We start from the raw sequence: 72,089 nt of genomic DNA, 5'->3' as shown, positions 1-72,089 counted from the left end.
ATGCTGGGTGGAAGTATGTTAGTGGCTCTCTGCAGATTCCAGAACTTTCCAGAACAGAAATGTGAGGAAAATTTTGCAAGGGATTCTAGGAAATAACATGTGATGAGAGCCATGCAAGTCAGCCCACCCTAAATAGCCCTCGGTGGGCTAGGTTTCCCTAGATGCTGGCTGAGCTAGGGTCCAGAGAGCCTTCACCTGTGTGGCAGGGTCCAGGAGCAACAAGGCCCCTGGGTGGTCCCTCCCACTAGGGTAGCTCCATCCTCCTGCCTGCCACACTGCTAAGGGCCGGGGACTGGTTTCCATATGGCCCGGAGATGCTTCTCTTGCTTGGCTGGGTTTAGAAACTGTAACTGGGTGAGGGGCCCCAATCTTGGGCTCCATCTTCCGGCCCACCGCGTGGCAAAACACCTGGGACGGGGTCCTGCGAGCCCTGGGAGTCCTTCTCTTTGCGTCCTGGCCCAGGAGCTCTGACAGACCTACGCCGGGCCTCAGAGCGGGTGTTCGCGCCCTGGACTACATCCTCTGGCCTGCCATCCTGACAAGTGCCCAGGAGTTAGACCGCCAGGCCCAGGCAGGTCACAGGGCAGGCGCTCCTTCCCTGGGCTCAGTCCCGCAGCCTGCCGCTCCTCAAAGGGCCCGGGATGGCATTCCATCAGGCCCAGGAGTCTTGCACTGCTTGGCTTAGTTCAGGAGCCCTGAATGGGGCCCCTGAGGGACATGGGGCACGCCCCCCCCCCATCCTGGCCTGCCGCATGGCAAAGTGCCCGGGATGGGGTCCTGCTGGCCCATGGAGTCCTCTCCTGCACATCTGGGATCCCCATCTGGGACCAGGGGCCCTGGCAGGCCCGGGGCAGTCTTCTCCTGCTTGGCTGGATTCAGGAGCCCTGAATGGGGCCCCTGAGGGCCCTGGGGTAGGTCCCCACCCCATCCTGGGTTCCGTTCTTGGGCCTGCCGCATGGTAAGGTGCCCGGGACAGGTATTTGGCTGAAGTAGTGGGATTCATTTTAAAATTAAGCAGAACTCATTGGTTGAGGGGCCTGCCTAAACAGTATAAACCGGTGTGGTCACAAGTTGACTATGTGTTATTTCATGGGCTTTTTAATTGGCCTAGATTGATTGCTAAGCGATGGAATAATAAGCACCACATCAGCTATGACAAATAATGTAAGGAAAACAGACATATCATTGCATTTGAAATAGGTTGCCATAAAAGGAATTGCATCCTAACCAAAACAGAGATAATCTAGAGGAAAAGTCTATATGGTGTCGTCAAAGCGAAGTTGGGCAATATATCAAGAATATAGGCCTTGTAAAGGCCTATACTTTCCTCCTCTTGTTTCATATTTTTGTTTTGTTTTGTTTTCTTCTCATCCACCTGACCCTTGAAGGATCAGCATCGAAGACAGGAGAGAGTTGATTGAAATAAGTAACTATAGATCAGAATGCAGATACAGTCAGACTATTTTTGTTTTATATCCAGTGCTCATAAAACAAACAAATGGCAATAATATGGCATGGAGGTTAATGGGGATCTCTATATCTTAATCAATTGCTGATGTGGGTGTGGCCAGAGCAGATACCCTCCAAGATCTGTCTCTGGTAAGTTCCAGGTGGGAGCTCCCAGCTCAGGGTATTAATGCCCTCTTTCGACCAACACTACTACACATATGAATGAAATGTAGTACAAGCAGTGCTAAAGATTCAAATACATTGAGAGGAATCTTAAAACACCATAAAATGGCAGAGGTTTCTGCTGGAGAATGTGATCCTCATCCTTGCATACTTTGTGGAATTGATGCTTCAAGATTGCCAACAAACAAACAGCAACTAAGTCATGGACCTGTGGTGAGCGGTCCTGACTGCAGCAGCTTCAGAGGTTAGAAGCTGGAGACATGACCTCATAGCGAAGAATATTAGGGGAGAAAGATCAGGATCCCTCTGCACTGCAAAATTGCTACCACTTTAGTGTTAGTAAGTGCATTACTATGAGATTGTGTAGGGTGCTACTATCAATGTAAGACTATAGAATCTCATTTTAGATTAGCTTATTGGAGCATAGCTATTTTGCCTACCCTAATGTGTAACAATTTGAGTAGGGTATATCCCTTCACTGAAGAATTAAGGCTCTGAGCAATTAGAGCAGTTTTGTTGAGTGTTGTCATATTATTGACAATAAAAAATCCTCATCAACTCTTGTGAACAGTCCAGTGCTGGCTCCCCCTGCCAGTTCAGCCCCCTGAATGATGACAAGACTACATTTAAAGTTTCAATCAGTCATATCTGTACTCCTGTTGGCCTAATGAATGTAGTCAACATATCTGATCATGTCCAGCACTTCTTTCTCAGTACCTCTTTCCTGTGCCAATAAAAAGACATCTATAGCACGACCAAAACTATAGAATTGCAGGTTGCATTGCAGCTTAGTACATGTCATTAATTTGAACAAAGATTGGAGAAGTGTGGGCTCAAATCACAAATAAATAAGGTGTACATAATGCCTGACTCCATCATCATTGTGAAGATGACAATCAGTCTGTTTCTTTACCCTTCATTAGAGGAGTTCTCAAATAAGTCCCCTTTTTGGCATTACCATAGTCTCTGAGCTGCCTGCTGCTCTCTGCTAGTGCTTTGATTGTTCCAGGCAGGTTCATTTAAACAGGAGCAGTGGCGGCTCCTTGCAGGAGTGCTGCGGGGCAGGGGAGGGGCAGGGTGGGGGGTAGTAAACTCTGGCATACGGTCAAATGTAGTTAAGTAAATAAATAAAACAAATTACATTGCGAATGCTGCTTCCCCATTTGGCAATGCAGCGCGCTCAATGTAATTCTTTTTTTACATTTATTTATTTACTTAACTCCGTTTGGCCGTATGCTGGAGTTTACTAACCCTCATCCTGCCCCTCCCCCACCCCGCCGCCCCACAGCACTCCCTCGAGGAGCCGCCACAGAACATGAGTGCATAGCCCTAAAGTGGCCTTCCTGAGAATCTAGCACAATAAGTTCCAAGACAATCTTATGCTCTGTCTGTCTTTAATAAAATCAAATAATCTGTTCACCCAGAGAATAAAATCAACACTTTATGACCAGACCAGGAGGCTAAGCTTCTGCAAGTTCAAAACCTTTTTACCACACTATCAATCACACTATCATTCCACGCAAGAGGGAACACAGCAGAAAAGTGGTGAACAACAACCAGCACCCGCAATAGTAGATGTTCAACAACCACCGCCCGCAATAGTAGATGCTCAACGAAAAGAACAACTACAACCACCACCTGTAATAGTAGTTCCACAACCACCGCCCGCAATAGTAGATGTTCAACAAAAACAACTACCACAACCACCGCCTGCAATAGTTGTTCAAGAACCACCACTGGCAATAGTAGTTGTTGTTCCTCCCGAAGTCGGGGCAGTTCAGGAAATTGAGCCTGATGCAGAGCAAGAAGAGGCAGCACATCATGCAGGAGATCTATTGGGTTCCAAATCCCCACCAAGGAAAAGGAGGGTTAGTCCATTGAGTTCTTCGCCAAGCATCCCTACTGATGATCTTGACTTAACTTGGGAGCCAGAACGATCTGAGAATGAGAGGGAGAGACATCCCAAGAAGACCAGGCTAGGGAAAAGGAAGGTTCCAGGAAGCCTACCACTTATGGAGTGCGATGTTCAGCAGCCGGATAATGATAATGATGGTGATGATGAGTCAGACCCAGTCATCACAAGCATTACTCCTGGCCCTGAGGGCATGGAGACCAACATTTTAACCCTATCAAGAATGGCTGCGACTAGGGATGTAGTAGCACGCATACCACCAACACAGGCCACACCAAAACTACCTCCAGCTTCCATTTTTACATTTGCACAAAGCCGGCAGCGTCCTACATCCAGCACAAGTTCCACCTCAGCAGAAGGAGGTAGTAGTACTACTGCGCAGCCACATAGTGCAGTTCACCACACAACCTCCAGTTCATCCGGCATTGGAAGTGGCACTTCTAGCAGGAGACAAAAGTTAAGCTCCCCAGTGTGGGACTTCTTTACAGTTAGCGCAAATGAGGACAACATTGCTATATGCTCCATTTGTCATTACTCTGTTAGTCATGGTAAGCTTGGCACAAACTATGGTACGGGAGGCCAAATGACCCATATGAAAAAACACCACCCAATCCAGTGGGAGGACCACCTACGTATCATAAAAGCTGGAACCATTAATGTTGGTGGGGAAGCAGTAGAAGGTCCACGGGTAACCGGACAGGATGAAGAGGGAGACATTCTATCTGGTAGTGGTACACTAGTAAGTACCCCTGTCCCACTCCCCAGCACTGCAGTGGTAGAACCCAGATCCTCTGGATCAGCAACATCTCTGTGGCACCAGAGTAAGACTAACCGGGAGACACCAAGGAGTACGGGTGCGAAGTCTGCGACACGAAGTACTGCATCGGGCATATCTGAAAGAAATACCAAGCAGCGTACCATTCTTAGCATGTTTAGGCAGGAAGGAAAGTACGAGCGCAACCACCCAATAGCACGTTTGTACAATGCTAAGCTTGCTAAAATGTTAGCTCTGGACCTTCTCCCTTTTTCTTTTGTTGAAGGGATGGGTTTCCTGGAACTTGTGTCAACCCTCTACCCAAAATGGAATGTTCCCAGCCGCTACTATTTTGCCAGAGTTGCTGTTCCAGCACTACACCACGACGTGCTGGAATTGCTTGGAAAAGCCTTGCAGCAGAGTGCTGTGCATAGTATCCACCTGACAAAAGACATGTGGAGCAGTAGCCAAGCCACAGATTACATGTGCATCACTGCACACTGGATCTCTTTTTCAGGTGTTAGAGACAAGATATCTACAGGCATTGACACTACTGAGATTTTTAATGATACTCGCAAACATGCAACTGTAGCCATGTTTGCTATGGAGGAATCGCATACTGCTGCAAACATTTCAGATGAGTTCAACAGCAAGGTCTTTGAATGGCTGCAACCAAGAGGCCTCAATATTGGTTTTGTTGCCTCTGACAATGGCAGTAATGTAGTTAAGGCCATGGAAGATGGTGGCTATTTCAGGGTCCCGTCTTTGGCACACTGCATTACCATTGTGGTTCAAAACGTTCTGAAAAGTGAAAGCAAAGTCAGCAACTTACTGACCATTTGCAGAAGAATCTGCACGCATTTCAATCATTCTTTTAAAGCCCGTAAGCAGCTACGGGTCATTCAACGTGAGTGTAACATGCCAGTCAAAGCACTCATTCAGGAGGTACCAACACGTTGGAACTCTCCATATTACATGCTCGAACGGCTGTTTGAGCAGTACATACCACTTAATGCTTATGTGATGACAAGAAGATCAGGGGATAATGCTGTTAACCCCATGACCGTTGAGATGTGGCAATGGGACCTCATTAAATGCCTGACTGGGGGAACTGCTCTGAAAGCGAACCGCTGCTGGTAAACCCTTTGCTGCCTGAGGAGAACTAAAACCTCAGTATCCTGAGCCCTTGCCCACCCGCCTCCCGCTGCCTGACCCCTGCTCCATCTTCGGGTCTGGCCGCCGAGCGGAGCGCGGTGCTGGGTCCTGAGAAAAAACTACACTACCCAGCATTCCCGGCGACGCATTCCGCGTCAATCACGCGCCAGGAGGCGCTTAAATCTGCTGTCACCCCGGTCGAGGGGGGGAACTGCTCTAAAAACGAACCGCTGCTGGTAAACCCTTTGCTGCCTGAGGAGAACTAAAACCTCAGTATCCTGAGCCCTTGCCCACCCGCCTCCTGCCGCCTGACCCCTGCTCCATCTTCGGGTCTGGCCGCCGAGCGGAGCGCGGTGCTGGGTCCTGAGAAAAAACTACACTACCCAGCATTCCCGGCGACGCATTCCGCATCAATCACGCGCCAGGAGGCGCTTAAATCTGCTGTCACCCCGGTCGAGGGGGGGAACTGCTCTGAAAGCGAACCGCTGCTGGTAAACCCTTTGCTGCCTGAGAAGAACTAAAACCTCAGTATCCTGAGCCCTTGCCCACCCGCCTCCCGCCGCCTGACCCCTGCTCCATCTTCGGGTCTAGCCGCCGTGCGGAGCGCGGTGCTGGGTCCTGAGAAAAAACGACACTACTCAGCATTCCCGGCGACGCATTCCGCGTCAATCACGCGCCAGGAGGCGCTTAAATCTGCTGTCACCCCGGTCGAGGGGGGGAACTGCTCTGAAAGCGAACCGCTGCTGGTAAACCCTTTGCTGCCTGAGGAGAACTAAAACCTTAGTATCCTGAGCCCTTGCCCACCCGCCTCCCGCCGCCTGACCCCTGCTCCATCTTCGGGTCTGGCCGCCGAGCGGAGCGCGGTGCTGGGTCCTGAGAAAAACTACACTACCCAGCATTCCCGGCGACGCATTCCGCGTCAATCACGCGCCAGGAGGCGCTTAAATCTGCTGTCACCCCGGTCGAGGGGGGGAACTGCTCTGAAAGCGAACCGCTGCTGGTAAACCCTTTGCTGCCTGAGGAGAACTAAAACCTCAGTATCCTGAGCCCTTGCCCACCCGCCTCCCGCCGCCTGACCCCTGCTCCATCTTTGGGTCTGGCCGCCGAGCGGAGCGCGGTGCTGGGTCCTGAGAAAAAATGACACTACTCAGCATTCCCGGCGACGCATTCCGCGTCAATCACGCGCCAGGAGGCGCTTAAATCTGCTGTCACCCCGGTCGAGGGGGGGAACTGCTCTGAAAGCGAACAGCTGCTGGTAAACCCTTTGCTGCCTGAAGAGAACTAAAACCTAAGTATCCTGAGCCCTTGCCCACCCGCCTCCCGCCGCCTGACCCCTGCTCCATCTTCGGGTCTGGCCGCCGAGCGGAGCGCGGTGCTGGGACCTGAGAAAAAACTACACTACCCAGCATTCCCGGCGACGCATTCCGCATCAATCACGCGCCAGGAGGCGCTTAAATCTGCTGTCACCCCCGTCTCGCGGGACGCCGGGCGAAGTCCGTGCCAAGGGCAGGCCCGTTTCAGCCCGTTCCAGACCGACCCAGGCTGGGCTGGGCCACCCCCCTTGCTTCGTTCTTTCCTGATACAATATCCGCTGTGTTTCTTCCGCACTGTATGGGGCGGGTGTGTGGGGCCATAGCGAAGGTCCTTCGCTCCAAATTGATGAAAACAAGTTTTTAAAGAGACTGTTATGTGTCCCTCCTTCTGCCTCTGTACAATTAATTCACAATGAGGTAGGGATTGAGTTTATATCTGACTTAGCAGCCGTTCGGCCACTCTTATTGTGGCGTTCTATTTGGGCTAAGCCAGAGACTCGATTCACTCAAGAGATTATTCTTGAGTGTATAGGTTTGGACCACTCGTCACGTATACAGTGGCTGAGATACATGAGCCCCTGCCCACCCGCCTCCCGCCGCCTGACCCCTGCTCCATCTTCGGGTCTGGCCGCCGAGCGGAGCGCGGTGCTGGGTCCTGAGAAAAAACTACACTACCCAGCATTCCCGGCAACGCATTCCGCGTCAATCACGCGCCAGGAGGCGCTTAAATCTGCTGTCACCCCCGTCTCGCGGGACGTCGGGCGAAGTCCGGGCCAAGGGCGGGCCCGTTTCAGCCCGTTCCAGACCGACCCAGGCTGGGCTGGGCCACCCCCCTTGCTTCGTTCTTTCCTGATACTACCTCAAAGGTACTAACTTTTCCCATAAACTTTGGATATTTGAACATTTCACTGAGAGACTCTTAACTGCTATAATTATGACTAGGGGTTTAAGAAGCAAAACAGCCCTTAAAGCTGCCTCGTTTACAGGACCTATTGATTTATTCATTTCTAAAACTACTGAGGCCATTAATCAAAATATTGCTGTTTTAGAACGTAGGGTATCCCAGGATCCTGCGATTGCTCGGAGATCTTCAATGGGCCCCATAGCAGCAGCCTTAACCCCACTGCCATCAGCTACCCCTATCCCAATTCTAATACAGTCTGGCACCACAGCACAAGTTCATTCCATCCCTAGTGCTGTAGATTTATCAGCCACCAATCTGTCACTGGAATTGGAATCGACTGAGAACCTTGAGACAACCCCAGATCTTGAGCATATCTTATCCGAAGATCCGGTACAGGATCCAGTACAAGTTAATAAGCTTAGGGGGGACAGAGAAGGTGCTGTCCCAAAACAGGCAGAAGCACACAATAAGGGGAACTCCAACACAGACCACCCTATCACCAAGAAAAAGAAAGGGCCTACTGTTCCATTATCCAACAATGCCCCTCCCAGTAGAAACTCTGCTACTTCAGATCCATCCAATCTGCAATGCCCTACTTTGGACAATGCCCAAGAGGGTGGCTCCAGTCTGCCTGACAATGTTACTTCACAACTTCTTGCCAGTTTCAGGGACTTACTTAAATTCCATCTCCAACCCTTGGAGAGGAGTGTCATGGCAATAGAAAAGCAACTCGCCATACTCCTCACCAAAATACCCAATCAGAATAGGGTGGGTACCACCAAAACCGGAGGGGTACCGGTAGCAAATAATTCTGGGACCACACCGGTTAATCCACCCAGACCGCCTGGTACACCCAAAGTACAGGCAAAAACCAAAGAGCCTTTAACCACCTCACTACCTGCTCCAAACAATTGTGCAATTTCCAAACCCAATGTCAAATCCACATCTCAACCTACACCCCAGTTACATTCATCTAGTCAACTAAACATCACCCAACCCTCTTCTGCAGTTTTACCCACAGCTGCCAATGTCACCGCGGCTAAGGGGCCTCTGCAGCCACCCCGAGATAAACCCTCGGTGACCCATAAATCAAATCATACAGATGCTAAGAGGGGGCCAAAATCTAAACGCTCAGTTCATCTGCCACCTGAGGTCTCCCCTTTTACGGTTATCCTAACAGGAGTACCGGAACTTCCAGCAGGTACTGATGAACCATCTTGGTCCCTTTTGAACAAAATTCTCCAATGGCTTAGTATCAACAGGCCACTACAGCCTACTAATACCTGTAGAATATCTTCTGTCCGTAGGGTATCATGGGTGGGGGCAAGTCCAAAGAGCATTCAGGGGGATTGCGTCATTGTTACTTGCGAAGACGCATCCTCGGTGAATCATATCTGCTCGTGGCCAGAGTTGGAGAAGAAGGGGGGAATCGATACCCAGCGGCTCTCCTTTTTCTATCCACCTGTATTTAATTTTCATCCCCCAATACTACCCCCCAATTGGGTTATTCCTCAAGAACAAGCATGGAATTATGGAGGTCCCTGGATGACACAAAAGAGCAGGAACAGGGATTGGGTACCCCGTCCCTGGTACCCCAATAAAGGCCATCCTATGGGGAATGGATGGCAAGGCATTCACACCAGCAACAGATTTGACTGTCTGGAGATGGTCGACTGACTTAGTGTTCCATCACCCTCTAGCCAGCCAGCCATCAAGCAGTTAGGGTCCCCCCATGTACGTAAGCCACCCACCTACGATAGAGTTGCAGCAACCCTTATCTCGGACTGCGTACCCTTCGTTGGACGGGCGAACCTACGTTATGATTTGGTAAATGAAGGAAGCCCCACAGAACCTTTTCCATCTAATACTATTTTAAGTAATAACCAAACCACCCAGGAGCTTGCTGATGGGCACTCATGTAAAGGTGCCTTACGTATTTGTTCTGAAGTGAGTGCGTCTCCTGACGTCTCTAGTTCTGGCTTAGTTGTGAGTACCCTGGAAGTTAGTCCGATTATTCCTTGTGTTCCCCAGCCGGTGATGGCTGCTTATGATACCATCAAGTCTACAGGTCTAACCCTTATCTCCTGGAACATTGCCGGTATTGCAGGGAAATTAGACTCCCCTTTCTGGTCCAGGTTTATTGGGGAAGGTTTTGATATAATCTTCCTCCAGTAAACCTGGTGCCAGGAACAAATTAATATCGAAGGTTATTCATCCCATTGTCTCAATGCCACCAAATCCAGTTCAGGTAGGGCCAAGGGGGGTCTTTTGTTGCTTCTGTCCAATAAGATGTGTAACTGTGTTGTCAGAAGCAGCTCGACTGTGGGAACCCACAGCCAGGTAGTGAGGGTTGACTGCAGTAAAGGAATTGACCTGGTCATTGTAAATTTTTACAATAACATTTTTGACGCCTCCAGAGGGAATATTTTATTCCCTCTTGAAAAGGAAATTGTAAGGGTTATGGGCATTTCGAACAGAAAGGTAGATGTTATATGGGCAGGGGACTTTAACCTGCAGCCATGCCATCTGTCTAAAGGGAATCCCTGTGGCCATGGAACAGTAATGTCTTACCATTGGGGGGGAGTGGGTGAGAGGGAGGACTTCCTCCACTTCCCACATTGTCATTATGGCTCAATACTTAATAAAATGTTAACCAAACTAGACCTACACCTGTTAAGCTGTAACAAAAACATTCAGACAGTTACATGTCCCACCTTTACAGGTAGGGATGCTGGGACATTTATAGATCACATCTTGTTGTCTAGTACAGGAGACTTTTCAAAACTGTATATTAATGAGGAAAGTCTCAGTGACCATAATAGCATTCGTATCACTCTCCTGGGTCACGGTACATCACCAGTGACAGGAGAAATGTGTTCCACTGACCTAGTACCGATCAGACCAAATGGTCTGAGGATCAGATGGTCTGGAACTAACTCCATGGCCAAACAGAGGGAGGTTATAACCAGCTGTAAAACACAAATCAGCTACTGTTTAAAAAATGTAATTAACCCTGATTCCCTATTGTCACATTTCATCACTATTAATACTATTATCGAAGGTATTTTTACCAAGGTTCCCTCACCCAACAGAGTTATGAAGCAGGGATGGTTTGACAAACCCTGTATACTTGCCCTTCGGGAACTGAAGAAGGCATTAGGTATCAAACCACGAGACAGTAACGGAATAAAACAACTTAGGGCCATCTATAAAATGGCAATCTATAATAGAAAAAAGACCTTACAAAGTGAAGCATGGGACAAGTTAAAGGAAGCAGCAGAGACCAAAAACTGCAAACTTTATTGGGAAACAATTAACAGCCCTTTTCTCAATAAAGATGGTATCCCGGAATTAACTTCCTATGTTGCGTGTAATGATTGGATTATCCATTTTACTAACATCTTTAACCCAGAAGGGGTACCCCTAGTTGTATCAACTACTGAGGCTTCATCTTGGACTCCCCTTCCCTTGGGAGAAACTCTGGAGGAAGGTCACAAAGGGCTTTCTAACAGTAAAGGGGGGAAAGCCCCAGGCCCGGACGGGGTTCCCATCGACCTACTCAAAGCTGAACCGAATCTGTGGGCTCCCATCCTGGTGAGGATTTTTAACTCTGCGGCAGAAGGCAATTTCCCTCCTTCTTGGGGCCAATCAGTTATTATTCCCCTATTCAAGAAAGGTAGCAAATCTGAGGCCTCCAACTACCGGCCGATCTCTTTGCTGGACACCTCAGTAAAGGTCATGAGCAGGGTTTTGCTCAAAAGGTTAGAAACCTGGGCAACTGATTCGAATATTTTAACTAAAGTGCAATACGGTTTCCGGAAGGGTATGGGCACACTGGAACAATGTGTAAATCTGGACCTTATCATCAATAAATATACTGTAGCCAAAAAGGGCAATCTTTTTTTATGTTTTGCTGATTTGAGCAGCGCGTTTGATTTAGTTAATCATGCTATCCTTTGGGAGGTTTTGCTAGAGTTAGGGGCACCGAAGGAAATTGTCCACTTTTTAGCCAGGCTTTATGAAAAACTCTCTTGCAAGGTCCGTTACGGCACCCTAGGCGAATGCACCCCTTTCCTTAAAGTCTCAAGGGGAATTCGCCAGGGATGCGTTTTGGCCCCTCTTTTATTTTCTCTTTTTATTAATTGTGTTGATCGTACCCTGGTCGATATCCCAGCGGACGCCCCTTCGATTGGAGGTAAACCCGTCCCACTTTTACTATATGCGGACGACGCTGTTCTTTTATCCCGCACCCAGATTGGCTTACAGCGCCTAATCGATAGTTTTATGTTGTTTATCAAAAATAGGAGGCTCTGTGTGAACAAATCCAAGACCTATGTTATGTTATGCGGGCAGGCTGTAAACAAATCGAAGCATAGCTTTTTCTTGGATAGTGATAAAATGACACACGTTAAATCTTTCTGTTATTTGGGAATTAATTATACCAACAATGGGTCAAGGACTTCTGAGTTCGATAATATCAGTTTGAAAATGTTGCGGACCACTAGCAGTATATTTCGATTTGCTTCTAAACTTGGATCGAGAAGCATCCCAGATATGATCAATATATACAATATCTGCTGTGTTTCTTCCGCACTGTATGGGGCGGGTGTGTGGGGCCATAGCAAAGGTCCTTCGCTCCAAATTGATGAAAACAAGTTTTTAAAGAGACTGTTATGTGTCCCTCCTTCTGCCTCTGTACAATTAATTCACGATGAGGTAGGGATTGAGTTTATATCTGACTTAGCAGCCGTTCGGCCACTCTTATTGTGGCGTTCTATTTGGGCTAAGCCAGAGACTCGATTCACTCAAGAGATTATTCTTGAGTGTATAGGTTTGGACCACTCGTCACGTATACAGTGGCTGAGATACATTCAATTCTGGTATAAACTTTTATTTGATATTGATGTCTTTCTTGACCCAGAACTGGTAGTCGCTATTCCTAAAAAAGAAATCAAGTTAACGTTTTTAAATTTTAAAAAGGCTGAGCGAGACAAAGTGCACGGTAAGTTAGCCACCGTGAAGTTCTATAAGGAACTGAATTTAATTCCGGGGCTCCAATCCTACCTTGTGAACGTGACTCGTCCCTCCCACCAATTTGTACTAACCTGAGTCAGATTGGGCATCATACATCACCTTGTGGCTTTCCCAAACCAGAAAGTCAGATCCGAGACCCCCTGCCCGTGCGACAATACCTCACAACAGAGCTGTTGCCATTTTTTACTTTTTTGCAAATTTTACCATTTTCTAAGGGTAAAATACCTTAAGCCTATTTTTATAAAATATAACACCCGATCTTCAAAGACTGCTTTGATATTACTATCTTCCTTGGAGAATGTGGGTATTTGCTTTTTTGTGGCTACTTTTATTTTGAAATGTACAGCTGCCAGGAAAAGTATAGTGTTGTAATAATCTTATACATACCTGTCTGTACATAAACGATCTGTATATGTTGTACATAAAACATTTTAACTTTGTACTACGTCCGTTTTATGCCCTTCGAGATGTACAGCTGCCAGGAAATGTATAGTGCTGCTATTATTATTTTTATACATTCCTGTCTGTACTTAAATGTTTTTGTAAAAGTCGAATTATCATTCATGTATTACGTTTACAGTATGTATTGTATGGTCCTTTTCATACATCAAATGTATCTTCCCGTGCCCATTTGAGCCGTTCGGATCCCTGTTTTAACGTACAGCTGCCAGGAAATATCACTTGGTGTGACAAATATACTGTCTTCCTGTCTGTACACATACAATCCTTTTGTATAAATTTTATACTGCTTATATTTTTAATTATTAACTGTTGCCCACTAATTGTTTGTACATGTTTCCTATCCCCTTCTGCACTTTCCATGAGTACATTTTGAGTCATTTTTTGTATATATAAGGAATTGTATTTTTAATGTTTTGCTTGTATGATTTGTACTTTCAAATCGAATAAAAGCTTATGAATTGAATTGAAAATGCCTGACTGAGATGCTACTTCCTTTTGAGGTCTTCACACGTGCAGTCAGCAGGGAGGACTGTACTATGACCAAGAAAAAACATTTTTAAAATAAATCCCTTGTAGTACCCTATGTTTTGAACCATATACTGCCCAAGCCTACAAGGGTTTATTAGGTCTCCCCTGAGAAAAATCTTGTACTATGAGCCAAGCAATCCCATTGTTGTACATGCTTGAGCAAGAGCTGAAGGAGGTGTCTGAAACGTACGAAGGTGTGGGAAAACGTGAAGCATGTAATTTTGCGAAGTCCTTAGCAAGCCGCTTATCTCAGAATACAAGGATTCAAAATAAGATTTTGTCACATGAACATTACATTACTGCCACAATTTTGGATCCACGGTACAAATTATTTGTGAATAGTAATGCAGTAATTCCTTTTTCAGAAGAGGATGTTTCCAAGTACAAAACTGTAATAGCCAAGGAAGCCACTGATTTAGAAAGCGAATGGCTCTCAATTAGAGGCCTGCCAGTGCCAGCCCAGGACAGTGCAAGTACTACTGAGCATCCTACAGAGTCAAGTTCTTCTCCACAGCATGCGAGCAGTGCGTTTGCTTCCCAGCAGTCACCAACACAAACAATAACACCAACCACACCAACAGGATCTGATTCATCAGACACAAGCAAAAAAATAGCTGCTTGATTTCTACAAAAAGGGATGGGGAAGTCCGTTGCTGTCGCAAAGCAAAAAGAGGACGAGCAAACCAGAGCACCAATGAACATTGAGCGGATGGTCCAGGCCTATCTGGATGACACAACAGAGGTGTTCATGGAGCAAAGCCCATTGGTGTATTGGTATAGGACAAGAAGCCAATGGCCACTGCTCAGCAGGCTGGCGATAAAGTATCTAGCTTGCCCTGTTGCAAGTGTCTTTTCTGAGCGTGTGTTCAGTGCTCCTGGTGCCATTGTGACTGTGAGAAGGACCAGTCTCTCGCCCAAAAGCGTGGAGAGGTTAACCATGATAAAAATGAACCGGCACTTGATACCACTAGACTACGAAGTCCGTGAATCAGAGCTGGAAGAGGAGAGCGAGTCAGAAGAAATAAGTATTGGGTTACAGGACCTACTTCTGTCAGAAGAACCACCAGGGTTTGAGGACGAGCTCCTCTTCCCTGACAACTAGGCTTGGAAATTGTTACATTCTCCCATCCTTTATTTCTCCCTTCCTTAGTTATTTCTGTGTATCTGTCTTTCTGACTCAAACTTGAAAACCAACCCCATCTTCCTTTCTCTTTTAATTACCTATTGGAGTTGCACATCTGTGCATTTACTGTGCACTCCACTCATGAGAGTCCTGCTCCATCTTCCTGACTCACCCTAAATACATTTCCATCTTGCCATACTTTGGATGGAGATGGACAATAGTGCAATAATGTAGCCTCTAACAGTCCCTCCATAACAATTGAAATGTACGTGACTACAGCCATCTTCTGTTTTGTTTCCAATCTGAAATGCATCACTGTCTTAAGGCTACACCTCTGTCTGCAGGCATACACAACTCTTCAATGTCAGAACTTGACCAGGGCTCCAAAATTAAAGTAAACTCGTCATCACTTTCAGAAGGCTCTGCTGCATCTGTGATCTGACAGTCACAAAGAAGAGAAAGACAGGTATATGAAATAAATGATGCCATACATTGCATTGGCTGCTTGCTGACTCATAGCAAATGTGCATGAATTCGAAGTATACTAGTAGTTTGAAAGTGCTTGTGTCTCGAGTGATGGTCAATGTTTCCAAGTTGTTTAATAATATGTATCCAATTGTACTCCTACTACTGCAGGTGCAGTCTGGACTTAATCGTAGTCACTCACTACATACTTAGTTGCTGTTTTTGGTCAGTTGGAGAACACGTACACGTGCCACCCCGGATGATGATGATAATGACCACCATACCATCTTTGCACGCTGTTAGTCAGTTTGATGAGAGATGATTGATGGAATATGTTCAGGAAGTGGAATACAAGGTAAACACACAACCAATCGACAAGAAGCACAGCAGACCTAGGCTACATGTGTGTGCAGCATTGATTTACCTTAATCACTTGTTTTAAAATACTAGGTTGATGTATTGTATATGCCTTTTGTCTGGAACTCTGAAAAATGTAGGTAAATGGAGTTTGGGCCACAGACTCACGTCCCGGTGTTGTGGTGTGGCTCTGTAACTGTTCTGTGCTGGCTCCTATCTTGTTGTTCTTTTCGATGACTGCTGTGCAACTAGAAGAGTAGAGCTAATAAATGTATCCAAGCAGCCTCAGTCTGAAAATCTTCTCGCTCACGAGTCTTGTCTTTTTCGCACTACACCGTAATTGATTTTTATGTTTTCATTCTGTTAACTTATTTTGTAATACCCCATTTCTTCTTTCATCAACACTTACAGGCCGGCCTTTCACCCAGCGCTACTATTATACGTGGAGCAGCAACTCACACTTACCATACCAATCCTCCTCCTCATCATCATTCTGCCAGAGGCGCCCAAGAATAATATAATCAATCAATCAGTCACAACAGTGTCCATGGAAGGGATGAAAAAAAGAATGACGAGATACAACTACACCTTTGGCCCTGGATAATACATTAACTTTAGTATCATTTTCATATTTTTCTTTGATTCCTTTTTCCTCTTCATTTATTTCACGCTTGTGTTTGGTAATTGATTGTTCACTTAAAGTATCTCAATTTTGTTGGCTAGTTTTCAGCCCGCTACAACAGATATTACGGTTTCTCAGAGGGCATACAGCCTAGGCAAAAGTCATATCATATCATAAGAAGTACTTCCTTTGAATTGTGTAGTAGTACTTAAGTAATTACCACTTTTTTATTAACCATCCAGTTAATAATAAACCTTCATCGTGCATCCATTTCGTTGTTCTTAATTGACTTTACATTTATTGGGGAATTGTGGATCACCAATCATCGTCTTCATTGTTTTGCTTTTGTTGTCTCCATGCGTACTGTTTTTCCTTGTCAAACCTTTCCCCAAACCCCCGTTCCCATCCATTCATCAAACCCTAACCCTCTTCCCCGGGCTGTGTGGTTTTATATTGAGGTGTGATGTTACTACATTAAATATACACCAACAATTGATCACACGCTTGCTGGGGCAGTTGTGGTGAAACCAACTCTAATGGAATCAAATGTCAACGAGGCAGGGCGAGGATCTTCTTCTGCTTGCCCACCCAAGCTCACTTTATGTAATAGTGTACAAGGCAATTCATTTCCCAAAGTGACCCAACGAATAAATGTAAATCATTGCAGGCATTGTTTGAATTTAATTTTAGAGCATTTACGTTTACGATTTGTATTGTGTTTTAATGACTCCAACGCAATTACAGTTATCTTCTTCTACTTTTTCAGTCCCCAACACCATTGATTTCTTTGAGTTTGTTTAGCAGTTGCAATATTGTTTGTATTTTTAGTCCGTATTATGTACTGTAATTTTCTACTTCTCTCACATTCTTTCTCAGGCAAATGACTGTCTCTTTGTTTTTGTTTTCCAATGCTAGTGCCGTAGGAGTCTACTCTACTACTATCACACAACCACAGCATATTCTCCGTTGTCTTGGGAAACCATGCAGCCCTTGCGGTGCCAAACGTAATCATCATCAATCACAGGTAAGAAGAGAAGTTTGCTGGGAGGTATACTGGAGGAGAGGCTGGTAGTACTAATAGGACAAATATAACTTTGAGTGAGGGGCACAGCATCTATCTGTTTGCATGTTACACATGTGGTCAGTTAATAAAGTATTTCAATCAAACACTAGCCGCTGTCCTGCATCTAGAGTAAACCTTTTGACGTACAACAGTAACCCCACCACAAAACAACATCATATCATATCATATCTGTGTAAGTTGAAAATAAATTACATTTATTCATGTATAAAAATAATATCTTCCTATCCCACCCCTATCCCCACCCTAACCCCAACCAAAGAATGTCCCACAAAAATAACCCCAAAACCCAATTCCCACCCACCAACAAAAGTATTAAAAAAGGGGCAAATCAACAGGGTCCGGGTCCATTACAGTTGGCGGGCTTTAAGGTGTTTGTCCACAATGATTTTTACGCGCTCCTCTAATTGGTCCTCCAGCTTGGCCATCCGGAGGAGAAGTTTTTGCCGAAATGCACGGCACCTACATTTGCATCCAATGTGTGTAGGGGTGGCAGATGTTAAATGCCCGCGGTGAGCGGCTGTCTGGCCGCGGCGCCGTACTCCTGCAGTTGGAGCCTTGCTGGGGCCAGACGCATTGGAAGAGGCAGCAGCTGCTGCCACCGCCTCCTCCTCTTCAGCCTCAGCCACCAGCTTGCGGTACTCCTCCACAATGGCCTGCAGTTTCCTTTGCCGGGCCCTGGCTGCCAACTCCTTCCGCGATGGTTTTGAGGAAGGAGTATGAGTATCTATAAAAAAAGAAACAGAATTGTAACTGAAACTCTTCATAATTAATTCAACAGTACATTGTGGCATAGTAGCACTACCAAGCGCAGTACATACAATTGGTGTCAACTTTTAGTATCTATCTAATCTGTCCTCCTGCTTCCCCTGCCTGTAGCATTTGTTGAAGTTTATTCCGGCATTATACTTGCCCTAGTTCTGGGTGGCCTTGAGTACACATAAGAAGAACAAAAGTCTTTTTTGTATCCTTTTAGTTTTTCAAAGTAAGACTCTGCTTCCAGTGACAGTCTTCACCTATGATGAATATACAAATACATTTAGGGGGCATCCACCCATTAAAAGTAAATGTCTATCATTCTTTATTATCGGCTTAGCTGGTTTCACTTTCACCAGCAACCACCCATGCGTCCACTCCTTCCTTGCCTTGGGTTTCATTGACACAAACTCCGCTCATGATTCTTGCTATCCACTGTATCCATGCACCCATATTCTTTTGCCCAACCAGGCCTGCATTTTCTTTGACCTTACAGTTCTACCCATCCTTTAACAACCCATGCATCCGATTCATATCAGCCATGTGAATGAACCTTCCAAAGTATCCTTCTATGGTAGTTTGTCTTATTATTACATCTCTTTAGTCCTTCCTCCTTCCACCCTGGTTCACTTCTTTCCCTTTTTGTTCAACACATCCCTCAAGGTCATCTGATCTGACTTTTAGTCTTCTCCAAAAGTTTCACAGCTGAGTTGGAGTCTGGTGGAAGAGGCCTTGTTTACTCAACTCAAACTGGTAATGCTACAAAGGGTGTCTTCTTCAACTATTGTATATTGTCCAGTACAACTTAAAATTCATGCTTTCTTAATAAGTCTCATAGCACAGTGAGGAAAAAAATGTCCCCCATCCACCTAGTAATGCAAATAAGTAATGAATATAACTTACCACCGCCCACCGCTGAACTTTCCTCCCCCACTGATGCTCCTGCAGGTGCCGCGTCCTCTGTCCCCTCCTGGATGGCAATCTCTTCGCCGCTGGCCCCGTCGGCACTGGTGGTTAGTATTGATTGTGCACCTATAAAAGCAAGTACACCTTTTTAGATGCCTGCACACCTCCCCCTATTTTACTAGTTGTACTTTTTTCACCAGGAAGGAAGATTGAAAAAACAGTTACGTACAACATGAATCGTTGTGACAGTGTAACTAGTCCAAATTGCGTCCAATGTACAGCAGTCACATTAGACAGAGTTTAGTTTTAATTTATTAGATGGTCCCTAGGGTCATCTAATCTACTCCTACTCTAGTCTTTGGAAAGTTAGCCTGAGCCATATAAACATTTTTTGATCCGTGTCTACTGCTTTGCCCATGTTACCTCACAGCTTGTTGCACAGTAAGAAAGACACCATTGAGGCCACATGAGTCTCGCATACAATTGACAAACCAGTATTGTTAGTCCCTTTTGCTTATCCATAATGCTGCCCTTGTTGCCATGTGATGACTGCTAAAAACTGGCATAGTTGTATTCACTGTCTAACGTGCAACATTTATCTCATAGGCAGATGAGAAGAGAAGATTACCTTCTACGAAACAAGGGATTTGCAGAGCTTTCGAAAGATGCATGTGTAACCACTAACAGTATACATTCAATGGTGAGAGGTCTCCCACAATTCACACATTTCTCTATTGTGCACTAGATGTACAAAATGTACAGTATTTAATCTTCATTTTGCATGGTGGAGCAGGATGTTTTTCATCGAAATACTTACAAGTTACAACAATACAAAGCTTGTTATTAAAAAAATAAAGTTTTTGAACTTGCACGTAGACTCTGTGGTATATTTTCAGTGTCTGGGGTGCTGTGGACTGAAACGAGTGAGTGAGCGAAAGGGTCTTCTTCTTCTGTTCTGGCATGGGTTGTGTATTAAAATCATTGGGTATATCTAACTATCTTCGTGTGGGGGTCGGGAGTGGGACAATTGACTATGATGACCGAGACACTTAGGTAGGTAGACTAGACGGTCATTGGATTATGGGTTCTTCTGACTGAGTTCTGTGACCAGGGTGTAAGGTCCAACCTCCCTATCACCAACATCAACAACATCCTATTTTCTTCTTGTACATAGTTCTGTATGTGTATGTGTAGAGAGAGAATAATAACCACAACAGTAGTAGAAGTATACTAACTGAACAAAAATTAGTAGGCAAACATCTGGTTGTGCATTTTTGTTGGTGGGAATTGAGAAAGACTGGAGATTACAGAGGACAACGCAAAAGACAGGAGTGGACCCAATGGCTACAGCTATTCTATCACAGCTTTATTCAAAAGAATACCTTAACTAAAGAGTGGCCAACAGGGCAAGCTTAGCTACACACAGTCTAATAGTAGTAGCACAGAGAGTCTAGGGGCAGAGGCAGCTGGAAGGAACTGAAAGTCAGGGATGGCATTGGATAGTTACTCAAAATTTGGAAAGCAAATTTAAGACCAAAGAAGGTTTTGCTAACATTGAATTACGAAGGAGGATTAATAGGTTGGAAAAAATAAGGTGCATTAAAAAGTTAGGGAAATATAATTGTTAATAATATAAGCACTGCAGGACTTACTGGGGCCAGCAGCAGGATCCGCAGTAGAGGAGCGCTCCTTCTGTGGTTGTCCCGCCAACTCGGACCCCGTCTTCTTGCCCTTGGGTGGTGCTGATCATGTAAGAAATAATAAAGAAAGAGAAACATTAAGTGCTGTGAAACAAAGACCTCATTCAAAAATTCTCTCAAACATTTTAGGGAACAACAATTCCAATAAAATTGACTTCGAAGTATAAATGACTACTGGCTTGCAAGATCCACAGACCGTCTACTTATAGAACACTAATCAAATGTGCCATAAACATTCTGATTGCAGAATACTAACGAAGCCAGTACCACCTGACCTACACCACCTATTCAAGAATCCAGATGGGCCAATTGTTCAGTAAGTCGGCATTTCAATTTTATTTTTGCCCGCAAACATGCATAGATGATGTGATGGAGGACACATGCATAAATTTGTACATACACATAATTGTTGGTTGCTTGCGTCAGAACTGCTACTGACTCACCTGACCATGCTATTGCTGTGCTAAGCCTACCACTCAGTAAACAAACTCAAACCGGTTCTATGGAGGGGTGGGGTAAATAAGAACTAACTAAGCATTCAGTGACAGAGGAGGCGTCATGCAGACCGTTAAAAAATATGAAGTAATACTATCCATCCACCACTATTTCACTAAAGGACAATGAGACTAGACTCTAGCAATAGCATCAACTAACTTCAGTTCTCTAAAAACTCTAACATAAATAATCAGCAGCCCAAGCTAGCGCTAAGTTACAAACCAGTAAGAGAAGTGGCGAGCAGCACCTGTGTCATACAATAACAGAAGAATTTGAGACGGAATTCATCTGCAATGTAACTAAGCGCACCAGTAACCGTGTTACTTATTCATCCAAGAATTATACACAATACTTATACTACTATAATATATATTAAATTATTAATATTACTAGCTACTCACCAATCCCCATGACTTCAACACCTATCAGGTCCAACAGGTCCTGCTCCCTGTCCAGAATGTCTGCCCACCGGTGGGCCGATTCAGAAAAGGGGGTGGGGATGAACAGAGTGTCTGAATTAAGCAGACCACTCTTACCCAGTCCAAAGATCAGGGCTTGATCCATCACCGTTTTTTAGCTCACTGCACCATCCCAGCTCAGAACCTGGCTACATGCAAATTAGTCTGTTCCTGTCCCAGTGCATGATGGAAACAGGGCAAACCAAACTACCAAGCCAATTCTTATACTGGAAAGGAAACAAGCTTCCGGGGACCGGTTTCTGGCATTTCAGCCGTCGTCGGCCCGGCTTGCTTGAATCCTGATGGTGCAGTGAGCAAGGGACTCATGTCTGAGTATACCCTGCCACACCTATAGTGGCCAAAAACGATTCAGAAAAGGGGGTGGTGATGAACAGAGTGTCTGAATTAAGCAGACCACTCTTACCCAGTCCATAGATCAGGGCTTGATCCATCACCGATTTTTAGCTCACTGCACCATCCCAGCTCAGAACCTGGCTACATGCAAATTAGTCTGTTCCTGTCCCAGTGCATGATGGGAACAGGGCAAACCAAACTACTAAGCCAATTCTTATACTGGGAAGGAAACAAGCTTCCGGGGACCGGTTTCTGGCATTTCAGCCGTCGTCGGCCCGGCTTGCTTGAATCCTGATGGTGGGCCAGCTGCTGGTGGGTGCGCCGGATTTCTGAGCGACGGTAGACTGCCCGGCACACCTTCCCCCACCGGCGGTGACGCTCCTCTGGCAGGTAACCGGACCCTGGCCTGCCGCCGGCTGCCAAGGTCAAGGGGAGGTGGCGCTGGATGAAAAAAACCAGGGCGGCCACCTCCGCTTCCCCGAAAAGATTCCGGGCCTGCACCCCTGCAGGTCGCATTCTGCCGCTATGCAGCCGGCTCTTGGGCGCAGGCGCCTTGCCCTTCGAGCCGGTTCTGCTGCTCCCCTTTGCCATGGTTCTGGGGTGGAGGTGGAGGTGGAAAAGAAAGTTAGGTTGAAGAAGTAGGAGCTTAAACAAAGAAATAAAATAAAACAGTAAAAAAGCTAAAAAAAGGTGGAAAAGTAGAAATAAAATGCAAAATATAAACTCAGGGACAGAGAGAGATAGATGAGAAGTAAAAAAAGCAAGAAAAACTGTGAAATGAGGTAAGGATTGAAGAGATATAAGGTGGATAGAAAACTAGGCCCAGAACCATAGCATAGAGTGTGAAAAACAAGATGGCCGCGCCCATCGCGACCACGTGGGTAAGTTTGCGCGAGATTTCACGCGAACACGCTCTTTGTCAGTGTGAACATGTAGTTGTGTTCCCAAACAAGACGTGCACCGCGCGAACGCGTTATTCGCGACCCGGAAGAGGAAGTAGGGGACGCGGCCGGGCGGGCGGGACAATTGAAAAAACAAGATTGCCGCGCCCATAGCCCACCACATGGGTAAGGTCGCATGCTACAATCTCCCGAACACGCAGACAGTGCCCCGAACATGCACTACGTGCTCCCGAGCAATAAAAACGGCTCGCGAACGGGACCAGCAAGCTACTACGCAAGCTCGCGAAGCTCGCGTAGTACGAGAATGGCTTCGCGTAGCTTCGCGGAGTGTGGCTACGCGAACTACGCCCACCCTTAATCCAGAGCCTGTACATCCATTGTCCTGTGGGAGACCAAGCATAGCAGTATAGTCATCATCAAAGATGGACCTTTTAGATCTAACAAGCACTTTTCATTCTGGTTCATAAGCACTGCAACAATTCATTTATATATTAGTTAGCCACAGGTGGTTTTAACAAAAACATCATCTCATCAACTGCCTCACTAAACCATTCTAACCCACTATCACTCTGTTTACCAAATTAACATTTCAGTATGATAATCCTTTTCAAAAAGTTCTGTAAGAAACAAACCTGCTAAAAACTTCAAACAATGAAATGCAAATACTCCGTCCAATGCCTCCCCTGCAGACAATTAACACATCTCACACTTCAACATTTTAAACTCTTGTCTGATTCCATCACCTACTTTGCCGCCTCCCCCAAATAATGCCATTCCATGCCTTCATATTCTGAAGCCTCCAGATGAACTCATCCCATGCATCTTAGGACCAGGAAATTTCCTCTGAATATTGTACACATTTACATAGATGTTCTATTTTTAACCTCTGCAAAGCTTGATAAGGAAGGGGCCGTGGGAAAATAGCCTGCCTTGTTGAAGATAGCAGCCCAATCATCCTTGCTAATGTTCTCAAAGACACTTTCTCTTTCTCCTACATCCTTACAATCTCTCTCTTCAATTTCTTTAATTTCTTTACTGGAAACTTCAACTCCCCCAACTTTGTTTGAACAATGAATCCTAAAAACATAGTTTCCGGAGTTGAAAATAGGCAAAGATTACGCAAGAATTAAGTAAGCAAGATTTGCTTATGTTTACAAGAAAACCCCAATCTCTTCACAAGATCTACTAGCAGAGATCTTTTAGGACATCTTGTCCTGAACCATAATCCAAATATTGTCCAGATAAAATTATCAGTCTCACCCACCTGGCCAGCAGCCAAGCAACTACAGGGTACAAAATCCTGGTGAAATACAAAGGTGTGGAGGACAGGCCAAAAGATTGCCAAATGAATTTCCATAATGTTTGCTTATAACAAAGCTGCAGACTTGTTGATGATGTTTCCACATTAGAACTGTTAAATATGCATGCTCTAGGTCTTATCTTGTCAACCAACCCTTCCTCTGCAAGAAACACCTCAAAAGAAGAAGTCCTTCAATCCTGAAATGTTGATAAACCAACCAATCATTAAGGTGCCTGAAATTTATCAGCAGGAGCATACCCTGGTAATTTTCTCGACTGAAAATATATTGCTTGAAAAACTCATTGAGCCGTCTCCTTTCCACAACTGCACCCATCAAGACTAACTCCCTTACTACTTTGTCAACAAAAATTATTCTTGACTGAAAAAAAGATCTCTTTCAGCGATTTTTACTGCAATAGAATCCTAACAAACTCAATCCGGACCCCTTGACTGTAATCTCTGACCACTTACCATAGAACTGGACTAGACTGCCACCCAGCCATAAAGAAATAAAGGAAATGTCTTGTGCAACACTCACCTGCTGAACAGCACAGACACCTTTCACTTTTGCCTCCTTTTTCACATGTTCTCTTTCTCAGAGTGAAAAATGGGAATATTACATCCCAGCATAGATTACTTGGGCTTCCATCAATTAATCTACTTGCTACCACTTGTCATTTGTGATCTGTTAAAATGATTTAATAATAATTATACCTCTTAATATAAAAGATGTATAAACAATTAATTTAGTCTAATCCCAAATTGAGGTAAATGTATCTGCACCATAATCCTTGTCCCTTTATCTTGAATTGTGGCCTCTTTGAAATTTGATGCTAATCAAAAACAAAAATTGCAGAGGAGAACATCTGGGCTAGAAACAAAAGAGCCACCACTTCTTAAGTTTTATGTTTCCTACCTCACCCCTGTAGTGTCTACTGCACAGATTATGAGAAAGGGGCATGGAGAGTGTGGGAGCTGAAACCCAATATTCTCCTGAACCCCCAATATCAAACAAACCGCAAGTTTTACATTGGGCAGTTCAGCCCCACGATTCTTCTTGCTGATCTAGCAGTAAGAGACTACCCTCCCCTTCGATACTCCCCACTTAGCAGAGTAACTTCATGATTATAAACTGGGACCACTCAAGAGGTGTGTTCCAGGCTGAAATTAAGTTTAAAAGATATAATATAGGATTGTTAATAATCATCAATAAATATACTGTAGCCAAAAAGGGCAATCTTTTTTTATGTTTTGCTGATTTGAGCAGCGCGTTTGATTTAGTTAATCATGCTATCCTTTGGGAGGTTTTGCTAGAGTTAGGGGCACCGAAGGAAATTGTCCACTTTTTAGCCAGGCTTTATGAAAAACTCTCTTGCAAGGTCCGTTACGGCACCGTAGGCGAATGCACCCTTTCCTTAAAGTCTCAAGGGGAATTCGCCAGGGATGCGTTTTGGCCCCTTTTTTATTTTCTCTTTTTATTAATTGTGTTGATCGTACCCTGGTCGATATCCCAGCGGACGCCCCTTCGATTGGAGGTAAACCCGTCCCACTTTTACTATATGCGGACGACGCTGTTCTTTTATCCCGCACCCAGATTGGCTTACAGCGCCTAATCGATAGTTTTATGTTGTTTATCAAAAATAGGAGGCTCTGTGTGAACAAATCCAAGACCTATGTTATGTTATGCGGGCAGGCTGTAAACAAATCGAAGCATAGCTTTTTCTTGGATAGTGATAAAATGACACACGTTAAATCTTTCTGTTATTTGGGAATTAATTATACCAACAATGGGTCATGGACTTCTGAGTTCGATAATATCAGTTTGAAAATGTTGCGGACCACTAGCAGTATATTTCGATTTGCTTCTAAACTTGGATCGAGAAGCATCCCAGATATGATCAATATATACAATATCCGCTGTGTTTCTTCCGCACTTTATGGGGCGGGTGTGTGGGGCCATAGCGAAGGTCCTTCGCTCCAAATTGATGAAAACAAGTTTTTAAAGAGACTGTTATGTGTCCCTCCTTGTGGCGTTCTATTTGGGCTAAGCCAGAGACTCGATTCACTCAAGAGATTATTCTTGAGTGTATAGGTTTGGTCCACTCGTCACGTATACAGTGGCTGAGATACATTCAATTCTGGTATAAACTTTTATTTGATATTGATGTCTTTCTTGACCCAGAACTGGCAGTCGCTATTCCTAAAAAAGAAATCAAGTTAACGTTTTTAAATTTTAAAAAGGCTGAGCGAAACAAAGTGCACGGTAAGTTAGCCACCGTGAAGTTCTATAAGGAACTGAATTTAATTCCGGGGCTCCAATCCTACCTTGTGAACGTGACTCGTCCCTCCCACCAATTTGTACTAACCCGAGTCAGATTGGGCATCATACATCACCTTGTGGCTTTCCCAAACCAGAAAGTCAGATCCGAGACCCCCTGCCCGTGCGACAACACCTCACGACAGAGCTGTTGCCATTTTTTACTTTTTTGCAAATTTTACCATTTTCTAAGGGTAAAATACCTTAAGCCTATTTTTATAAAATATAACACCCGATCTTCAAAGACTGCTTTGATATTACTATCTTCCTTGGAGAATGTGGATATTTGCTTTTTTGTGGCTACTTTTATTTTGAAATGTACAGCTGCCAGGAAAAGTATAGTGTTGTAATAATCTTATACATACCTGTCTGTACATAAACGATCTGTATATGTTGTACATAAAACATTTTAACTTTGTACTACGTCCGTTTTATGCCCTTCGAGATGTACAGCTGCCAGGAAATGTATAGTGCTGCTATTATTATTTTTATACATTCCTGTCTGTACTTAAATGTTTTTGTAAAAGTCGAATTATCATTCATGTATTACGTTTACAGTATGTATTGTATGGTCCTTTTCATACATCAAATGTATCTTCCCGTGCCCATTTGAGCCATTCGGATCCCTGTTTTAACGTACAGCTGCCAGGAAATATCACTTGGTGTGACAAATATACTGTCTTCCTGTCTGTACACATACGATCCTTTTGTATAAATTTTATACTGCTTATATTTTTAATTATTAACTGTTGCCCACTAATTGTTTGTACATGTTTCCTATCCCCTTCTGCACTTTCCATGAGTACATTTTGAGTCATTTTTTGTATATATAAGGAATTGTATTTTTAATGTTTTGCTTGTATGATTTGTACTTTCAAATCGAATAAAAGCTTATGAATTGAATTGAAAATGCCTGACTGAGATGCTACTTCCTTTTGAGGTCTTCACACGTGCAGTCAGCAGGGAGGACTGTACTATGAGCCAAGCAATCCCATTGTTGTACATGCTTGAGCAAGAGCTGAAGGAGGTGTCTGAAACGTACGAAGGTGTGGGAAAACGTGAAGCATGTAATTTTGCGAAGTCCTTAGCAAGCCGCTTATCTCAGAATACAAGGATTCAAAATAAGATTTTGTCACATGAACATTACATTACTGCCACAATTTTGGATCCACTGTACAAATTATTTGTGAACAGTAATGCAGTAATTCCTTTTTCAGAAGAGGATGTTTCCAAGTACAAAACTGTAATAGCCAAGGAAGCCACTGATTTAGAAAACGAATGGCTCTCAATTAGAGGCCTGCCAGTGCCAGCCCAGGACAGTGCAAGTACTACTGAGCATCCTACAGAGTCAAGTTCTTCTCCACAGCATGCGAGCAGTGCGTTTGCTTCCCAGCAGTCACCAACACAAACAATAACACCAACCACACCAACAGGATCTGATTCATCAGACACAAGCAAAAAAATAGCTGCTTGATTTCTACAGAAAGAGATGGGGAAGTCCGTTGCTGTCGCAAAGCAAAAAGAGGACGAGCAAACCAGAGCACCAATGAACATTGAGCGGATGGTCCAGGCCTATCTGGATGACACAACAGAGGTGTTCATGGAGCAAAGCCCATTGGTGTATTGGTATAGGACAAGAAGCCAATGGCCACTGCTCAGCAGGCTGGCGATAAAGTATCTAGCTTGCCCTGTTGCAAGTGTCTTTTCTGAGCGTGTGTTCAGTGCTGCTGGTGCCATTGTGACTGTGAGAAGGACCAGTCTCTCGCCCAAAAGCGTGGAGAGGTTAACCATGATAAAAATGAACCGGCACTTGATACCACTAGACTACAAAGTCCGTGAATCAGAGCTGGAAGAGGAGAGCGAGTCAGAAGAAATAAGTATTGGGTTACAGGACCTACTTCTGTCAGAAGAACCACCAGGGTTTGAGGACGAGCTCCTCTTCCCTGACAACTAGGCTTGGAAATTGTTACATTCTCCCATCCTTTATTTCTCCCTTCCTTAGTTATTTCTGTGTATCTGTCTTTCTGACTCAAACTTGAAAACCAACCCCATCTTCCTTTCTCTTTTAATTACCTATTGGAGTTGCACATCTGAGCATTTACTGTGCACTCCACTCATCAGAGTCCTGCTCCATCTTCCTGACTCACCCTAAATACATTTCCATCTTGCCATACTTTGGATGGAGATGGACAATAGTGCAATAATGTAGCCTCTAACAGTCCCTCCATAACAATTGAAACGTACGTGACTACAGCCATCTTCTGTTTTGTTTCCAATCTGAAATGCATCACTGTCTTAAGGCTACACCTCTGTCTGCAGGCATACACAACTCTTCAATGTCAGAACTTGACCAGGGCTCCAAAATTAAAGTAAACTCGTCATCACTTTCAGAAGGCTCTGCTGCATCTGTGATCTGACAGTCACAAAGAAGAGAAAGACAGGTATATGAAATAAATGATGCCATACATTGCATTGGCTGCTTGCTGACTCATAGCAAATATGCATGAATTCGAAGTATACTAGTAGTTTGAAAGTGCTTGTGTCTCGAGTGATGGTCAATGTTTCCAAGTTGTTTAATATTATGTATCCAATTGTACTCCTACTACTGCAGGTGCAGTCTGGACTTAATCGTAGTCACTCACTACATACTTAGTTGCTGTTTTTGGTCAGTTGGAGAACACATACACGTGCCACCCCGGATGATGATGATGATGACCACCATACCATCTTTGCGCGCTGTTAGTCAGTTTGATCAGAGATGATTGATGGAATATGTTCAGGAAGTGGAATACAAGGTAAACACACAACCAATCAACAAGAAGCACAGCAGACCTAGGCTACATGTTTGTGCAGCATTGATTTACCTTAATCACTTGTTTTAAAATACTAGGTTGATGTATTGTATATGCCTTTTGTCTGGAACTCTGAAAAATGTAGGTAAATGGAGTTTGGGCCACAGACTCACGTCCCGGTGTTGTGGTGTGGCTCTGTAACTGTTCTGTGCTGGCTCCTATCTTGTTGTTCTTTTCGATGACTGCTGTGCAACTAGAAGAGTAGAGCTAATCAATGTATCCAAGCAGCCTCAGTCTGAAAATCTTCTCGCTCACGAGTCTTGTCTTTTTCGCACTACACCGTAATTGATTTTTATGTTTTCATTCTGTTAACTTATTTTGTAATACCCCATTTCTTCTTTCATCAACACTTACAGGCCGGCCTTTCACCCAGCGCTACTATTATACGTGGAGCAGCAACTCACACTTACCTTACCAATCCTCCTCCTCATCATCATTCTGCCAGAGGCGCCCAAGAATGATATAATCAATCAATCAGTCACAACAGTGTCCATGGAAGGGATGAAAAAAAGAATGATGAGATACAACTACACATTTGGCCCTGGATAATACATTAACTTTAGTATCATTTTCATATTTTTCTTTGATTCCTTTTTCCTCTTCATTTATTTCACGCTTGTGTTTGGTAATTGATTGTTCACTTAAAGTATCTCAATTTTGTTGGCTAGCTTTCAGCCCGCTACAACAGGTATTACGGTTTCTCAGAGGGCATACAGCCTAGGCAAAAGTCATATCATATCATAAGAAGTACTTCCTTTGAATTGTGTAGTAGTACTTAAGTAATTACCACTTTTTTATTAACCATCCAGTTAATAATAAACCTTCATCGTGCATCCATTTCGTTGTTCTTAATTGACTTTACATTTATTGGGGAATTGTGGATCACCAATCATCGTCTTCATTGTTTTGCTTTTGTTGTCTCCATGCGTACTGTTTTTCCTTGTCAAACCTTTCCCCAAACCCCCGTTCCCATCCATTCATCAAACCCTAACCCTCTTCCCCCGGGCTGTGTGGTTTTATATTGAGGTGTGATGTTACTACATTAAATATACACCAACAATTGATCACACGCTTGCTGGGGCAGTTGTGGTGAAACCAACTCTAATGGAATCAAATGTCAACGAGGCAGGGCGAGGATCTTCTTCTGCTTGCCCACCCAAGCTCACTTTATGTAATAGTGTACAAGGCAATTCATTTCCCAAAGTGACCCAACGAATAAATGTAAATCATTGCAGGCATTGTTTGAATTTAATTTTAGAGCATTTACGTTTACGATTTGTATTGTGTTTTAATGACTCCAACGCAATTACAGTTATCTTCTTCTACTTTTTCAGTCCCCAACACCATTGATTTCTTTGAGTTTGTTTAGCAGTTGCAATATTGTTTGTATTTTTAGTCCGTATTATGTACTGTAATTTTCTACTTCTCTCACATTCTTTCTCAGGCAAATGACTGTCTCTTTGTTTTTGTTTTCCAATGCTAGTGCCGTAGGAGTCTACTCTACTACTATCACACAACCACAGCATATTCTCCGTTGTCTTGGGAAACCATGCAGCCCTTGCGGTGCCAAACGTAATCATCATCAATCACAGGTAAGAAGAGAAGTTTGCTGGGAGGTATACTGGAGGAGAGGCTGGTAGTACTAATGGGACAAATATAACTTTGAGTGAGGGGCACAGCATCTATATGTTTGCATGTTACACATGTGGTCAGTTAATAAAGTTGTCCTGCATCTAGAGTATACCTTTTGACGTACAACAGTAATCCCACCACAAAACAACATCATATCATATCATATCTGTGTAAGTTGAAAATAAATTACATTTATTCATGTATAAAAATAATATCCTCCTATCCCACCCCTATCCCCACCCTAACCCCAACCAATGTCCAAGTCCAAAGAATGTCCCACAAAAATAACCCCAAAACCCAATTCCCACCCACCAACAAAAGTATTAAAAAAGGGGCAAATCAACAGGGTCCGGGTCCATTACAGTTGGCGGGCTTTAAGGTGTTTGTCCACAATGATTTTTACGCGCTCCTCTAATTGGTCCTCCAGCTTGGCCATCCGGAGGAGAAGTTTTTGCCGAAATGCATGGCACCTACATTTGCATCCAATGTGTGTAGGGGTGGCAGATGTTAAATGCCGGCGGTGAGCGGCTGCCTGGCCGCGGCGCCGTACTCCTGCAGGTGGAGCCTTGCTGGGGCCAGATGCATTGGAAGAGGCAGCAGCTGCTGCCACCGCCTCCTCCTCTTCAGCCTCAGCCACCAGCTTGCGGTACTCCTCCACAATGGCCTGCAGTTTCCTTTGCCGGGCCCTGGCTGCCAACTCCTTCCGCGATGGTTTTGAGGAAGGAGTATGAGTATCTATAAAAAAAGAAACAGAATTGTAACTGAAACTCTTCATAATTAATTCAACAGTACATTGTGGCATAGTAGCACTACCAAGCGCAGGACATACAATTGGTGTCAACTTTTAGTATCTATCTAATCTGTCCTCCTGCTTCCCCTGCCTGTAGCATTTGTTGAAGTTTATTCCGGCATTATACTTGCCCTAGTACTGGGTGGCCTTGAGTACACATAAGAAGAACAAAAGTCTTTTTTGTATCCTTTTAGTTTTTCAAAGTAAGACTCTGCTTCTAGTGACAGTCTTCACCTATGATGCATATACAAATACATTTAGGGGGCATCCACCCATTAAAAGTAAATGTCTATCATTCTTTATTATCGGCTTAGCTGGTTTCACTTTCACCAGCAACCACCCATGCGTCCACTCCTTCCTTGCCTTGGGTTTCATTGACACAAACTCCGCTCATGATTCTTGCTATCCACTGTATCCATGCACCCATATTCTTTTGCCCAACCAGGCCTGCATTTTCTTTGACCTTACAGTTCTACCCATCCTTTAACAACCCATGCATCCGATTCATATCAGCCATGTGAATGAACCTTCCAAAGTATCCTTCTATGGTAGTTTGTCTTATTATTACATCTCTTTAGTCCTTCCTCCTTCCACCCTAGTTCACTTCTTTCCCTTTTTGTTCAACACATCCCTCAAGGTCATCTGATCTGACTTTTAGTCTTCTCTAAAAGTTTCACAGCTGAGTTGGAGTCTGATGGAAGAGGCCTTGTTTACTCAACTCAAACTGGTAATGCTACAAAGGGTGTCTTCTTCAACTATTGTATATTGTCCAGTACAACTTAAAATTCATGCTTTCTTAATAAGTCTCATAGCACAGTGAGGAAAAAAATGTCCCCCATCCACCTAGTAATGCAAATAAGTAATGAATATAACTTACCACCGCCCACCGCTGAACTTTCCTCCCCCACTGATGCTCCTGCAGGTGCCGCGTCCTCTGTCCCCTCCTGGATGGCAATCTCTTCGCCGCTGGCCCCGTCGGCACTGGTGGTTAGTATTGATTGTGCACCTATAAAAGCAAGTACACCTTTTTAGATGCCTGCACACCTGCCCCTATTTTACTAGTTGTACTTTTTTCACCAGGAAGGAAGATTGAAAAAACAGTTACGTACAACATGAATCGTTGTGACAGTGTAACTAGTCCAAATTGCATCCAATGTACAGCAGTCACATTAGACAGAGTTTAGTTTTAATTTATTAGATGGTCCCTAGGGTCATCTAATCTACTCCTACTCTAGTCTTTGGAAAGTTAGCCTGAGCCATATAACCATTTTTTGATCCGTGTCTACTACTTTGCCCATGTTACCTCACAGCTTGTTGCACAGTAAGAAAGACACCATTGAGGCCACACGAGTCTCGCATACAATTGACAAACCAGTATTGTTAGTCCCTTTTGCTTATCCATAATGCTGCACTTGTTGCCATGTGATGACTGCTAAAAACTGGCATAGTTGTATTCACTGTCTAACGTGCAACATTTTTCTCATAGGCAGATGAGAAGAGAAGATTACCTTCTGCGAAACAAGGGATTTGCAGAGCTTTCGAAAGATGCATGTGTAACCACTAACAGTATACATTCAATGGTGAGAGGTCTCCCACAATTCACACATTTCTCTATTGTGCACTAGATGTACAAAATGTACAGTATTTAATCTTCTTCATTTTGCATGGTGGAGCAGGATGTTTTTCATCGAAATACTTACAAGTTACAACAATACAAAGCTTGTTATTAAAAAAATTAAGTTTTTGAACTTGCACGTAGACTCTGTGGTATATTTTCAGTGTCTGGGGTGCTGTGGACTGAAACGAGTGAGTGAGCGAAAGGGTCTTCTTCTTCTGTTCTGGCATGGGTTGTGTATTAAAATCATTGGGTATATCTAACTATCTTCGTGTGGGGGTCGGGAGTGGGACAATTGACTATGATGACCGAGACACTTAGGTAGGTAGACTAGACGGTCATTGGATTATGGGTTCTTCTGACTGAGTTCTGTGACCAGGGTGTAAGGTCCAACCTCCCTATCACCAACATCAACAACATCCTATTTTCTTCTTGTACATAGTTCTGTATGTGTATGTGCAGAGAGAGAATAATAACCACAACAGTAGTAGAAGTATACTAACTGAACAAAAATTAGTAGGCAAACATCTGGTTGTGCATTTTTGTTGGTGGGAATTGAGAAAGACTGGAGATTACAGAGGACAACGCAAAAGACAGGAGTGGACCCAATGGCTACAGCTATTCTATCACAGCTTTATTCAAAAGAATACCTTAACTAAAGAGTGGCCAACAGGGCAAGCTTAGCTACACACAGTCTAATAGTAGTAGCACAGAGAGTCTAGGGGCAGAGGCAGCTGGAAGGAACTGAAAGTCAGGGATGGCATTGGATAGTTACTCAAAATTTGGAAAACAAATTTAAGACCAAAGAAGGTTTTGCTAACATTGAATTACGAAGGAGGATTAATAGGTTGGAAAAGATAAGGTGCATTAAAAAGTTAGGGAAATATAATTGTTAATAATATAAGCACTGTAGGACTTACTGGGGCCAGCAGCAGGATCTGCGGTAGAGGAGCGCTCCTTCTGTGGTTGTCCCGCCAACTCGGACCCCGTCTTCTTGCCCTTGGGTGGTGCTGATCATGTAAGAAATAATAAAGAAAGAGAAACATTAAGTGCTGTGAAACAAAGACCTCATTCAAAAATCCTCTCAAACATTTTAGGGAACAACAATTCCAATAAAATTGACTTCGAAGTATAAATGACTACTGGCTTGCAAGATCCACAGACCGTCTACTTATAGAACACTAATCAAATGTGCCATAAACATTCTGATTGCAGAATACTAACGAAGCCAGTACCACCTGACCTACACCACCTATTCAAGGATCCAGATGGGCCAATTGTTCAGTAAGTCGGCATTTCAATTTTATTTTTGCCCGCAAACATGCATAGATGATGTGATGGAGGACACATGCATAAATTTGTACATGCACATAATTGTTGGTTGCTTGCGTCAGAACTGCTACTGACTCACCTGACCATGCTATTGCTGTGCTAAGCCTACCACTCAGTAAACAAACTCAAACCGGTTCTATGGAGGGGTGGGGTAAATAAGAACTAACTAAGCATTCAGTGACAGAGGAGGCGTCATGCAGACCGTTAAAAAATATGAAGTAATACTATCCATCCACCACTATTTCACTAAAGGACAATGAGACTAGACTCTAGCAATAGCATCAACTAACTTCAGTTCTCTAAAAACTCTAACATAAATAATCAGCAGCCCAAGCTAGCGCTAAGTTACAAACCAGTAAGAGAAGTGGCGAGCAGCACCTGTGTCATACAATAACAGAAGAATTTGAGACGGAATTCATCTGCAATGTAACTAAGCGCACCAGTAACCGTGTTACTTATTCATCCAAGAATTATACACAATACTTATACTACTATAATATATATTAAATTATTAATATTACTAGCTACTCACCAATCCCCATGACTTCAACACCTATCAGGTCCAACAGGTCCTGCTCCCTGTCCAGAATGTCTGCCCACCGGTGGGCCGATTCAGAAAAGGGGGTGGGGATGAACAGAGTGTCTGAATTAAGCAGACCACTCTTACCCAGTCCAAAGATCAGGGCTTGATCCATCACCGTTTTTTAGCTCACTGCACCATCCCAGCTCAGAACCTGGCTACATGCAAATTAGTCTGTTCCTGTCCCAGTGCATGATGGAAACAGGGCAAACCAAACTACCAAGCCAATTCTTATACTGGAAAGGAAACAAGCTTCCGGGGACCGGTTTCTGGCATTTCAGCCGTCGTCGGCCCGGCTTGCTTGAATCCTGATGGTGCAGTGAGCAAGGGACTCATGTCTGAGTATACCCTGCCACACCTATAGTGGCCAAAAACGATTCAGAAAAGGGGGTGGTGATGAACAGAGTGTCTGAATTAAGCAGACCACTCTTACCCAGTCCATAGATCAGGGCTTGATCCATCACCGATTTTTAGCTCACTGCACCATCCCAGCTCAGAACCTGGCTACATGCAAATTAGTCTGTTCCTGTCCCAGTGCATGATGGGAACAGGGCAAACCAAACTACTAAGCCAATTCTTATACTGGGAAGGAAACAAGCTTCCGGGGACCGGTTTCTGGCATTTCAGCCGTCGTCGGCCCGGCTTGCTTGAATCCTGATGGTGGGCCAGCTGCTGGTGGGTGCGCCGGATTTCTGAGCGACGGTAGACTGCCCGGCACACCTTCCCCCACCGGCGGTGACGCTCCTCTGGCAGGTAACCGGACCCTGGCCTGCCGCCGGCTGCCAAGGTCAAGGGGAGGTGGCGCTGGATGAAAAAAACCAGGGCGGCCACCTCCGCTTCCCCGAAAAGATTCCGGGCCTGCACCCCTGCAGGTCGCATTCTGCCGCTATGCAGCCGGCTCTTGGGCGCAGGCGCGTTGCCCTTCGAGCCGGTTCTGCTGCTTCCCTTTGCCATGGTTCTGGGGTGGAGGTGGAGGTGGAAAAGAAAGTTAGGTTGAAGAAGTAGGAGCTTAAACAAAGAAATAAAATAAAACAGTAAAAAAGCTAAAAAAAGGTGGAAAAGTAGAAATAAAATGCAAAATATAAACTCAGGGACAGAGAGAGATAGATGAGAAGTAAAAAAAGCAAGAAAAACTGTGAAATGAGGTAAGGATTGAAGAGATATAAGGTGGATAGAAAACTAGGCCCAGAACCATAGCATAGAGTGTGAAAAACAAGATGGCCGCGCCCATCGCGACCACGTGGGTAAGTTTGCGCGAGATTTCACGCGAACACGCTCTTTGTCAGTGTGAACATGTAGTTGTGTTCCCAAACAAGACGTGCACCGCACGAACGCGTTATTCGCGACCCGGAAGAGGAAGTAGGGGACGCGGCCGGGCGGGCGGGACAATTGAAAAAACAAGATTGCCGCGCCCATAGCCCACCACATGGGTAAGGTCGCATGCTACAATCTCCCGAACACGCAGACAGTGCCCCGAACACGCACTACGTGCTCCCGAGCAATAAAAACGGCTCGCGAACGGGACCAGCAAGCTACTACGCAAGCTCGCGAAGCTCGCGTAGTACGAGAACGGCTTCGCGTAGCTTCGCGGAGTGTGGCTACGCGAACTACGCCCACCCTTAATCCAGAGCCTGTACATCCATTGTCCTGTGGGAGACCAAGCATAGCAGTATAGTCATCATCAAAGATGGACCTTTTAGATCTAACAAGCACTTTTCATTCTGGTTCATAAGCACTGCAACAATTCATTTATATATTAGTTGGCCACAGGTGGTTTTAACAAAAACATCATCTCATCAACTGCCTCACTAAACCATTCTAACCCACTATCACTCTGTTTACCAAATTAACATTTCAGTATGATAATCCTTTTCAAAAAGTTCTGTAAGAAACAAACCTGCCAAAAACTTCAAACAATGAAATGCAAATACTCCGTCCAATGCCTCCCCTGCAGACAATTAACACATCTCACACTTCAACATGCTAAACTCTTGTCTGATTCCATCACCTACTTTGCGGCCTCCCCCAAATAATGCCATTCCATGCCTTCATATTCTGAAGCCTCCAGATGAACTCATCCCATGCATCTTAGCACCAGGAAATTTCCTCTGAATATTGTACACATTTACATAGATGTTCTATTTTTAACCTCTGCAAAGCTTGATAAGGAAGGGGCTGTGGGAAAATAGCCTGCCTTGTTGAAGATAGCAGCCCAATCATCCTTGCTAATGTTCTCAAAGACACTTTCTCTTTCTCCTACATCCTTACAATCTCTCTCTTCAATTTCTTTAATTTCTTTACTGGAAACTTCAACTCCCCCAACTTTGTTTGAACAATGAATCCTAAAAACATAGTTTCCGGAGTTGAAAATAGGCAAAGATTACGCAAGAATTAAGTAAGCAAGATTTGCTTATGTTTACAAGAAAACCCCAATCTCTTCACAAGATCTACTAGCAGAGATCTTTTAGGACATCTTGTCCTGAACCATAATCCAAATATTGTCCAGATAAAATTATCAGTCTCACCCACCTGGCCAGCAGCCAAGCAACTACAGGGTACAAAATCCTGGTGAAATACAAAGGTGTGGAGGACAGGCCAAAAGATTGCCAAATGAATTTCCATAATGTTTGCTTATAACAAAGCTGCAGACTTGTTGATGATGTTTCCACATTAGAACTGTTAAATATGCATGCTCTAGGTCTTATCTTGTCAACCAACCCTTCCTCTGCAAGAAACACCTCAAAAGAAGAAGTCCTTCAATCCTGAAATGTTGATAAACCAACCAATCATTAAGGTGCCTGAAATTTATCAGCAGGAGCATACCCTGGTAATTTTCTCGACTGAAAATATATTGCTTGAAAAACTCATTGAGCCGTCTCCTTTCCACAACTGCACCCATCAAGACTAACTCCCTTACTACTTTGTCAACAAAAATTATTCTTGACTGAAAAAAAGATCTCTTTCAGCTATTTTTACTGCAATAGAAACCTAACAAACTCAATCCGGACCCCTTGACTGTAATCTCTGACCACTTACCATAGAACTGGACTAGACTGCCACCCAGCCATAAAGAAATAAAGGAAATGTCTTGTGCAACACTCACCTGCTGAACAGCACAGACACCTTTCACTTTTGCCTCCTTTTTCACCTGTTCTCTTTCTCAGAGTGAAAAATGGGAATATTACATCCCAGCATAGATTACTTGTGCTTCCATCAATTAATCTACTTGCTACCACTTGTCATTTGTGATCTGTTAAAATGATTTAATAATAATTATACCTCTTAATATAAAAGATGTATAAACAATTAATTTAGTCTAATCCCAAATTGAGGTAAATGTGTCTGCACCATAATCCTTGTCCCTTTATCTTGAATTGTGGCCTCTTTGAAATTTGATGCTAATCAAAAACAAAAATTGCAGAGGAGAACATCTGGGCTAGAAACAAAAGAGCCACCACTTCTTAAGTTTTATGTTTCCTACCTCACCCCTGTAGTGTCTACTGCACAGATTATGAGAAAGGGGCATGGAGAGTGTGGGAGCTGAAACCCAATATTCTCCTGAACCCCCAATATCAAACAAACCGCAAGTTTTACATTGGGCAGTTCAGCCCCACGATTCTTCTTGCTGATCTAGCAGTAAGAGACTACCCTCCCCTTCGATACTCCCCACTTAGCAGAGTAACTTCATGATTATAAACTGGGACCACTCAAGAGGTGTGTTCCAGGCTGAAATTAAGTTTAAAAGATATAATATAGGATTGTTAATAAAACATTGAAAGCAATACGTCATTTTGTCATAAAGACTCAGAAACTCAGAACTACAGAATCATAAATCAGAGCAAAACCCTAGTCAATTAATGAATATGTGTGGTACTGCAAGGGCAGAAAGTGTCCTTCAAACACATGGAACAAATGTGGTATTGTGGAGCCGGTGCAAGCTTCCTTCACAGACATGAAAAATGTATGGCGCTGCACAGCACTATTTAATACCTGCCTTACATACACTGAAGAAGCAGGATTTCAGTGTTGGTACAAGTGTAAGGAACCTCAATGAGGTGTATAAGTGCAAGCTTAACTCAGATGCAATACCACACACAAAACAAGTACAGCATCAGGAAGGAGTACATTCTTCCCTCACACCATAGAGCCAATACAGATCTGGTCAGAAAATGCAATGCAAGCTTCCCTCTCATGCACAGAACATGGACAAAATCACACACAATGTGCAACACTTGGCAGCATTGTAAGCTCTCCTCGTCCAGCACAGGTACAAGATGAAAATCCGCAGCGCAAACTAAGATATTCTCACATACAAAACAGGTATCATACTGGCAGCAGCATCTAAGCCTATTTCAGGCACACAATTCACAGTAAAGTATAGAAGTGGGTGAGACCCTAAAGGCTCAAGCCTGAAAGAGACAGAAGATTTACTCTCTGCACCCTTGGCTAAGTTTGTTAAAATAATATAGGCAGGTAAATATGACCAATAAGGGTTTATGTAGGCTGGGCGTTCATTGTTCATCCCAGAATTATATTTGCTTGATGCCTATAGCTTGACCAATAGCCTTTTAACTGCAGTGCTCATCGGATTCATCATTATCTCATTTTTTGTGAATTTAATTTATGACTTTGGTAAAATCTCTGTTTGAAGCATCTGTTGTCCAATAGATTGAACAACAGTTAGGTAGATGCTTTGTAATTACTGCTAATGCTAGATACCTTGACTGGCTCTAAATTACCTTTTTTAGCATTGGGGAGATGCCCTTTGTGATTTCAAATCTTTTTGTCGAAAAGTAAGTGGGGCGACTATGATATTTCTTTTATCCCCAAAACATAGCTGATAGGAGTGGCTCACCGATATTCTTCTCTTTCAGTTTTAATTCCTTTGGCTATTTGGTGTGGTACAATTCAATAAGATACGCAATGTATGACAGGTATCATCGCGGAAAATCCGCAAATTCGCCCGCGAAACGGATTTTACGCCCACCCTTAGTTTCAACAAGTATCACATATAGGATGGACTCAATAATGGTTTTCTCTATTTTCTAGTTTTTGGCTGTTCAGTATGAGTGCGTTATACCATCCAATACGTGAAATTATTTGGGGTTGTAGTATCCCCCTCGAAGAGTTATTTTTTTATTTTTGAGCCAATAAGTAGGTGGTGGTAATTTACTTCGAGCACATACATTTTTTTCTCTCTTTCCTTTTCCTTTTTCTTCTCTAATTTACCCCTAAACCCTCCCCCCTTTTTTTAGTTCTGGACCACTTAGAGATATTGAAATGTGTATATACATATATGAGAATATAGTTTTTGTATTTTATGGATTGTTTGGACGCTCAATTGAAAAACATCTATTGTCCTGATGATGACCATGTATTTATACAAAAGTCGAAACACCGTTGACGCATATGTGGCCGTAACTAACGAAGGATGCATCGTCCTGCTCGTTGTTGTTTCAATTTTGTCCTGAACCTCCCTGGCGATGTAATCCCTTCTGTCTGCAACTTGTCTGGTTTTTGTATTGAATATTAATTCTTTTGTGTACCAGTGTATGTTCCTGAGCGCATTTATTATTATTTTTTTTTACAAAAAGTCTATATCTTGAATAAAATGTGTATACTTTCTTAATATTTCTTATATGGGGTTCTTCTTCCTTTTTCCTCCCCTCCCCTTTTTTCCTCTGGTTTTTCCCTTTTCTTACATTTATTGTTATTGGCTGTTTTCTAATTTGACAGTGATAACTTGAACCATTGTTAGGACAAAATACTGATTGCCCCTGGTTCAGGTGCACAGGGCTGCCCCTGTTGTTGGTAATGATCATGACTGAAAGAAGGCTCTGGTTCAGCTCAAGGTCCTCTTGTGCCCTCAAGCGCAAAATGAGCTTAACTTCCTTGTGGCTTCTGCCTGCTGCCCATGCTTTAACCTCATGCACCAATAATGAAAGAGAAATCATTGAACTTTGATGTCAAACAGGAGCAAGAATGGATATCAATCCAGTGGCTGAATTAAACAATATGAGATCAGAAAACATGTGATCAATCCATGCTTGGCCATGTAACCATATTGTGTTATCCTTGGTAAGTATTTTATTTTATTTTGCTGCCTATTTTTTTCATCATTGATGTGAGAGAACCTTGAAATACATTAGGATGTGCTGTTAAAAAATCTCTCTTGTGTTTGACTTAATGGGCTATAATGATGTTCCCTGTAAAATAAGAATGTAGCCCACATATACGGTGCACATGACAACTGACTTTCAATTGAGTTCAGTAATGGTATTGTTGTTGAAGTGAAGGGTGGGGACTTGAATATTTAAAAATGATCGCTTTTAGTAAATGCAGTGATATAATCTGCACTATGGTGAAACGCTTTTCAAAGAAATATACTCTATTGAATTTTGAAGACACTTTATCATATTTTTGTGGCATGATTTCCATGCTATATATTCCCATGCCCCAGCTTGTGCCTGGGCTCTTCGAGCCATAGGGCCAAGACAGACATTTTACTCGGCTCTGCCTGTTTCATGGCTTGCCCATCCCTCCTACAGTGGTGTGTATAACAGTTACCCAAGTTCCACCTCTCTCAGTATCTCGCTCTGGGGAGCAATGTCTTGTTTTTTGAGATTCTGGTCAGTTTTCACAGGTCTCAGAAGGATAACCATTCCTACTTTTGGTTTTAATAAGGACAAATTCTGCTTTAGCAACTCTAAGAAGTTGTTAAAGGTTTCCTGTGCACCTTTTTAGCATAAGAAATTAAACAAACAACACTCAAATCATTCATTTGTCCAGTTATAGCGCTCTCGCCTTAGTAAGTCTATGTTTTTTTGCTAACTGACATTGTCTGCCCTTCACCTGTCTGGCTGAACACAGTGATTAATATGACTCTCTTGTCTTCAGAAGCCACCCAGCAGTTTGGGCAAAACTTCTTATTTGACTTTTGCTATGCTAGTGTCAGGCAGCCAGGGTTGAATGGCAGACACTGCATTTAAAAATGAACATGCACCTTGCTTAGCCATTCAGTGTGCGCAAAAGAAGCCCTTCATAGATCCCCCATAGGTGCTTTTGTTAGATTCTGCTGCTTGGAAACTAACTCCTTCAGCTGAAGAAACTGGACGCAGTTAACAGCAAGCTCCCAGAGCTTTAAAAGCTCCTACGGGCCTAGTAATGAGTGATGCTAAACATTTTTTAGACTATTGGTGCAGCCATCAATGCTACATCACTGAACCCATATGGATTCAGAACAATCCAGCCATCACACAAAGAACCACACCCATTCAGCAGGAGAATGGTAAGGGTGTAATATGTAGTTAGTGTTGCATTTGGGGCACCCTGTCCAAAATATATTACTAAAGCATGGTGTGGTAGCCACTGTCATTTACAGACAGTACATTTTCCATTAAAATGACCACTAAATTTGCACAGGCAAACAATTTTACTGATAAAGCTATACAGCATAGAAGCAATAAGGTGTGTCAGTGAATAGCTGCCATTTGTACATCACCAAGTAAAGTGTCTTGATTTCTTTGGTCTATATTGAAATCTTTTTTTATATCCTACATTAAAATTAGTAAAAGAGTGCTTCGTTTGTGCTTTCCTCTTTATTTATTTTAAAATATTTTGTAGTCCATTTATAGGTATTTAAATTTTGTGTGGAAGATTTTGCCGTAGTTCACTTGACAAAATCCACACACTTTGTAAAAAGTGAAAGAAAAGTAAACATCTGTCTCCATGTTTAAAGAATAAGCAGCAATTTATAAGGAGGTAGACTGCCATTTGACCTCTGTCTTTGATTGCACATATTATATTACACGATAAACACAAAATGTAAAGTCATATTTAATACTCGTTCAGCTTCGGAACTTCAGCATAGTTATTTAAGTGCCTTCTCAAGGTTCTAGGGACTGTTGTAGGTGTGCCCTTTCCCACCTCTGGGCTCCTGTGCATTGCACCGGCTGCACCACTTGTAGCTACGCCCCTGATTCTAATTAAAAAACAAAGTCTCTAAAGACACAGTAAAATCAGTCAAATAAGGTGCAAGGAAATCCTCGTGAATAGAAATAGTCACAAAGATATTACGTATGAAATCCCCAATTGTACGTATGTCATGCCCTCCCTAGCAGAAGTGAGAAGGTAAGTACATACATTACATCTATAGATTAACATGATATCCACATAATTCCTAATCATTTTAGCATACACATTATCCTTAAAAACACTAATTAAATGATCTTCATGTATTGGTATCATTTGTCTAAATTCTTCATAATTAGTTTCAATTTCAGCATTATTATACCCATAACTTAAAACATTTTTCACAGGAATCAGTAAGCACATCCACAGGCCAACTAATACCAATAAAGCTATAATTAGCAGTGCTATCCATACAATTGTACACCATCTGCTGTTTCCCATTTTCTCAATTGAAACAAAAAAAATCTTTAATGGCAACATAAATAAATAAAACTAATGTTTTCGTGGAACCAATAATGTTTTCTTCTTTTTCTTTTTATTTCTTTAAAACAAAAAACAAAAGAAAACAATAATCAGCTTTTCAGTCTCTGTACATTTTATATAAAAAAATATTCAAGCAATCTATTTAAAAGTTCTAGACCAGTCTCTTAATCAAAGATCACTTATCATTCCTTTATGAATCTTCGTAATCAATACTGGATAATCAGAGTCTTTACTTTATTGATTTTTCTCTTTTAAACTTTGAATGTTACACCATCATATCACACTTTGGCAGTATCTGTAGTCACTACTTTAGAACAATTGTACACATTTACTACATAGTCTTATTGTAAGGTAACTACACAGAATCAGCCTACTGAACAATTGTAGCGAGATACAATGCTTTTGGGATAGCCATCCCAGTTGATGATGATTCATTATCACGTTAATACAAAAAGCAAACATTCCCTAACTCCCCCCTCCCAGCCCACCCCTGTCTCATATGTAGGGCCATATCTATTGTCTTCGGCATCTTCCGGTCTATACTCTTTCCAAATCTATATGCGTATACCATATAGCTCCCTGTCTGCTGCGTAGTTAACTAGGTTCAGTAACCTTTCTGTACCGGTAGTAGTGTATTCTGTTTGGGTTCTCAATCTACATCTGTCGATTTCATGGCTTCCAGTATCCCATCCCACTCCATTGCGATTGGCGTTTTTCGTAGGCCCCTTATTTCTTCTCTGTGCAATGCAGCACTCTCGGCAGTACCCCCATCTCAGTAATTCCGTGTACCAGGATTGTACATCTGGGGGCTTCTCTGATTTCCATCTCATAGTTATATTACGTATAGATAAGATGAGTCCTAGGTTTATAAAGCGATACTGCACTTTGTGTTTGGATACTTGTTTGTGTAGTCCCAAAATGCATACTTCTATTGTGTTCTGCAGTTCCCGGTTTGCCACTTCCCCTGTTCTTTGTCTTACAGCATCCCAATAGCTCTGCACCTTTGGGCAGGTCCATAACATGTGGAGTAGGTGCGCTCCCTCTAATAAGCATCTCGGGCAATAGTGCTGAGTTTGGGGAAACATTCTATCTAATTTATGGGGGGGTGAGATAGGCTCGATGCAGTGCCATTGTCTGTATGTATTTGAAGTTTGTGTTCCTCGATATCTTTCTCAAGTGCTCAAGTATCTTTTCCCATTCTTTATCCGTTATGTCCCTGCCTGCATCTCCTTCCCATGCAGCCCTTAGTGTGTCTAGAGCTATTCTCGTATGCGAACAAATACCTGTATAGAGCCATTTGACAAGGTGTCTGCCTTTTCCAATATAATATACCATCTTGACTATGTCATTGATGGAGGATTCTTGCCTTTGTGGCGCCCAGTACGTTTTTATGTACCTTATCAGTGCAGCGTGTAATATGTGCAAGTGTGCCGGGACTCCAGTTTCATTGACAAAGGTATCGTGGTCTAGTAGTACTCCGTCTCCAAACAGATCCGACACCGTAGTAACCCCTGCTTCCATCCAGATCCTTAGCGTGCGTTTCGTGATTTTGCCTCCCGGGAATGGGATCCCCAATAGTGGAATGTTGCCTGCATACGCCAGTAGTGTGTGTGTGTATTCTAGCGCCGCCTTCCAGCAGCGGAGAGCCAGGGCCAATAGTGGGGGGAGATCTCTTGGTGGTCTGCTACCAGGTAGTAATAGCGTGTGTAGAGCTCCATTATCAATGTCCGTCTAAAAAGATACAATTTAATTAATAATACGAATTTCGTAGCGCGTGCTGCATCGCATTTTGCGATGCAGGGCACGCTACGAAATTTGTTTTATTAATTAAATTTTTTACTTACCTCCAATTATCCATATGCCGGTTTTTAGCACCCCCCCCCCTCCACCCTGCCCCTCCCCCACCCGCCTCTCTGCCCCCACCGCAACTCCCTTCACGGGCCGTGGCTGATGTCCTCTGCTTTTTTTATTGCAGTTTTCCAATTTTTGTGTTCTTCTTGGCTCTGGCTTGAGCCAATCTTATGCTCTAACTCAAAATGTAGCGTGTTTGCTGATCTAATTTGTCTCTGTCTGCCTTCTCCACAGCAAATCCTTTCCTTATGAAAGAGGTATTTTTCATTTTAATCTTCAATTGCAACTTGTCACTGCTTTGATCAGAGATTACTTCTTCCTGCTGCCATTAATGCTTTGGTATTGTTGATGGTAATAATTCTTCAATCTGATCACCCTGTAATTGGACTTCAGGAATTTCAGGTTCTTTCTCTGAACTTTTACTCACCTGAAATTTTTGTTCAGTTTTGCGTGTGCTTTTCACTTTGACTTCACCAGTTTCAGGCAAATATTTACTCCCTTCTTGATACACACTGTGAACCTGTGCTTCTCTTTCAGCTTGTTGAGCAGACTGTGTGCTTTGATCATGTTCTTTATCCACTGCTTCAGCTACTCTCACTCTTTTATTGTGAGAAGTGTGGATCCACTAAGGTACACCTTCTCATTTGACAGTGTCATTTATCATTAGTATAGTCTGTAAAGTGCCTCTCCGTTTTTCATCCAGGCAACCTTTGGGAACATGCTTTCAGATAACCACCCAGTCCCCTGCATTCATATTGTGACAGGGTGTATCCTGGTAGTCTTCAGTTGGCATGTTCACCTGATGAGAGACAAATTTCACTATGTCAGCCAAACATTTGCATTATTCCAGAACATTGTCATCAGTTATTGAAATTAGTGTTGCCAAAGGCACAAATGCAAGAATCATTGCCTTGCCCATCAGTATTCCGTGAGGAGTAAGGCCTGTCTTTCTGTCTGGATCAATTCTCATATTAATTAAAACAAGAAGAGGAGCATCAGGCCACTTCAAACTGGTTGAGGCACAGACCTTCATCAGTTTATTCTTCAAAGTGCCATTGGTAGTTCTACATAACCTGAAGATTGTAGTTGAGAACTACAATGCAATCTTTGCTTGATCTCAAAAGTTGTGCAGATTATTTGCAACACTTCATTCTTCAAGTGTTCACCATGATCGGTCTCAATAGTATTCAGAAATCCAAATCTTGTAATCAACTCCTTTATCAACAATTTGGCAATTATAAGACTATCTTTTCTTCTTGTGGGAAATGCTTCCACCCATTTGGAGAAGAGGCAGACTATTAGTAAGACCGGGGGCAGTTTCTCTATTAGGGCTGTGGGGCTGCTCCCCTCTAAAACTTCCTAGACATTTACATAAAAAAATATAAAATAGATCGATGTATTTAGAGATACAATTGTATCCCTAAATAAGTTGATGTATTCAAGTCTGGATTGTCTGTTTCAGGCTGCCTGTCCCGCCTCGCTCTGAAGGAGGAGACGGAAGACAGGCAATAATTCAACTTTCTTAACGTGACGCATGATGCAGGGTTTTCTGTTTTAAAGCCTTTGATTCCATTGGGGTCTCAGGTTGTATGCGCACGGTAGGCCAGTGACGCAATAAGCGTCACAGTTTCGTGCGTAGGAGACCTCATCCCAGCGTGATTTCAGACGTCCGTCATTCATAGACATAGATCCTGCCCTTTCATCATACGAGTGGATGCAAGCACTTCTGATCCGGTGCCTTGTTCCTGGTAATGGTAAGTGTTTTCAAACTAATACTGTGTTCTGTATATTGTGCCAAGACCCATCACTGTAACCTCCCCCACTGTGACACCCCAGGCCCTGACTGCACATTGCTCGCTCATTTAGAAGTGGAACTGCGGCCTTTGCTCTCTTGTGAAATGGATACAAATATCAGGCCCATAGCGAGAGATATTTGCCTACTGTGTAACATGTCCTTACAGTGGCCAGTTCTGTGATGCATGGCATTGAAACTGGCGCTTTGTGTATATGCCCCTAAGTTAACACTGACACTAAAAACATGGATTGACTTGAAAACAATTAATGTTAAAAACGTTAAGGGAATGCATTTCAGAGATTTAGTTCCTGTATTATTTTACATGCTTTACTTAATCTTGCATTCCCCACAAGTTGGGTATTTTAAAATGTTGTTGTTTATCAGTATTTGTTTCTGTGCATACTTTGAAGCTTGAGTCATGCCATGTGTTTATGAGGGGCTTTGATTGAGAGCTCAGGGGCTAAGGCTAAAGCCTATCAGTGGGTTGGCCTCTCTGCAGAGCACACAGAACAATGTTTTTGTATTCCATTTTAAACTGAAATTCTGTGAATATGTGTGTGAAGGGGGTACACTGATGTCAAAATATTTGCAAGGCAAAAGTAAGAGAAATTAAAGTGCTTAAGTTTGAGGTTTTGCAGTGCATGTTGGGGTGGTGAAGTGACAGAGATGTGAGGAAGGGCATTCAGGGAAGAGTGAAAAGAGGATGCTGAAGAGGAAAGAGAGTGGGTTGAAGTTGTGCAGATGAACAAGATATGCAGAGAAAAAGAAGATGCATATCTAACAAAAACGCACACATAATTGAAGGCCATAACTCCTTCCACAGGCCTCAATGCTATTTAATTCACAGACTCACTATTTCAGAATTTAAACATTTCCAATATTAAATATTTATAAGAAATCATTGTTGTTACTCATTTATCTTAAACAGCTAACACCCAGTGACAAAGCCAATCATACTGACAGGCTTTTGGCATATGTCAGTTGCTGTGCCATTTATCAGGATAAAATTACATCTGAGAGAAAAACCAAAATACCGATCTGATGGTACACTATGAGAATCACAGAAATGTATTTGGCATGCTCCTTTATAGAAAGCACCCACGTTTTTCATCTCACTTAAAAGACCTGTCTGCACATACTTCTGTATGACTGGTTACAGCTAGCATCTCTGGTGCTCCTTGAAGACTAATTAGAGCATATTTTTCCAAAGTTAATGCTGCATGCAGTGCAAGACACTGGGCAAACATACATTTTAAAGGGCTAAAGTTATCATGCAGAACAATTTACACATCACAGTAACTGTTGGAAAAATTAATGCAAGAAGATATGGGTCATTTTTTAATGTGTTTAATATTTCAAGACTATACGTTGCCACTGCTTAATAAGCCTTGCTTTATCGCAACATTCATTTGCATTAAAATGCCCCCTTTGCCAATCTTTTCTTCTTTTCTTTCTCAGGACCGGAACTCCCCGTGGACCCCAGGTTTGTCCACATCCCTTGCTATATAAAAATCATACCCAACGTTTGCTCCACACCACTTTCAGATGTCACCAGCCGCCACTGAGTAAAACATATATAAAACATAAAACATATATACATTTTTTTTCCATTTTACTGAATACAACATAATAAGAAAAAACAGAAGGATGATATACCAAAGGACATGAACAATGAATTTAATCAATTTTACAAAATGGTCTGATACATTGCAAAATAAAGAAAGTAGATTAAATGAAATCCCAAACTATTCACATACAATTTCAAATGACTTTGACCAGCGAAAAAAAAAGATAATAAGGACACTTTGATATAATTGAATTATTGCCCTAAGTAGGAATCATGTGCCCACTTCCAGCGCTCCAATCCCAACAATGAACATTCTAGCCATCATGTTCCCTCTGTGAGGGTAGGCGGGGCGGAGACTCTCGCGCTCAAGTCGCCATATAGGTAGTGTATAAACTCCAAACGTTTTTTGGCCTGTTCCGGGGAGGCAATAACTCACTGTACACTTCAGTTTAGGTGTTGCAATACAGCATGTCTCTGGACCACTGCGCCAAGGTGGGAGGGGGGGCGCGTGACAAGTTCATTGCTAGGACGCGCTTAGAAACCAATAAGGCTGTATCGACTATGCATCTAATTTGTTTCTGCAGTTTGATTTGATTTGATTTGATTTGATTTGGACTTGTAGAGCGCATGGCTGCCCTGGAGCGTCCCAGCACTAATCCTAACCTGAACCTAGTGAACTCAAATGAGGGACGGCATTAAGGGATAGTACGGAAGAGAAAGGTTTTAAGTGCTCTTCTAAATTTAAGGTGAACAGGTTCCATCCGTAGCTCTCTAGGAAGGGCGTTCCATTTGTTTGAGGCATTCAGCGAGAACCGGCGGCCTCCTGTGCGTGCCTTCCTCACTCTTGGGATGATGGCCAGATTTTCCCTATCGGAGCGGAGGGCCCTGGTCGACTTGTAGGGGCGAATCAGTCCTCTCAAGGCTGGAGGGCCTTTGCCCTGCAGAGTTTTATGAGCGATACAGAGTGACTTAAAAGTAATCCGCTCTTGGATGGGGAGCCAGTGCAGGGCCTTTAGCAATGGTTTGGCTGATGCCCGTCTCGGCGCCCCCATCAGCAGCCTGGCTGCAGCGTTCTGGGCTCGCTGGAGAGTATTGATCGTAGCAAGGGGGGCAGCGAGGAAAAGGGCGTTGCCATAATCCAGTTTGGACAGGATCAGACCCTGGATTAGCAGCTTTCTGGATTGAAACGGAAGGAGGGGGAGAACCTTCCGGGCTGCTCGTAGCAGGCCGAAGCAGCCTCCTGCCACCTTCTGCGCATGGGACTTGAAGGTTAGTTGGGGTTCAAACCAGATCCCCATGCTTTTAATTTGTTCCTTGGGGGAAGGAAGGTCTCCCATACAGGGGGGCCACAACTCGGGGGGTAGAGAGGTGAGTTGGTTGCCTAAGAACATGATCTCGGTCTTAGTTCCATTCAACTTGAGTTTTGAACTAGACATCCAGGAGGAGATGGCTGTGAGACAATCCGGTGTCATATGGTTATTACATTTCCATAGGTTGTGTTAAGTTAGCATGTGCTTGTTAAATGTTTAAACGCCATATTTTCTTTCTGCTTCGGTTTGCACACGACACCTAATTGTTATTACAGCTTTTAACCTAGACGAAAGATGTGATTTACTTCAGAATAATATATTATTGTACTGGTATCAGTCGTGCCTGGAACACTTGGTACAACTGTCTGCACACTGAGAACTGCACACTCTAACACAAGGTTATTGTAGGCCTGATCCTCGCACTACGTTAGTCATAACACAAATAATGTTTGTGCCAACTTTGGGCTTTACGTGAGTTCAAGATACAGTTACAGGGAATTAGAGAACACACTTGATGCTGGACATGCTGAGAGCTGGTAGCTGTTGATGTGATCTCCTACTACTGAGAATTTGAGGTATGGGTTCGCCCAGCTAAAGCCCAAATGAGACCTTCTTAGATATAATATAATATGCTAATTAGGGTGCGCGAAATATAGGTGATACAGAACTCTATAGATTTTGCATCATAATATGTTATCACAGTTTGCTTACTATGGATTAGTGACTATGCTGCTGACTCTGATTTTTATAATATGTATGTTGATATTATACAAGATACTGCGTTTGAGAATGTTGCATTGAAAAAATAAACATTTCAAACTTGCACGTGTTCTCATTGCCTCCCAGTTTCGGTTTGGAATGATAATATAACGAAAGAGTGTTCATGTGTTCCACGATACCTGAGGTATTCTAAGTTCATGTTCTGGATTGTCTAAGACATCGGGAAGTATTCACTGCCGATGAGATACTGTAGCTAGCCTGGTAAGGGGATTTCTGAAACATAGGTGAGTTGTGGGTCACCCTGACTCACCCAAGTTCTAGGTCTCTGAGCACAGTTCTGTGAGAGAACGGAAACCCTGCGACATGCCGCCCAAACGTTGGTTGGCCCTATAACATGACACTCGAGTAGTATATCATTCAAACCTTAACGCCTACATTCCCGTTTCCGGAAAACGGCAGTGTCGGAAAAACCTACCTATTTTTGAAATAGGTAATTTTCAAGCTTGAATCTATCTAAAACGGTTTCTTTGAATTACTACCCAGTTGTGCTACAAAGTATAATTTGTTTTTTCTAATTCCTGTGCTGACATGGCTCAAGCCGTGGACATCCCGCAGCATAGTCGCATTGCGGTGCGTGACCATTTGCGGATGTATGATGTTCCTTTGGAGGGCTTGGCTGTGGTTCTGGTGGTGAGCGCGGAACATGCTTACCCGTACAAACTGTTTTATTCGTGGGTGACATTTCCGGAGGTGGACGCAACTACTGGTGTGTTTCACACATACACTGCTACGGTTGTACCGGCAGAATACGCTCCGTACAGAGCACTGGAGGTACCTATAGACGCTTGGCAGCATGGAGTTTGGTTTGGTGGCGCCCTACCGCCGCTATGACCGCTCCGAGGTTAGGTCCTTTGTCCATTCCGGGCACTAATTGGCCTGCTTTGGGTGGATTTACTCCTCACCCTCGACGTAACGCTTGTAACGTAGGTGACCTGCGGCAGCTTCATGAAGTCGCGGTGGGAGTGATTAGAGCGCTTGTTCATTACATTGGACGTAATGTTCAAGAAGCGGCCCCTAGAGGCGCACAGCTTCGAGCAGAACATGCTGGTCTGAAAATCAACCCGGTCATGGTTAATTCCGTGATGGGTAAGAAGCCCCTGGAAAAGGACGATTTTCCGTTCTGGCTTGCTGAGAAATTCGGCCAGCTGGAAGCTGTGTTTCCTAATACGAGTCCGGGTGATAAACACCGGATTCTTACACTGAGTTTGCCGAAAGATCTGGCTCCTGACCTTGCTGACTATGAGACCTGGGGAAAAACTTTTGCAGCGGTCTATTCGAGGTGCTATGGCTCCCCGTCTGTGACCAATCTGGGTGGGGTCCTTAAACGTGTTCAGGACGAACATGGACCGGAGGCGGCTGTTGAATTGGGCATGCGCCTGTGTGGCTCCTTTGAAGTGGTTTGCGGTGTGATCCTTGCGAATGTCAAGGGGGATGCAGTGAACTTTCAAGTTGCTAACGCATTAGCTTTGGTTCCCGAGCCCGACCGACCCCGATAGTTAGCAAAGATTATTGTGCACGCTTACGCAATGGTGGGCCGCAATGCAAAGGGGGTTAAAACTTTTCCTGATAAGGAGAAGAAACAGCCCCAGAGTCAGACATCGGAAACTAGTGGTCAACAAAAGTCCAAGAAACAAAATTGGCCTAAAAAGCAGAATCAGGGTAAGCAACAACAACAACAAATACAGGTTTCTGCTCCTGCGTCTCCATTGCCTGCGCAGTCGGATCGTGTTTATGATTTGCGCGACCGCGCGATGATTAAATCGCCTGAGAGGTTTCAGGCTTCTGAACAACGCTCTCCTCGTTCCTTTCAGGACTCATCGGCTCCGTCAACCGGTGGTGGAGGGGGCAGCAAGGGCCGGGGTGGCCAGCAAGGACGTGGTCAGCCCCGCCCGCGTTCCATTGGAGATCAGCAGGAAGGCTCTACGCCCAAGAGACCTCAGTTTGCTACGAAGAAAGTCGCTGCCCTGACCGCGCATCGTTATGCCCCAGATAGTGAGAACGCAGCTTCGGAATCTGACGTGGGCTCTGACCTTGCTGGACAGCGCTGCAGAGATTACCATAGTGAGAGAGGCCCTCCGTCCACTGTTGAAGGTGACAGCGACTGAGACTTTTGTTGTGATTGAAACTGCAGATACGCATGTTGCTCCCCCTGAAAGACTTTTAGAAATTGTCCTGTTAATTGAAGGTGACATGCAGCGAACTGTAAAAGGGGTATTTTGGGAAAATCTCTCGTCTACGTATGACATTTTGCTTTCGGAGGCTGACTGGCCCCCACCTTTTGTTCTCGCAGCTCCGCGAGGGGAGGAGGTAATCCTACCCAGCTTCGCGCACACGGTGCCGAGGGTGGAGGCGCTGCATTTTGCAGAAGAGTGGGCTCTGGCGCTTGCGCCGGCTGTGTACCGCAATCAGTGTGGCTGGGATAAATTGTCACCGAGCCATGAGATTCCTTTACGGTCACAGCCACAGCCTCAACCACAATATCCCATACGGCGTGAAGCGAAAGCTTCGGTCGCAGCTATCCTTGAACAATTGGAATATCAAGGTGTAATTGAAACGTGTGTGTCACCGATGAATAACCCACTTTTTACTGTGAACAAACCGGACGGATCATATCGTTTGGTTTTGGATTATAGGCATTTGAACTCGCATTGCCGTAACTGTGCAGTACAGAATACGCACGGCTCTGCGTTAGTGAATAGTCTTGAGCGTAAACGGTTCAAAACCACGCTTGACATTTCCAATGGTTTTTATGCACATAGATTAGATGGTCTAAGTTCCCAATGGACCAGTTTTACGTGCGCCGGAGTGCAAAAAATGTTTAAACGACTCCCAATGGGCTACAAGAACAGTCCGGGAGTTTTTTCCGCGCGCATAGTCTCTCTTTTGGAGAGCTTCGACCCAGTTGCTTGTTCGTATGTGGATGACATTTATCTCACAGACAACGATCTTTGGGAGCATCTGTGTCGAGTAAATAGCATAATTTGTAACTTTGCTGACGTGGGTTACAAGTTGAACTTTGCAAAGTCGCACATTGCAGAGTACACAGTGTTGTTTCTAGGTTACGAGCTTAACCATGAAGGGAAGGGTTTAGCACCCCATTTCCTGGAGAAATGTGCACAGTTGTGCTCTCCGACAACACTGAAAAAATTACAATCTCTTCTGGGTTTTCTGAATTTCGGGAGGACTTACATTCCGGAATATGCCCAGCGTATCAAGCCTTTGTATGCTTTGATACAACCATCTTTTTCCAAATCATGCTGGCTGCCTGAGCATTCGGCCATTCTGCAGTCTTTGCAGGCTGATTTGCTCGCTTCTGAATACTTACAGACTCGTGATAACCAGACCAACCTGGTGATAAGAATTATCCCTGGGGCGGTGGGTTTCACGTACCTGACTTTTAATAAAGGAGATACAGTACCTATTGCTTACAAGTCACACTTGTACACTTCGGCTGAATTGCGTTTTTCCACTGTGGAGAAAGTTTTAACGGCTGTGCAGATGGCAATTCTTAAGGAACGTGCCCTGTCACAAGGAAAGCGCATGTTGGTTGTTACCCCATGCCCTGCCTTAGAGGCGGTTACGAAAGCCAGTGTACCTAATTCCAAAGCTTTGCACCCTCGGTGGATTCAATGGGCTGCGTCCTTGACGTCCCAGGATGTCACGTTTATTTTTTACGCCACCTTACGGTCCCAGGAGTATTTACAGTATGAGTTTGTTCATCCTGCTCCATTAGCAATGCGGCCGTTGGAGGATTTCCATTGCATCATTTACACTGATGGTTCGGCGCAGGTTGCGCATGGCTCTAAACATGCCTACGTTTCCGCTTGCGCCATTGTGGTCGGTGCCATGGTGAACGATGAGTTCAAGTCCAGTGTCGTGCACACGCAGACGCTTGGAGACTGCACCGCTCAATTGGCAGAGCTTTGTGCTCTGATGCTTGCATTGGAGTACGCAGATCCTAGTGTGACGACTTTAATCGTAAGTGATTCTTACTACTGTGTCCAGTCTTACAATGAAAACTTGTTCTTTTGGATTCAGAATGATTTTCGCTACTCCAAAGGTAGCACAATAAAACATAAAACAATCTGGGTCCGAGTGGCGGAACTTAAAGAGAAGCTGCCACTCGTGTTTGTGATTCATACTCTCGGTCATCAGCGCGTGGGGGTCCACGCTGTTGGCAACTCGCTTGCTGATGAAGCAGCGAAGTCAGCGGTATCAAAATACTTAGTTGCAGCAGTCACGAGGTTCAAAAGCAAAATCGATGATGACATCTTGGCAGCTGTAGCTGCAACGGAGAAGGGAGGTAAATATCCTGCGGGATTCCCTTCTAAATACACATACCACTTAAGTCCCGATAAGGTTCCTTATGTGAAAATCCCTGAAGTTGGCGAGCGTTTAGTTCCCAACTCGGATCGCAGAGCTGCTTTGATTACAGCGGCACATGAAGGTGTGGCGTCTGCGCATGCGGGCGTCTCGGCCACTGTAACTCAGCTACAACAGAGATTCTGGTGGCGGGGTCTGTACAAACAGACGCGTGAATATGTTCTTCAATGTAACATTTGCCAGCAGATAAGGCCTTCTACTGCTGCGCGTCCGCCTCAGACACAGTTGTACATCTCTAATAAACCGCTTGGTTGCGTTTATTTGGATCACTGCGGTCCTTTTTCTTCTGATACTGCGTTTAAATACATCTTAGTAGCAGTTGATTCATGCACACGCTTTGTATGGGTATGGCCGCATCGAAGCGCTGATTCGCGGACTGTCATTAAGGATTTGCGTGTCTTTGTGGGAATTTTTGCCTGTGGTACTTTCCATTCGGACCAGGGCCCGGCTTTCGCCTCTAAGGCATACAAGGCTGCTATGGTTTCGTTGGGAGTCCAAGTCAAATTTTCAAGTCCCTACAGACCCGAGGGTAATAGTGTAGTAGAACGAATGAACCGCGACTTAAAGCAATCTTTGACAGCCCGAGTTATAGGTACTGGTAGAAACTGGCTAGCCCACCTCATAGGCGTGCAGCGTGCGCTTAATAATCTCCCTAGAAGGTCTCTGGGTGGGCGGACCCCATACGAAATGCTCTTTGGTATCAAGATGTATGTACCTGACCTTGATGGGCCGGACTACAAGGCCCAGGCCGGGGCCTTTGACGTAGATGAACATTGCAATGTTTTACAGAATCTACAAAAGACCAGAGACAGTCTTGCAAAGGAACATTTGCCCTCCACATCGGATGATGCGTTGCAGATCCCGGTAGTTGGCTGGCTACCCCAAGTTGGAGAACTGGTTCGAGAGAAGATCGATAACAAGAAAGAGTTTGGTCCCTCATATCGAGCACCAGTCCGAGTCCTTGGAGTGAAGGGCACAAGAACAGTCATTTTACCACCACTTCCAGGTCGTAAGGAAAACAGATTTATTTCTATTGACAATGTCAAGACACACAGGGTGGCCGATTCTTCATAGCATGACACCGGCGGTATCCTGTCCTTCCATGGTGAGGCACTCTGTGCTGGCTATTACATCTGGTGCAGAACAGGAGGTGTCCCACGAGATGCCTGCCATATCCAGTCCTTTATTAAATACTATTCCTGATACTAACATTGATGAGCAAAACTACACTTATCCTGCTGATTTATCGATGCCTGATTTGCAGACCCGTTTGACAGGCCAGTCCAGATTCTCTTTTGACTCTGTTTCGGAAACATCAAAGAAACCCACAAACATTGCAAGATATGCCACGTTGTTCAAAAAACATTTTTTAATTCCACCTTGGACATACATTTGGTTGATCCTATTTTCATTCTATCTTTTTATGTCAATTGGTTTTGTGTTTTATTTTTTCCGCCTGATTGATGGTCACTACGTTAAAGAAAGAACAGGAATTCGGTACCTTAATGGAACATTGAACCCTCTCTCCTCTTCACATTCTGCGCACAGACTGAAACGAAACTTAAAGGCAGTTAACATTACAGCATGGCCTGTCCTTGATGGGATTGTGTGGGATGCGGTTAGGTTTCAGATACATGGGCCTACTGAAGTGATTAATGTTCCAAATGTGCTTAGAGTAAACATGGGAGATGTGATTAAACAAAATGTACGTTCTGATGATTGGGATATTCAGGCCGTCGAAGCATTATTCTCGGATTTGAAGTATTATGCTGCCTTCGATGCTGAGGATCTGTATACAGATTCTATTAATTATGGTGATTTGTTTTGTTTTCAACATTATGGTAATCATTTTTTACATAAGACGAATTCCAGGAGGGTTGCTGTAAATTATACACAATGGGAACATTGCCCTGCTCCATTCAGTAGCAGTTCCAATACATTTCTGAAAAAATATACATATTTTACAGACTTTGATCAGTCTAATCCCGAGTCATTTTATTTTAAAGTGACACAAAAGCCCATTTCCAAAGTTAGACTTACCGATACAAAATTGCTGTATTCGAAGTCCTTTTTAGACAGGTTGGCTGTAGATGGCTACGAGTTCTGGAAGGGAACAATTGACCTTAAATCGGTTTGGGGTACCAAAGATTGGCAGGTACAAGGCACTGAGGCTTTGCACCGTGCATGTCTCATCCCGAATCACATGTTGTTTTTAAATTCAACCATTTTCCAGACAACATGCTTTGGATTGGCTACTTCTAAAAAATTAAATACACCGACCATCCCAGATTTAAATGAATATACAGGTTGGGGTAATTTCACTGATTCCTCCATTCAAGGGTTGCAAACTCTTTTACACAATTCGTCCTTTAACATTTCCAGTTTGGATTCCAAGGGTTGGCTGGTATGGCAAAAAAGTGCTGATTCTTGCCAGCGCCGTTTTATGGGTTTGGCTGAGGGATTCACAAAACTCAGGCCCGATCCACGTTTTGAGGGTGACTATTCTGCCACGACTTATTCTGTGGGGAAGCTGTGTCAAAATTGGTTACAGCATTCTACTTTAGCTGCAGTTAAACTACATTTGTCTCAATTACATGATAATGTGGATTTAAACGATTTTATAAAAGGCCCTGCTAAAGGTAGATCTAAACGATTCCTGTATGCAATTTACAATGAAATTTGGAAAGTTAACCAGGTTGAGGCTGCTAAACGCCTAAGGGCTATTGATCAAGCTAATTTGGAAAAAGTGCTTGCAGTGGTTGATAACAGCATTAACACGCTTTCTTCCCGAATTTACACTTTAAATAATATTGTGTCTTCTGTTGTCGACATAGTACATGATGAAGTGTCCGTGTTGTATCATGGTCAAAATCAATTGCGTTCTGTGATGCAGTTTGCGTGGACACTACAGACTCTTAAGTCTGGTCGAGTGCCATGGACTTTTTTGAACATATCATCATTATTTGCCCCGTTTAATTTGACTGAAAAACAGCGCATGTTATCAATGAGAGATGCTACATTTTCTATGTTACATATTGAAAAATTAGAATCCCTGCCATTTTCGGTGGCTGAAGTAACTGCAGCAACATGGCTTATTCATGGTGTTATAACGTTACCTTTTGCTTTGTATAAATTTACAAATTGTATGAAATATATTGCCATTGGGCGATATGAACCATTAGGCAGCGCTTTCCTCCATGAGACATGGTCTTTACCATACACTTACAGATGCCTTAAGGAGGGGAATAAAGTGAATCTGAATGGTGAAGAATGTACCCAGTCCCCTGACCGCTCACTTATTTGCAGACACATCCAGTTGCATGGTTCTTGTAATCAGGACAAACCGAATTTGGCCTGTGTTTTGGAAGGGACCCCAGTTCCTGCAATAGTTCCCACGTTCACGTTGTTGTCCAACGGTAGTTATTTACTTTTAAATAACGAGTTTTGTTGTGGGTTAGAGGCTGGAATCGGATATGTGGTTACCGTGTCTGAAAGGGTCGTTTGCTGCAAGAATGTGTTGTATCCACCCACGCATGGGAATTCAGAAGTTTTAATTTGGCCGAGAATACCAACCTTGAGAACTGAATTCAATGGTTTAGGCCGTATAAGAGCCCTTTTGTCTCAAAAACAGGTGGCCCTGAGCTCTGCCTGTGAAACTTATGTCCTTCACATAGCAAACACACGCACAGAAGTACAAGCTCTTTTAAGTACTGATTTGCCGTTTCATTTTTGCGAGCTGGTTCATCAAATCTTTAATGCCTCCTCCACATCCAGCCTCGCTCATTTTTTTAAAATGGTTAGCAGTGGTCTTGTGACTACATTTGAAAAAGTATTTGGTATTATCCCTGCGTTCTTTCATTCTATATTCGCTAGTCTGTTTGGCGGATTTCCTGTTTTGCTGGCTTTGGCTGCAGGCGTTCTGGTGATATTTTATTTCATAAAACATGGATGCCCATCCTGCGCAAGGAAACGCTCAGCCCCTACTGATGCAGTTTCGCAACCGGATGCTTGATTACTATGGCTCCTTGCCTCTTGCGACTTTAAGCACGGCTTTTGGATTATCTTTCAGATTTTCCTATTTCACCTGTGTCCAGCCTGTGTTTCATTGCCTGAGCTGTGATTTCGACTGGGCCATTGATTTGTGTCTCTGTTTACCGACTTCTCCTGACGTCGACTTTGATCAGCTGATGTCCCCCGTAGTGGCTCATGAGTTGGTCTGTCCTGGCGAAAGGGTTATGGCTGTGGCAGCGATGCATGGACTAATGGGTCAGTGGGACATATTCGCAGCAGCGCATGACTTTCTGGCACAGAGCGTTCTCGAGAACCCACTGAGTTGTCCTCTGATGATGCTAGAGGATTCAGTACTGGAGGAGCACGTATGTTCTTTCCCATTGCTTAATTGGATGGCTGAACTGTTTTCGGATGATGACAGTGATTTCATGTTGGAAGCTGTTGCTACATATTTTGCATATTCATTCAACGAGGAATGACTCTGAATACTTCCATCTATATGGCACGTGACTTTTTAGTAATTCTGAATGGTGCCAATTTCAATACGAACATACGATTTTTTTTTCATATGTTCAAGGCCTGTTTATTATATTTAGGCCTCAAGTTCGACTTTTTATATTTTGTGTGGCCACTATAGGCATTCATACATAGTCTTTGTATTTTTTAAATTTTACATACATTACATACATTTAGCTTGGCTCAATATCATTGAACTCTGCTTTCAAGTCTTGCCTCTCATAGAGTATTGGCTTATATATTTGTCTTTTGACCGTCCTCGGACCATTGGGGGGGTGTCATATGGTTATTACATTTCCATAGGTTGTGTTAAGTTAGCATGTGCTTGTTAAATGTTTAAACGCCATATTTTCTTTCTGCTTCGGTTTGCACACGACACCTAATTGTTATTACAGCTTTTAACCTAGACGAAAGATGTGATTTACTTCAGAATAATATATTATTGTACTGGTATCAGTCGTGCCTGGAACACTTGGTACAACTGTCTGCACACTGAGAACTGCACACTCTAACACAAGGTTATTGTAGGCCTGATCCTCGCACTACGTTAGTCATAACACAAATAATGTTTGTGCCAACTTTGGGCTTTACGTGAGTTCAAGATACAGTTACAGGGAATTAGAGAACACACTTGATGCTGGACATGCTGAGAGCTGGTAGCTGTTGATGTGATCTCCTACTACTGAGAATTTGAGGTATGGGTTCGCCCAGCTAAAGCCCAAATGAGACCTTCTTAGATATAATATAATATGCTAATTAGGGTGCGCGAAATATAGGTGATACAGAACTCTATAGATTTTGCATCATAATATGTTATCACAGTTTGCTTACTATGGATTAGTGACTATGCTGCTGACTCTGATTTTTATAATATGTATGTTGATATTATACAAGATACTGCGTTTGAGAATGTTGCATTGAAAAAATAAACATTTCAAACTTGCACGTGTTCTCATTGCCTCCCAGTTTCGGTTTGGAATGATAATATAACGAAAGAGTGTTCATGTGTTCCACGATACCTGAGGTATTCTAAGTTCATGTTCTGGATTGTCTAAGACATCGGGAAGTATTCACTGCCGATGAGATACTGTAGCTAGCCTGGTAAGGGGATTTCTGAAACATAGGTGAGTTGTGGGTCACCCTGACTCACCCAGGTTCTAGGTCTCTGAGCACAGTTCTGTGAGAGAACGGAAACCCTGCGACACCGGGAGGTCGGCCGAGCGGCCCCCTTGTTGTGACAACGAGACGACAAGCTGGGTGTCGTCTGCGTAGCTGATGGATTTAATCCCAAATGGGGCTACTACCTTCTCTAGCGGGGCCATGTAGACATTAAACAGTGTGGGGCTGAGGGAGGAGCCCTGCGGCACCCCACACTGGAGAGGGGTGGCCTTAGACATGGACCCATTCTCCCAAATCTCCCAAGTTTCTTAGAATAGCCGAGCAGGGCTAGCAGCAGGTCAGGACTGAGCACTTCTTGTGTGACTGAACTCATTTGGTAAAAACCTGTATCCAAAAGGTTGCGATAACTGGACACAACCGTACTAGATGTATAAAGTCTGCCTCACTTTTCCCACATTGCTCACAATCTGCCGTTCCGCGAAGCCCAAATCTCTGCAACCGCACAGGTGTATGATAAGTCCTGTTAAGGAATTTGAATTGTATGAGACGTGCCGGCTGTTAAGAGAGATTCGCTTGGTGGCCTCGCAGCAGTATGTCCACATGTTACCATCTATTGTGAGCTCTAAGTCAGCCTGCCATTCAAGCCTAGCTTTGGTGTAATGATATCGCTGCAGCTCCAATGTCCTGGTGTATATGTGAGATACCAGTCTCTTCGGGGAGTTAACTCGTATTAAAGCAGTAAAAGAGTGCACTTCTGGAGGTTTCTGTAGGTCCTCCCCCAGCAATTCTCAGAAAGCACTACAAGCCCTGAAGTAATAGAAAGTGGTTAAAACAGGTGGCGAGGGTTCGACCAGTAACAAACTGTCGCCATCTCTACCCACCCATCCTCAAAGAAATCTCCAATAGTATCTAATCCTAAGGAATGTAGTGCTGCTATCATCTATGGGGCAATAAGAGTTGGGAGCCACTCGCATCAAGAAATAGGGGTGATAGGGGAGTATAATATTGAGAGTGCCTGCCGATTCAGAAGGTTACGCCAAGCATGTGTGGTGGTGTTAATCGAGTCTATAACTCCAGTAGTGCAACGTGGGGTGTGGAACAGCGCTGTCACCAAATGGGCGGGAGCTTGAGACAGTCGCTCTATCTGCAGATGCGGAGGGGATGGCTGCTGGTGTAACCAATAATACGCATGCGAGGCCTGGGAAGCTCGATAATAGAGATCAAGATCAGAGGCTCCAAGCCCTACCATCGAAACTAGGACTTCCAAGCTTGCCCGTGGCTGTTTATCGGCCCAAGCCAACCTGAACAGTAGGGACTGTAGTGACTTAAAGAAATGTGCAGGCAGTACCATTGGAATGTTGAGGAACAAGAATAAAAATAGGGGGAGGACCACCATTTTCATTTTCATTTTGATAAGGGATATTCTGCCCAAGAGGGAGAGAGGCAGGCGGATCCATCTCACAATGTCTTCCTCAAGCTTAGTGATGGCACGGCCGTAATTTTCTCTGAACACTAATTCAAGGTTCGTGTGGACTTGAATTCCCAAGTAGCGGACAGGGTCCGTAATCCATTGTAGGGGGAAGTCTAATTCCTTAGGGTGAGTCGCAGGAGTGAGTGGATATACAACTGACTTCTCCCAGTTAATTTTCAATCCTGAAAATTCGTCAAACCTCACCACTTCGCGGATGACGGCGGACACATTTTGGGCAGGATCATGGATATAGAGTAGACTATCATCCGCATATGCAGAGATAATAAGATTGTACCCTGGAAAACGGATCCCTCTGTGGCTATGATATTCACGCATAGCACAGGCCAGTGGTTCCGCCACTAGTGCATATAATAGCGGGCATAGGGGGTAAGCATGGGCGGAAAATCGGTTACGCTCGCGGATTTTGCGGATTTTCGGGAAATCCGCAATCCGCGAGATTTGCGAATTTCCCGCAAAATCCGCAAATCCGCGAGCAGCGGATTTTGCTCGCGCTGCTCGCACTGTTCGCGTGAGTTCGCGCCCCGCGAATAAGTGCAAAATTGCAGAAATACGATCTTAGCAAAACTGAAAGTAACTACTTACCAGGTTCAAAAGTTCAGGCACATCATTAGTAGCCATTTCCTGTAGTGCTTCCTGAGGGGCCCCTCCAGAGTTCAGTTGCCAGTTGAAACTATTATGTGACCCTGCTCTGAACCTCAGAATAGTTACACATATGCCACAAAGGTCCTGAATTACAGCTAAGGGAGACAAGCAGGAGCCAGGCTGGAAGTTAAAATCCATTAATCAGCCCCTAATTCATTATTGTCAGTTGGGGCAGGGCAGGTGTTGTAACTAATTTTGCAACAATGAAAGCACTTAGCAAGTGCAAAAGATCACTAATCAGGGCGCACTAAGGAAGCAGGTGCCAGCTAAAAAAATATTCTGTGACACATTAATCAGCCCCAAATTAATTCAGGTCACTTGAGGCAGGGAAGGTGTGCTTTGCTTTGCCGAAAATAATGTACACTGGACAACCAGAGGGTGTGGTGATGAAACAGAGGGTGGCATGGGTGGGCCAGAGGGTGGCATGAGTAGTCAGAGAGTGGCAGTGGTGACAGAGAGTGGCAGTGATGAAGAAGAGTGTCCCAAACAGGCTGGACACGTAGAAACAACAAGTTCGCAAAACTTGCGACCCGACAGGTAAGTTCGCAAATTGCGAAATTGTAAAAACCCTCGCGAACTGGCAGAAACACGGGCGAACACAAAAAAAAAAAAAATCCGCAAATTCGCGGGAATTCGCGGATTTTGCGGATTGCGAATCCGCAAATCCGCAAAATTCGCGGATTGCCAATCCGCAAAATCCGCTCATGCTTAATAGGGGGCACCCCTGTCTGGTGCCTCTGGATATCTTCAGGGGCACATTGACTACATCGCCCACCCTCATCCGGACCACCGGATCCATGTATAGTGTGTTGATCAGGCGTATGAATACTCTTCCCAACCCCATTCTCTCCAGTGTTAATAACATAACGGGCCATTCCACAGAATTGAATGCTTTTTCAGCATCCAAAAATATTGTGGAGGCCTTAGTGTCCAGCTTAGTGTGTTGAATGGTTCCAAAAACTGTGCGTAAGTTATGTGTAAGTGTACGTCCTGGTATGAAGCCGGTTTGTTCAGCCCCCACCAGGGTTGGCATTAGGGTGCTTAGCCTATTCGCAAAAATTTTAGCAAAGATTTTTGTGTCCACGTTTAATAGTGAAAGTGGTCTATAAGAGGAGGAGAGTTGTGGGGGCTTCCCGGGCTTCAGAAGACCAAACAGGAGCACTTCTCTCATCGAGGGAGCCATTTCCTCGAACTAAGAAAGGAGGTGTGGGGTCAGGAGTTCATTGAATTCCTTATAGAATCCCACTGTGAGCCCATCTTGCCCAGGCGCACTGCCAGAGCGCATAGTGGAGAGGGCTGAGTGTACCTCCCATGCTTCAAGAGGGCGCATTAAGTACTCTGTGTGGGAGTCCAACAACCAGGGTAGCTTAATGTATTCAAGATACTCTTGCATGACTGAAAGTGTAGAATGAGACAGAGCTTTATATTGGTTAGCGTAAAACTGTCGAAATTGTTCTTCCACATGTTGGTGTCCTCTGTAGACTCTCCCTGCCCGTAGTCAGCTGTATAGGTGGGTTGACATCTTGGTGCCCCTTCATGAGGTTAGCAAGAGTCGTGCCAGGGCGCTCCCCCTCACCATACACCCTCGCAACTGCGTATATACCCAGCAGCTTGATCTCCCTGTCCCCCTCTGCATGATACGCTTCCAATGTTTCCTTAAGTGCAGCCGATGATGAGGGGGCTTGGTTGTCTCACATGTCCCTCTCTAAATCTGAGAGTTTTTGTTCTAAAACGTTTAGCCATTACCTGATGGATTTCAGAACCCCTGAATGTTTGGATATGGCTATACCCGGAACATACACTTTGAAAGTCTCCCAAACAGTAGTGAAGTGCGGAACAGAGCCTAAGTTTGTATCAAAGAAAGTATCCAATGCCTTCACCATTTCAGCTCTGAAGACATTGTCTAACAATGCGTATGGGGGAAAGCACCATGTGAAAGGGGGAGGCCGCTTGACAGAGATAGCCAATGTAAGCAGCAAAGGGGAGTGGTCCGAGTAAGTGCGGGGGAAATCCTTGCATTCGCGCACCTGATTTCTAAGTGCCCCAGCCAGAAACCAAAAGTTTATTCTAGTATGGAGATTGTGGGGAGCTGAATAGTGTGTGAAGCCACCGGCCAACCTGAAGCGTGAGCGCCAAACATCTAACAAGTTCAATTAAATCAAAGCATCCCAAATTGCCTCTGCCATTTGGGAGTGGTGTCTCGTTGGGCCCCCAGATCGATCCAGGTCCGGATTGAGAGTACAGTTGAAATACCCCCCATAATTGTGGGGCATCAGATATGCGTCGTACTCGAGCTAACAAGTTGTGGATAAACTGGGGAAAGTCATGGTTAGAACCATATACATTAACTAAGATACATTCCAAACTCCTTCCCCTGCGCCTAGATACCACATACCGGCGAGGGCATCCATATCTAACTCCTCAAGCCTAAGGCGGGCCTTAGGGTTGATCCAAGTAAGGACACCCCAGGCATGCGAGGTGAAACCAGCAGCATGGAACATGCCACGCATCCTGCCCCGGGTTTGCGTAAGGTGTGCTGCCGGGAGATGTGTTTGCTGTAAAAGGGCAACGTCTATATTGTGTCTGTACATGACATGACCTTCCTAATTTTGTGTTGGTCATTGAGGCTCCTAACGTTCCAGGACAAGAACCTCAACCTAGTCTCCATTGCCTATGGCGATGTAGTGCTGTTAGAGCAATTAAACAACGCCATAGAGGCCTAAGGCTGTGTCATGTATAACACTGTATGTGTGTCTCATAAAGTAATGCAAAAAAATTGGGAAAAGGAAAAGCAAAAAAACAAACAATAAACCACAACAATCCCTACCACCCCACACCCACGCCATGACACCCCAATCGTGGCACGGTTTAGAAAACTACACCCCCTCCCACCCCCCACAGAAATATGGCAACCAGCCATATGGTATGTAACAATCAGGGGCGGATGTTACCTAAGCGCTACGTGCAACAATCAGCAGCCAACCACTTAGTGATGTGCATAATTTGAATAATTTAGGCAATCAATAAGTAGAAAACTTAACTGAATAAGGCAAAGATAACGACAACTGTGCAAGAAACAGTTGCCATTGAAATGTGGATATCTACTGGTAAAAAACATTAAGCGTCTGACAAAGGAGAAGCTTCACCAAACAATCATCGGAAGAAGAGCAGTCACACACAGGGTTACTCATGCAACAGAAACTTGTGTAGTGTGCAACGAGTGGCTCCACTAGGCAAACAGATCAGGAGCTCTCCTATACAAAGAAAGGGGCAGAATTGAGTTTCCGGTGGCGCAGTAGGGAGCAGCAAGCAGCAAGGAGAGTCGTGGCAGGAGAAGCGGCGGCGCTAGTCTAGAAGAAAGCCGCAGAGCCGCAAAAGGCAAAAAGCAAAAGCAAAAGCAGAGAGAGATCCAAGAAGCCGGAGCCGCCGCCGCCGCCGACGGAGCCGACGGAGCCGCGGAGAGGGAAACGGCGTGTGAGGGACATCCGGGCTCACCCCGACAAGTTCGGGAGACGTGCGGAAGACGCCAGCAAACCCGACCTTGACCCTTTGCATGAGCCCGAGCACAGCCTGATGGTACGAGTGAGCCTGAAGTGCTCAGGCAGTCGAGCTGTGGTTGTGGCAAAGAGATGAAAAGCACTGAGCTGAGGCGCCCTGAGGCGGGCCAGAGGAGATTCGCAGCTGTGGCAGCTTCCTGACCTTCCTGGTATGGGAGTAGGGAAGGAGTGAGGAAGCGGAGCAGTAAGGAAGAGTTTGATCCACAATCCAGGATCCGTGAGTACCAAGCCCTATAGGAGTTCCCTTTCCCCTGGGAATAGACAATAATAATAGTCATTAAAGAAAAAGAGGGAGGGGGCGGAGGTGAGAGGAGGAGCGCGGACCACGGACCGTGGAGTTGAGCCGAGTCAGGCCGAACGGGGGGGGGAAGCGATCCGTGGCGAAAGGAATATTGCTATAGTAGACCCCCAACCACTGCCCTAAGCCCTAAGCCCTGCATACCGGCAAACCAGTAGTTGAGCATAGATGACCATAGACGACCATAGACGGCTCCACACACGCTCCACATCCCGCAGGCACACAGAACCCAAACATCAGGAAACTCTAGAGCTGCAGCGCTTTGGAAAAGCAGCCTCTGACACAGCTGGCTCGTCTAACTCGTTTTAACCAAGAGCAGCCATCATAACGGACACACTGCCCAGCACCTTCCTTCCGCTCCCATTTTCTCCCTGACGGCAGCTGTCCCCCACCCAAAGGGCAGACAGGCTTGGGAGCGCTAACGCAAGTGTGAGGGTAAATGCGAGGGTGAGTTCGAGTGGCCAGTAAACCAAGTGGCATCACTAGGGGGGTCATACCCTCCCACATAACGAGTGAGATTGAACCCAGGGAAGTATTGTGGGGGTAGGCTGCACGTAGTTGCACGCAGGCGTGAGCGCGGCGATCCGCGCTGTGACAACAACGCCGCTTGCAAATCTGCAACCCAGAGCGGACCAGAATAAAACTGAGGGTGGAGCGAAAATAAACACTGGGTGGTAAACTACCCAAGCCCTCAGAAGGAAATAGAAACAAACTGAAAAAAGAGGGATATCCAGATACAACCGTACTCTGAAAAACAAAGTCAGATCCTAAATACCCCATAAGCAGGTCACCGGATAGAACAACCGAAATAGAACTATGCGGTCTAGGAAAATCCGACAAACACCAATACAGAAAATCAAGAGAAGGTTGGTTGCAAAAGAAACAAACAAACAAGGAAACAAAAATAAGTCAAAGGAGTTGCTCAGAAAAGAACAAATAGATCTGATACCTGTCCCCATGGTAGAGCCTTTTAAGTTTGGGGAGGAAAAACTTAAGCATAAATTTCACTTTCTAAAAGATCAAATGACAGCAATTTATACCATAAGTGAAGAAGCAAAAACCCTACAAAGTCCTATAAAACCATTATGTTTAACTTCAAGTAAAAAATGCAAAAAAGAAACGAATCAGAATTAATTTTGGGTACCCAGTCTAAAGAAAAGTCAACAATAAAAAACTGGTTGGTAAAAACTACGGCACAAATTCATGAACCAATTTGCCAAGCTATGTCCACACCAAACAAAACAACCACCGAGGACAAAGAAAAAAGTGTAATACTTAATGACCAAAGCCAAATAGGGTCCCAAATAAAATTGGAGAGAAGTATACAAAAGATAGATTCGTCTAAATCTTTCTCAATCTTTGAAGAAGCAGACCTTCGGAAAATGCTCGAAGACAATATACATAAGGAAGCGGAACTGGAGCAAAATAGTCAAGCAGAAGTGAAAGAATCCGAGAAACTGGAAACAAAGGATAATGGAGAGAAACGGGAAACTACCCTTGCTCCAAAACAACTTACATCAAGCCCCATCAGACAGTTGAACAATAAAATTCAGGAGATTGATGTAGTAAAAGGGGCGACAAAAGAAGACTCACCAGTAACTATTTCTTCCACAAGTGGTTTTGACTCAACCACAGGGGCTCGGACGCAACCAACCAATGCACAGTCCGCGCTCTGGGGCGACGCTCTATTAAAAAGCTTACAACAAGCGATCAACGCATTAAATTTTCAATCAAATAAACTCGATCTTCAGGTGGATTTGATGAACCTAATTGCAACACACATAGCGGGAATAAATTCTAAATTGGTTATAATCTCGGTGTACATCACAAAAGAAAAGGATGAAGAAAAACATTGGAAAGCCAAATTACCGAAACAAAATTGTGTTTGCGGGGAAAGTATAGACAAATTGGCACCATTACCAGACATTTTGAGAGAAATTTTTGCTGCAACATACGTAAAAGATAGACAAGGCGAAACCTTTGATCAAGGAAAAAATGGCGAGGTTATGAAAATTGTAAAAGAAAATAGAACAATTTCCCCTGTTGAGCAGGAAAAAACCTTAAACGGATCAGAAGAGAGCGAAACAACTGAGAATGGACAAGGCGAAAATAAAGCATTGGGGTCATCGGGTATAATAGAACCCCTAACCAAAAGACAGCGTAAATGGGCAAGGAAGGCAAGGAAAAATGCCATTAAAATGAAGCAAGAAAAACAAATCTTTGCCATTTTCGAACGAAAAAAGAAAGAGAGTCCATACAAACAGGGTAAAGAAAAGGTTGCAAAAGAAACTAGTAACCAAGAAATAAATAAAGAAGAAGTTGAAGAGCAGTCAAAAGTTTAAGGCACAACGAAAAAACGTTAATCTCACAAGGGAAACCAAAAGCCGAAGAAAAAGCTGAAATAATTACAATGCATAAAATAACAAATAAAGTGGATGAGATAGCAAAATTCGATCACGGACAAGCCACAGAACAGCAAAAAGTACAGGTAAACGCTTTAATACAAAAGCCCCAGCATGAACTATCGGCACAAACCTGTTCAAAATGGCTAATAGGAGGAAATGAGTTACACAGTTTGAAGCCAATGGAAAAAGAACAGAGTCAAAAAGCACAAGTAGATCAAGCCATGGAAACAAACACACGCTTAACCATAATGGTAAGGAAAAAAGGAAGAACATGCAATGCTTCACAGGGAATTTTACAAAGTGATAAGGAGGGGCAAATTATAAGCCATGCACCAGCTGAGCGAGAATTAATAAAACACCAAGAAGTGGTGACATTACTAGGGCCTAGTCGAGCAGAAATAACAACAGTGGAGCGACAAATACCGTATATCCCTCTGGATCCAACAGAGGGAAAAAGTGAAGTCTACCAAAAACAGAATTTCTAAACGGTATCCATAGAGACTGGCTGTAAATTACTATTTAGGCCAGAATTCCAAACAAGAGGAAAAATGGACACGCTGAATCGGGGGAATATATTGAGATTGTTTGGAGAGATACCTAAACTAAGGGGAATAACAACAAGTGACCTCGTATCAGTAGAATTTGTCCAAATTCATAAAGAGAAAGAAGAGGAAAAAAGCAGCACTACGTGGGCATCAAAAGAAATAGTTGAGCTCATTTTTTCAACAAGAACATATTTTGCAGGATGGGAAATAACATTAGAGCTCCCAATGCCTATAAAGTATCCATTCCCTTTATTAAACAGTACGGCTTCCCAATCCAAGAATACAACCGAAAATACGTACTCAATCTTAATGGGGGCGAGAAATAAAACAATCATGCAACATTTGTCGAACAGCACAAAAAGAAGACAAGTGAACCACGTGTCGAAAGAAGACGAGATTGGTCATGGATAGCATTAGCTCTAAACTTGCATCGATCCTGATGGAAGTAACTTCAACCGAAATAAGCAAAAGCAAAATATCAAGGCATGCGAGAAACCAGAGAGGACAATAAAAATCTGCTCTTGTAACGTTCATGGTTTTAAAGAAATGATTCAAGATCAAGAGACTATAGCCTTTCTGAGTAAATTTGAAATAATACTTCTCCAGGAAACATGGAACGAAATTCCAAGACAAATCATGGGATATGAGGAACACCACGCAATGGCGGAGAAAATCGCAAAGTATGGGCACCCAAGGGGAGGATTATCTACTTTTATAACAAACGATCTAAATTGGAAAACTAAATCACTCGCCCTGCGGGTGAATTGGATACAAGTCATCAAACTAGAAAATAAAGCATGTAAAGACAGAGTAGGATGGAAGTTATTGATCATAAATATATACATCCATCCAGAAAAGGCAACAAAAATTAAAAAACTATTAACATTACTCAATCTGATAAAAACTCTACAAAAAGTCCATCAATTCCATGGGATTCTCATCTCAGGCGATTTTAATAGCAATTTAACAAGAGCTATGGGTGACAAAAGCAATATCCAAAAAATATGGAACGAGTTGGAATCACTAGGATTAACGATCCTAAATGAAAATATGAAGGGAGATCAACCTGCAAGATTCACCTTCTCGAGTGGAAAGAAAAATTCTATATTAGATTTCACATTAATCAGTAAAGATCTAATAAAGATGGTTTCGATCATTTCGAAATAATAACCCGACCTGAAAGCGATCACTTCCCACAAGAACTAAGCATAAACACTGAAGAAAAAATGAAGACAGCGTCATTAGCTTTTATTCCGGAAATATACAACCTGAAGAAATTCAAATGGAGAGGCAACATAATTAATGAGATAATGGATTTGGTGTTCGAACACGTTAAAAACACGGATACCTTTGGAAACCAATCACTCAAAAGAAGATGGGAGAACTTACACAAGCTTGTGCTAGGAAAATTTCCGGTAAAAACATTAGTAAAATATGGACAAGACTCTAACAAAGATCCATGGTATACTGTTAAGTTAAGAGATAAAAAAAGGGAAATCGCGAAAAAACTAAGAATAAAGGCTGTAGACAACAGGTTGAGAAAAGAAGCAGAAAATAACGAAATACTGAAAATGAGAAAAGAATATAAAGAGGAATGCAGAAAAGCAAAAAGACTGCACACGGAGAAAATTTGGGATCTGCTATGGACGAGCAAACTACCTAATAGTAGTGAATTCTGGAGTATAATAAATAAATTATCAAAGGGAATGGGCGCACAGCAAAACATGGGAATTAGTGAAACCACTTGGCTACATTATATTGAAAGCCTGTATAACACACACAGGTATCAACCCCACAAAGAAATACATAAAGACATAATAAAAGGAATAGGTCATAGAGACGCAGTAACCGGATACAGAAATGATGATCAGTACAAGGATTCCTTCAATGGTGAATTAGAAAACCTAACCTTGCTGACAACAGTATAACAAACAACCACCATGATAAAAAAATTGAAAGCGGAAGGAGCCGCAGGCCCTAATGGGCTTCCAAATGCTTTATTCAAAAACGATCCTGATTTCTGGGCAAAGTAC

Source organism: Lissotriton vulgaris, chromosome 3_1 (genome assembly GCF_964263255.1).
Source record: "Lissotriton vulgaris chromosome 3_1, aLisVul1.2, whole genome shotgun sequence".
Taxonomy (NCBI): domain Eukaryota; kingdom Metazoa; phylum Chordata; class Amphibia; order Caudata; family Salamandridae; genus Lissotriton; species Lissotriton vulgaris.
Note: the sequence above shows the minus strand (reverse complement) of the source record.